Source organism: Manihot esculenta, chromosome 3 (assembly GCF_001659605.2).
Source record: "Manihot esculenta cultivar AM560-2 chromosome 3, M.esculenta_v8, whole genome shotgun sequence".
In the NCBI taxonomy this organism is placed as follows: Eukaryota; Viridiplantae; Streptophyta; class Magnoliopsida; order Malpighiales; family Euphorbiaceae; genus Manihot; species Manihot esculenta.
This window is the reverse complement of record NC_035163.2, coordinates 2,375,945-2,436,892: the sequence shown is the minus strand read 5'-3', so window position 1 is coordinate 2,436,892 and position 60,948 is coordinate 2,375,945. Positions and strand designations below refer to the sequence as shown.

The window sequence follows — 60,948 nt, the reverse complement described above, 5'->3', positions numbered from 1 at the left end:
TTTTACAATTATTAAGTTGTTTTTTTTCAAAGAAAAAAAAGAGTTGTCTTAATTTAAATCGTACTAAAATAACTATTATTAACTTCTGCAAAACGAGATCGGAACCATTAAAATAAAAACTGTGGGCAACTAATCAAAATAAAATCAGAATCCGACCGAAATTGGACCCTGGCCGGCCCTAAATTAGCGAGTACCCCAATAAAACCCAAGAAAGCTAAAGCCACTGGTTCCGGTAAGTCCATTTCTCTCTCTCTCTCTCATAGTCTCGCAGGCTCGTACTCCACAGTCAAGGCAAACGGCAAGGGAAGCAAACACTGAGCCGTTCCGTCTCTTTGCCGCCTTCAACGACGCTTTCGCAGTTTGTCTCCTTAGGTAAAACCTTTTTTTATTCACTTTCTCAGCTTTGATTCTGAGATTACTGGGTATCGGCCCCCTTTTTTCCCATCAGATCTTGTTTGGTTGCTCTGTTCACTTGTTTCTTTTGTTTTAGATGCTTATAAGCATAGTCCTGTATATTGCAGCTAGGGTTTTGATCTTTTGGTGTTTGTGCTTTTTTCCCGTGCTTGTTGCTTACCCTTGGTAATGATGGCAATCAAGGTTTTGGTTTTTATTTGGAGCACCTTCGGGTGCAAAGAGTTTGCGAAATTATATGGATGCGTCATTTTGTTGTGGTTAATTAAATGGTTGTGCTTAATTTGTTGTTTTCTGATGGAAAGATCCTCGTTGCATGCCTGTGTTGCATTATCATGTACTTAGTTGAATTTTCTAGATTTCCTATTTTCGGGTTTCATAGGGTTTTTGTTATGAGGAATTTTATCTGAGTGTATGATTGCTGAATTGGTATTTTGTTTTGTACGGTTTTAGGCTTAGTTTGTGGAATTGATGGCATCCAAGTTGCAGCAGTTGCAGTCCAAGGCATGTCAAGCATCAAAGTTTGTGTGCAAGCATGGAACTGCCTACTACAAGCAGTTGCTGGAGCAGAATAAGCAATATATTCAGGAACCGCCCACTGTTGAGAAGTGCACCTTGTTATCAAAGCAGTTGTTCTACACTCGACTTGCTAGGTTTTTACTTCTTGTAACCTGTTATTGTGGAACTGATGTTGCTGATGAATGTGCTTTTTTTCTTCCTCTTTAAGGTTTATGGATTTATGATTTTACCCACCTTAAAGTTAAGATTTGCATTATCATTGACTGGATGTGCTAGCCAAGTTTCACAATCCTAGCCAAAGAATAATGTATTATTTATGTGTTAGGTCATTATATGCAACTCTTGGTATGTAAATTATGTAATTTTCCTTCTCTAGCCAGAAGCTCATTTATAAACAAAGAACTAAGATAGGGTTTGTGATTTAAGCTGTTTAGTGAAAATCGGAATTCTAAGAATATGGAATTCTTTCTGGTTATGGGATTTTATGGGTGGGTATGCTCAGATTTCATTGGCCATTCTTAGCTTTTTGAGTCGTAGAAAACTAGTTATTGAGATGCTTGGTTGAAAAGTTAGTTAAATTAAATGATATATTAAGTTAAAGAGTACTTCTAATTTTCATTATTGCATTTTATTGTTAGTGAGATTAACACATACTTTTTAATGAATTTTCAAATTATTCAACTTTTATTCATCTATTTCAAAAATAAAATAAATTATATGGTTTATCTATTTTAAGGATAAAATAAATTGTATAAGATATACTTTTACTATTTCATATGAACTACAACAATTAGATGTAGTTTTACCAAATAGCAAACACTTGACATAATCGGCTATAAACTATCAGTAGCTATCGGCTATCAGCTAATAGTAAGACAGTTGTCAACCATCAGTTGTATCCAATAATTAAACTAAACAGGCCTTTAGAAGTCCTAGTTTAATTTTGCAGAGCAATCATATTTGTGATTGATGATTTGGTCATTCTTTATCATCACTACTAAATTAAGTTTTTCTTGGATTGCATTTTTCATAATTCTTGAAGTTCAGTGATATAAATGTCCCTCAGCGTGTAGTAGCCTCAGGTTAGCATCTCATGATTTAAGTGGCTTCTGATCTGGTGGAGTTCCATTTTACTGTTGTTCAGAAAAGGAGAAAGAAGTTTGATTTTGACGGCATTGCATATTTTGCTTTTAAACCTTATTGTCACAGTTATTCATTTTGGATGATGCTGATGTCAAGTTTTAATTTACAGGGGAAAAGAAAAATAGTGAATAGAGTCAAACTTTGTTGCTTGGTAATCAACTTTTTAAAATTTGTGTTTAGGATCAAATCGCAAGATTGTTTCTTGCATTTCATGAGAATTATCCCGGGATCAATGTGATTTTTTTTAAACCTTGGAGCATTTCTCTTGATATTGATGTGTTTTTACCTACTGAACCCTTTACAAGTTGCTTTTTCTATTGCTAATTGAGTTTAATTTTCACATTGTATGAAGACTATCAGTTACTTTTCGTTGAAATTAATTGGTGCATATATTTATTTGCCAAGGAGCTAGTGGAAAGTAGCAAAGTGACTAAGACTTGAAATTTTTATATTAATTTGTTTTATGACATTTCTTTTGTTTCTCTTTTGCACAGCATTCCCAATCGATATGAAGCATTCTGGAAGGAACTTGATTATGTGAAGAATTTATGGAAGAATAGACAGGAGCTGAAAGTTGAAGATGCTGGCATTGCTGCTTTGTTTGGGCTGGAATGCTTTGCTTGGTATTGTGCCGGTGAGATTGTGGGAAGGGGATTTACTTTCACTGGTTACTATCCTTGAGAAGAAGCGCTTCGCATAATGTTTCAGGGGATTGAAATTGAATATGTAAGCTTCTGTTGTCATTTGTGCGATTGAATCGCAAGCACTTGCAAATTTTTTTTTTTTCTGCAAAAATTTTTGAAGCTGAGAAATCAGTTGGTTACTGTGATTGGCTCAATAATTTTACATTTTAAGCGGCTTAGGTTGTGACTATCATTCCATTAACTGTGTTACAAGTCATCATTACTCATGAATGATGATAATGTTAAGAGTTCTTCACTGGTTATGCATCTACTTGATCAATCTCTATGTTTAAATATTACATTTCCACTGATGGTCCTGCCAAGAAAAGCAGTCAACCTCTCTTTTGGTCACGAGCATTTCATGGTCATGCCGAAATGAAATTGTTGAGGTGCTAACATTTGCTTAAATGATGTTGCATTTTTTCACTAGTCATGCTTGTGCCTTTGCCAAATATAGCTTCCATTCAATTAAGGAAATGGCTTCAATGCGTTATTTCCTTTGCTGTCAATCGTGGCGAGGAATTATCATACTGGGTGAGATGAATTATCTATTAATGACTAGTCTTTTTATCGGCTTTGTTACTGGTACTAAAAGATCCATAGAAGTAAATGCAGTTTTGGCCCTTTACCTGCATGATTTAGCTTGATGTATTTGTCCGGATTGCAACTTGATAAGAATTTTGCTTTGCTGAAACGATTGGTGGATGCTCTAATCTTATTTGGTGCTAGAACAGACTTGGTACCCTCTCTGAAAAAAGTGGTTGTGCTGAGATTGTATTCTCATGGCATGATAATTAGCCGTGAGGCTGAAAATTAGAGCGAATTTAACAAAACGCAGGTGTTGTACTCATGATAACCATGGATCAGGGAAGTAGGCTAAAGTTTCCCTACATTGTAGATGCCCATTTTGGGTTTTGAGATTCAATTGGCATAAATCGATTAATTCTACTGCGTTGCGTTTTTCCGCGCGTGGAAGGTAGCCTATTGCCTATGCATGTCTTCCATCTAAGATGCTATGGAAATAGTCATTCCAGTGATTTACTCTTGGATGAAGCTTGCCTTGACTTGATTGAGAATGGCCCTACTACGTACCACGGCACCTGTAAATTTCAATATCATGCTCAAATTAAGATTTAACTTTATTTAATGTGGTATATTAATAAGGTTAGATTTTTTTTTTTTTGAACTGGGAATAAGGTTAGATTAATGTTTATCATTATTAATAGTGTAACTTTATCTTATGGACTAAATAATATTGTTGGCATTTTTCGTTATCAAATTTAGATATCTAAATTTATAAAAATATAACTTATTAGTTCATATAGGTAAATGTTCATTATATATTTTTAAAATTTTTAGAATTAAATAGTTTCACTTTAAAATAATAATAAAATATCAATGTCAATTAAATTTTTAAGCAAATATTAGAGTGCCAATTAAAGTATTTTACTTATTTTATGTCAGACTTTATATGGATTATTAGACTAATAAAATCGCTATAGCATTATTAAGGTGGATGTCCTATGTCTGATTTACCAGCCTATTAGTATTGAACCTGGCTTCCCTACCTGCTTTGATTAGGAAAAGTAATAATAAATAATAATATTATATAAAAAATTTATTTACATTCGGTTTACCATCAATTCAAAATAAAAATATGTGTATTTTATATAATTTATATATATATATATATATAAATGAATCTACAAGTTCGCGCATTGAATTATGGTGGATTGGGCAGTAAGAATTGCCCTAATATTATATATATATAAAGAAAGAGCCCTGTCCCTGTGGTCGAATGATTTTGGGCTCTTTCCTTAAATATATCTGGGTCCAGGCCTCCAGGGAGATTTGGCATTGGCTGCAGTTAACACCGTAGTTGCTGACAAGGCAGTTCCTGATTCGACGAAACCACGTCACCCAATTGCCTCATAACGAATTCCGAGTAAGAAACCAACAAGCAGACTCGCAGAAGCTACTTTGAGGGTGTTTGGCGTAGCTTGATTCAGGAGCCAAAATCGATACAGCAGAGGAAGGAAAATGACGCTGCTCGGTTCGGTTTTCCCTGTTAGAATTCGCGCCGCTGCAGTCGCAGTTTTCGCCTTCGTTTTTATCTTCCTCTCCGTCTTCGTCTCCTCCGCTAACAACGGTTCTCAGGTCATTTCTCGTTCCTAGCTTCCTGTCCTATATATCGTTTGTTGCTTGGATCTCAGAATTTTCTATCAATTACAGGCGAAATGCAGCAGAAAGTGCGTTGCAGAGAACTGTAACTGTAAGCCCTGGGCATTATAATCTCAATTTCAATGTTAAACTTTTGTATTTCTATGTACTTATTCGTTCAATTGTATTTTTCTTTCTTTCTGTTTTCTGGCCAATGCTGGGAATTTAGCGGTTGGGATTAGATACGGAAAGTACTGCGGAGTAGGGTGGACTGGCTGTCCTGGGGAGAAACCATGTGATGATCTGGACGCCTGTTGCAAGATTCACGACGAGTGCGTTGAAAAGAAAGGTATGAAATATCCTGCAAGTTACATACTTAGTTTGAGGACATTGCTCATGAATGAATTCTATAAAATTTGATTGAAATGAATCTCTTGTTGGTTGTTTTCGGATGAATTTCATATAATTTTATAGAATTTAGTTGAATTTCATATTTTGGAAGTTTAGTTTGAAAAGTAAAAAAAGGATTTCATCAGCATATCTAGAACTAAATTTATCAAAACTTGTGGAATATCCAATGAATGTTGTAAGATTTAAGACAATCACATCATATCATGCATTCTCATATACTTTTTCTCTCTCACATACACATAATATTTAAAAATAAATAATTTGAAATAAAATATAACTTGTGCATAATTGGTATTAACTTATTCCCATAGATGCATGTCTGGATGGGGTACTTAAATGAAGACAAACTTAATTTAAAATCACATACTCCTCCTGTCTCCCAACGATAGGTTTACTTCCATTTGTTGTTTATGCCACAGTGGAAGCCACTTTCTTTTTTGAGATAATAGTTATTGGGTAGGTTAATATTTTTTTAACTCGATTAAAATATTTTTATATTTTATAAAATTAAACTCTTTAATCCTTATTAAGAAAATATTTTTTATATTTTATAAAATCAAACTCTTTAATCCTTTATCCATATAATTTTAACAATACATATTATTTAGTATATTCAAATTTTACTTATTCATACTATTTAATCCTTTTATTAATTTTAAAATTTACTAATTTGTTTTCTTTGCCATAAATTTAAAGAAAATGTAAAATGAATTTAATTTTATAAAATATAAATATTTTAATTGAGTGTTTAAAAAATAGAAACTAATTAGTTAACTCAATATAACCCAGGAATTTGATAGTAATTTTTCCTAGTTTATTTATTAGCTTACTAATGTACCCACATTTAATATATACTAAAAAAATGAAATTCATTATTTCTAGAAATAGTTTAGGAACATCAGTTACTTAATTCTTAAGAAAGCAATATAAGTGGAGAACATACTAGGAAAAGGCTAAACAAAATTTATTGTTTTAACTATGTTAGCTATATTTGCTTAAACTTGTGCAAATATAAGTAAACTTATGTTTGTGGGATGGAGTAATAAGGATAAACATTAGGGATTAGGATCTTTTTTTTTTTAATATTTTTAAGTTGCTGAAGTGTTTTTAGCACATGAACGTAAATGAGGTTCAACTATAAATTATACTCAATTGAATTCCACTCTTTATGTCATGCTAAACACAAGGATTCACTAGAAGTGAATTCCAAATTATTAGTTCATTTAAACCAAACTGGCTGCTGTCTATCTTTCATTTGCTATTGTCAATTTTTCGTTAGGGTCTATTTTCATAAGTGTGCATTTGAAATTGGTAGAGAAAGGAACTAAATAACAGGAAATGGAAGAAAACAGGGCTGTAACTCTATAGTACTTGAATAAGAGGCAATAAAAGAGTTCAGACTTTCACTGAACAAACTGTCAAACTAAGAACCCACAAACTAAAAAACAAACCCAAAAACTGATTGTAACAGCCCTCAGACAGTATCCTGATGCAGAATGCTCTGCCCCCAAATAGAGAATACACTTTTGATGCCCTCATCAGCTATTGCTAATTATTATACATTACTGGTGGTTACAGTTCTAACTAATCCCTTCATATTGTATTCCTTTTCCACCATCACATGCAAATGCGTCTGGCTCCCTATAGTGGCTTGATTCTCCTTTGCTGCAGTTTTCGCTCTTCTCAAATATAGTAGGAATAGTCTTGGGCCTGCTCCTATATTCTTTTAACTTTTCCAAAATGATCAACATTGTTTGCTTCTGATTTGATTTAAGGAATAAGAAAAATGAATTCTAGCTCCTTATGATTATGCTATACTATCCTTCTGTTTGGTACAATTTATTTTATAAGAAAATAATTTAAATAAATTCTTAAAAAATAAAGTATGATTTTAATTTTTTTTTAAATGAAAATTTTTTAGATTAAAAAGAATTGAATTTTTCATTCCAAATAAGAGAATTATTATAGGGAAAAGTATAAAAAAGTACCTTATAGTTTTATCGATTTTTCACTTTTAGGTTTGTGATTTACATCAATATATATGGTTCAATTTTGTATCAAAGTAGGTACTTATGATGTCATGTCATTTACAAATAACGGCTATTTCTAAACTCCAAGTTAATATAGAACTCATATCATAAGATATTGCTGTGATACAAAATTGAATTACAAACCTTGAAGTAAACCACATGTGATATAAATTTGGTAGTACAAGAAGAGAAGTAGAAATGTAAATAATATGTGTTTGTTATGTAATATCGTTTGTCAAAACACAAAGCAACCGTTACTTTGCCTGTTATTTTATTATGTTCCGTTGTTAAGGTTGCTATATTTGACATGTTACTGGGAATGTTTACAAATTTTTAGTTTCTTCTCTTACTATTTTAAAGAGTCGCAATCCTGTTTTCCCAGGTTTAATGAGTGTCAAGTGCCATGAAAAGTTCAAGAGCTGCATAAAAAAAGTGAAGAAATCTGGAAAAGTTGGTTTTTCTCGGGATTGCCCTTATGAGACAGCTGTACCTACTATGGTACAGGGCATGGATATGGCAATTATGTTGAGCCAGCTAGGGAGCCCAAAGGTTGAACTCTGATTTCTGTGTGAAGTGCATTACCTGTGCTATCTACTCATGTTTTAACTCAACAAAATGCATTCTTTGAGAAATTACGGACAATGGTTTTTTGTTAGTATACATTAGTTTTGAATATTGAAAATATACCTTAATTTTTTTCAATGGATTCCCATTTCTAAAATCACAAATTTAAAGTTTTCTTGCCTGATTCTATTATCTAGATCATGTTTGACCCTGTCACTTCTCATCTTTGAAAATTTTTACAACTTCAATATTAATTTTCCATCTTCTGGTTTTGGAATCACCAACTAGCCAATTGGGTTCATCACAAAGGGTTAGCCATCAATGGCTGAAGGATAGAAGTAGTGTTCTTAGGACAATGAGCAATGATATTAACTAGGCAATCCTATTTCTACTTAAGCTTTAATGCGTTATGTGATTCTTGAAAATAATACTTGAAAACAATCTGTTTGCTAGTTGGAGCCTTTTCCTGGGATGTTGAACTTGAATGAAAAATAGTTTATAAAATACCAATCCAATTTCTCGCAGGCTCAGAAAATACCAATCAAAATCCAACTATAATGACAATGCAAGAACTTCAAGGTTTTCATCAGTCAAGGATGATTTCCTAAGTTACCCATAGGCATCCTCCATACCAAAAGAATCCATCAGATTGGTTCTTTAGTATCCAAACAAGCAGAGGAGATGATGCTGCTAAGTTTGAGCAGTCCACTTCTTCCCTCAAGCTTCCCTCAATGAAAAGGAAGCTTAGGAATCTGAGTTCCATATTCTGATGCTAGTTATGTTGAGTCAGATGACGAACTCCCATAGCGAATTCAAGAGCCATACATTCAAAAGCCAGCATCGAAAGTGAATAAAAACTCAGGCTTAAGGAGCTACTTTGACTTGGGCAATGGTGATTCTGAGGAGGATCTTCCCAAACAGAATGTGATCAGCAAAACTCATTCAGGTCCTGGATTTTGTAGATGAACAAACAGAATGTTAGCAGCTTTCAAATTCTAAGAGATATTCTTATTTGAAGTCCAGGGGATCTTCTGATTCCTCAACCACTCCATCTTATACAGTGGAGTCCACTTCTCAGGAAAAGAGCTCTGGTTATTGGGGAAGTTCTAAGCAGGGTAAATTAACAGAGTAATCTTGTGGGAGCATTCAATTTGTTATTGAATAAATCTTGATGCCAGCACTTGTATGCAAATAGTTCCACAAAAAAATTACTTAAATTATTTGCATAATTTCTTCTGGCGAATTATATGTGTCTTTTAACTGCCAGAATAAGTCTAGTTAAACAAAGTATGAAATTAAATCCATTGACTATTGATTTTGTTTTTTTTATAATATTGTTAAGTAATCAACCTATTTTTCCTAAAAAATAATGCAATGACACCCAGTTGGGTACTGGTGATAAAATTATGTTTCTGGTATTTTTGAGAATATGAAATTAATTATCAAATACAATCAATAATAAGTCAAACGGCACTTACCATGCCACTGAAGCATCAGGGAAGTCATCAAGTTTCATGCACTTCCTAGATTGACTTGGCAGGATCCTTGCCCTTTAACATATTTTAACTATTTTTAGTATCTTTTAATTTTTAACTATTTCTGAAGGATGATTTAATTAAGGAGAAAAATAGAAGGACAGAAAATATAAATTTCTTTTTGTATATATTGTGAATATATATATACAAAATAATTAATTATATCCTAATTAAAAATTAACGTCTCTCTGTGGATTACTGTATATATATCATTTGGGTGCAAGTGCAGGTCATAGCTATATAGAGTTTTTGCAGTATCATCTCAGCTGTTGCAATATTTCAGAGATTTCCAAGGTTTCCTCCATCTTCCTTAGTTCATCAATCTTAGTTAGTCTTTATAGAAGAACAGAGATTCATATATGATTAATCTTGTGTATTATTTGGTGACAGCAGCAATGGGAAGCACAAACGAAGAAATAATCAAGCCTCATGCAGTGTTGTTGCAGAGCAAGGAGTTATACAAGGTAACATAATTCATTTAATCTCGCTTTGTTATTTACTCTGAAACCAAGAGGATCAATTTGATAAGTTTGATTTCGACGTGCATGGCAGTACATCTTGCAGACGAGCGTGTACCCACGAGAAGCCGCTCCCCTCAAGGAACTCAGGGAAGCTACTGCAACTCACCACATGTAATTTTTTCACCTTCTCGTAACCCTCATAGTCGTTGTCGCCGTTGTCGTCGTTGTTATATTAATTGTAAGGTGTAAAACATCTGATAATTGTGCAGGTCATTTTATGCGACAGCACCAGATGCTGGTCAGTTAGTGGCTTTGCTTTTAAAGATGGTGAATGCAAAACAGACAATTGAAATTGGAGTCTACACTGGATACTCTCTCCTCCTTGCAGCTCTCACAATTCCTGACGATGGCAAGGTGTTGTTCTTTCTTTTATATACTTGTATATACAATAGAGTTAGCTTAATCCACCACAACAAATTGAGTTTTTTGTGATGAAATCTTAATGGAGAAAAATCGCCGCTAAAAGTATACTACAATTTATAGAGAAAATTTCACTAAACATTAAAAATCGCCACTAAAATACACTAAAATTTATAGAAAAAGGGTAAAATTCGCAACTAGAACATTTAGCATCAAAGTTTTTGTAGCAGTCTACATTTAGAGGCCAATTTTATGCATTTAGTGGCAATTTCATCTCCACAAAAGGTTTAATTTCTTGTAGTGATCATTGTGAATCATATGCATGTATGATGTATCCATGGCAGATTACAGCCATAGATATCAACCGGACAACGTACGAGATGGGTTTGCCAATCATGAAGAAAGCTGGCGTTGAACACAAAATCAACTTCATTGAGTCTCCAGCTCTACCAGTTCTTGATAAGCTGTTAGAAGACGTAAGAAAAGTATCAAATATTGTAGATTTTCTGTAGTTTAATTGCATTGAGTGTTTGTAATAATGGGTTCTAATAATCACAGAAAGAAAAGGAAGGGAGCATTGACTTTGCATTTGTGGATGCTGATAAGGGAAATTACAAGAATTACCATGAAAGGCTAATGAAGCTGATAAAAATTGGTGGGATTGTCGTTTACGACAACACACTTTGGGGTGGAACTGTCGTTTTGCCTGAAGATGATGTTCCAGAGTTTGAAAGAGAAGGAAGAAAATCTGCTTTGGAGTTCAATCAGAAGATTTCAGCTGATCCTCGCGTTGAAATCTGCCTTGCTCCACTCGGCGATGGAATCACCATCTGCAGGCGCATTTCCTGATTATATAATATGATGATTCTCAGAAGTATCACCAGTTTTCCCATTGCTTCATATTTTCTGGGAAAGTGGGATTAAGGAAAATGAATAATGGTGGGACTTGTGTGTGTGCTTTTTCTTTGTTTTGCTGTACTTTTGTTTCTGTTTGGAGTGAATTTTACATAATAAATGGATTCTAAAGCATCATTACAAGATGATGATGATTTGATGAACATTATCTTCTTACTTGCTCATTAATTCTGAATAGGGTTGTTATTGTTGATGTTGCTTTGAATTTTCTTTTAGCAAAGAAATTTTGTTGAATTGAATAAAGACAATTTAAAATGGGCAACACTGGCTAATACCAAGCACTAGGTGGACTATTCCTAACAAAATCCCCCTCCCTTTTACGAAGCTACAAACCCTAAACCTAATGTTTAGGCAAATTAGAACAGTAAAATTATTTGAATTTAGAAAATATTTTTTAACAAAACATTTTTTATATTATCTGATATTTGAAATTTTTTTAAAAAATAACATTAATTAAAAAAATTATGTCATTTTACAAAAAATAAATTTTTAAAAAATATTACTTTTTAAACTTTTATTTTTTTGAAATAGAAATTAAAATTAGTCAGATGTATTTATTATTAAAATTAAGTATGTCAATGCAATTAATTTTTAAATTTTAAAAAAAATTTTATATGTATTTTATTTTTTAAATTAAAATTAAATAATAAAAAATAAATTATTCCGTTGAAAAGTATTATTTAAAATTATTTTTTAAAAATAAATAGAGTTTAGATTGATTTGTAATTTTGTATTTTGTTTGACAACGAGGGTTTTTTATAAAGACTCTTCTTCACCAGTGCAGTTTGCACACGCAGTTAAGACTAAATAAAGCGGGGAGTTCCATTTTTTTCACCGCAATCATATCCTCTATTTATTTTTCCATGGACGATCTGCCTCCACCTCTGCTCCTCGATATCCTGAATCGACTCACCGATTCAGCTGATCTCGCTCGGTGCCGACTCATCTCTAAAAGCTTTAACGCACTCTCCCGCGAGGTTCGGTCCATCAACCTCGTCTGCACCCTATCCCGATATCTCAAATTGAGGTCGCCGGCGACCAAAGACCGAACCACACCCTTCAAGACCGTATTCAACAGCCTGGTCCTCAATTCGCCGGTCGTAGAGTCCATATCGATAGGCGTGGATAAGTCTCTCGGCGGAATAACATATGACGACGTCGACGACGAGTCTGACGATTTGTATTTGACAGGCGCGGGATTCGTTAGGGAGTGGCTGCCCAGGGTTTGTAGGGAGCTAAGATCTCTATCCATTTCGGATTTTTGGGTTCAATCTTGTTGGAGACGATCTGATATTTTGGCGCTGGTTTCTTCTTGCTGTGAGTTAGGCTTAATTTAATCGTTTTCGTTCAATTTCTGCTATTGGGATGTGCTTTTGTGGTTGAAACTGATAAATGTGAATGTTGCTTCATATGGACCATTAATGACTTATCCTTTCTGTAGACCATGGATAGATTTATGATTGTGAGTATGCTTTGGCTTGATCATGCCATAAATGGAACTGTGGAATATAAAGTTTATTCCTGGAATTAGCAATGTCAATCTCGATTGTAGTTTTTAAAAAAAATTGATTTTTTTTAAGCTTTTGACAATGAAAGAAGAAAAGTGCCTTCTTTTTTGCTTGTAGATCTGGTTAGAGCAAGAAAAGACAACTCCTTTAGCCAGAAGATGCTATTGAACTGTTGAAAATATGTTGTTAAGGAACTCCCTGAGGCACCTACGTGACTGAGAATTCATTTTATGTGGCTTAAACTCCAACATAAAACTGCAGTAATTTAGTGACGTATCCCAATATGGTTTCAGTGATCAAGAGGTAGAATAAAATTTGATTAGATGCATTCAGTAATTCCCCATACTTGGTGGCTTGCATTGACCATGGACAGGCAGTCATGGGCAAGCAAGATTGTGAGGGAGCTTATGTACTCCACAGGAAGTGCATGAACTTCGGAATGATCCGTTGTACTTCTTTTTTATTCCTTTAGGAATTTCTTTCTGATTGAATTATCATCATAGCTCTTTTTGGAATTTGTTGAATTTTATATGTATGACGCTGAAGCTTGTGCTTTCATTTCCAGGTCATATTCTTTGTGAACTTGAGGTGAAGAATGCTTGGCTATCTGTTAATGGGTTGAATCCCATGCCCATGCTCACAAGTCTAACCCTCGAATCTGTAAGGCTGGATGATGAGGACCTAAACAAGGTTAATCATTGCTTCCCTTGTCTCCAAGTTCTCAATTTGATCGGAGTTGGAGGACTTAAAGAACCTAAGATCCAACTTTTTCACCTTAGAAAATTTCGGTGGACAGTGTCAAATGCTCCACAATCTCTGACTATTTTTGCACCTAAGCTTGTGAAACTTGAGCTAAATTGTATTGAACCAAGAGCACTTGTCCTTGAAACACCGTCATTGTCCGATTTCTATCTTTCACTTCGGAAAGCACATAAGTTTGAAGTAAAAGAGCTCCTTGATTTGAAAATCTTACAGCTTGAATCTGCAGATCTTTGTGGCCTCATATACTCATTTCCTTCTAATAATTCAATTGAGAGGCTAATAGTCGATTCATTGAAATGTGTTAAACCTGGTGATATGACTATGCTTAGCCTGGATATGTTGTTTAATATGTTCCCAAATGTGAGCTCATTGACTTTGCGATCTGGGGCTTGGTCTGAAATGGAGACCTGCTTTGTTGCTGGTGGTTTTCAGAGTCATGCTGGAATGCAGGGGCTAAAAGAAATTGTTGCACAGTTAGTGATACATGATATTGATATTACTATATTGTTTATTTTCACTGTATTGGATAAGTGCACCAACTTGTCAGATGTTGCACTACTTATTCACTGTGAAGTTGATCCAAAAGTTGCTAGCAACTTCATCTCTCGGTGTACAGCTGATCGTCCAAGAGTTGGATGGAGATGGGGAATTTGGAATACTGGCTCAATAGACACTTGGACCTCTGATAGGATCTAATTTTGGCTACTGTAGTTGTTTGAATGAGGGGAAGAGAATGAGCTCATCTGTTTGAGCAGTGTTAGAATGAAGGAGAAAAAAGGTTGTGCACTCCTCAGAAATTAGCATACAGGGGATTTGAAGCACAAACATTTTCTTTCCAGTGAAAATAATCTGAATGCATGCAGATAATACAAGCTATCAGACCTGGTATCCTGCCGCATAAAAGCTTCAATGCTATATATATATACCCATGATTTTATTCTGATGTTCATTCTTGTACGTAAATTATAGCAATTTTCTTATCATCAGACGCCCTGCTCTATTCAAAAGAGAAATGAGGTGAGGTAATTAGCTGATGTGTGTTTATTGAAGAATACACACAGGATATGGGCGATAAATTCTCCCCCTACCCTTTATTTTCTTTTGCAAGAGCTTAAGTTTCTATTACGACATCTCGGAGGTCTTCGTTTTGAATTGAAAGAGTCCAGTACTTGGGCTTTTCTCTTTTTCTTTTTTGTCATTCTTATTGAGGGTAATTTACAAGATGTCCCTTAAAATTTGGCAAAATTCACAATATACTTTCTCATCAGATTTTATATAACAAATAAATCTAAAATTTTGAATTAATATAATTAACTTATCCTTCTATTGAAAAAAGGTGATTTACCGTTAGTTTATAAGAAAATGACAATGACAATTATAACCTTTAAAAAAATAAAAATAAAAAACCTTAAAATTAAGTTCTGGGCAAAAGCTGCACGGATACCTCTCCTCTCTCGACTGGATAGATACAATGGAGATGGAGAAGTGCTTGACGGTTGAGCAGGCCACATCACTAAGCAGACGTGAGGTTGAGAGGGAGGAGAAGCAGGTTGAAAGGGAGGAGAGACAAGGTTGAGCGAGCAATCATCGAGAGTCGACGGTCATTACTTGAAAGTGCGGGCTTGATTCATTTATTGGACAGGTGTTTCAATCGCTTGCATCACAAATGTATCCAATTGAATTTAATTCAAAAAAAACAATTGGAAAAAATATACAGTGGCAGACAGTGACACATTGTCCTCGTCGGCCACTGTAATATTAACCCATAAAAATTATTAATACTCAAATTGCATAATCCTATTTTACCCCACATTGACCAGCATCAAGCACACTTTCAAGATTAGGGGTTCTTCATTCAAATGGCACTTTCATCCGATAATCAAATTGCAGTGTGTTTGATATCGATATTTATTTAATTATTTTTTAATTTTTTATTGGAAGAAAATATATTTGATTTGAATTACTTTGAGTATAAAATAAAGAAATTGAAAATTAACTATGTGAATGATCATTCTATAATACAAAATTTCCTAGCAACTTCTTTTACTTCCACATAGGAAGCAAGCGGTAGAGTAAAATAATAAAATTTTTGCAATTTTTATAAGATAAGATTTTTTATTGGTTTTAAACCCCAATAATTTTTTATTATTTAAAAATTAAAAAAAATTGTTTTAAAAGTATTTGAAAGTTTTTAATTAGTGGATTAAAATTGAAATACCTAAAAAGTTTGGTTTAATAAGATGAAAATTTTTTATTTATGGTAGAAAAATTTTGATCTTAACATTTCCATATTTTTTATTCTTTCATTAATTGTACAATAAAATTTAGTTACCTCTTTGTTGACAATAAAATTTAATGACTTAGGCTACTCTTTTTAACACACAAATGAAATGAGATTCCAATATTAAATTAAATTTTAAATCTCTTATCTTTAATTTAAAAATTATTTTCTTCCTTCCATAATTTTTATCTATTTTTTATTATTCTAAAATTATTATTTATTTTTTAGACTATAATAACATATAAATTGACTATTATAATACTCTTTAATTTTATTTTATTTTTAAAGAATCTCTTAAAATATCTCATAATATTTAATATATTTAAAATGAGTGTAATTAAAAAATTAATAAAAAAAATTATATTTTTTAATATATATGAAAAAATAATAAAAATTATAGAATAAAATGAGTATTAATTAGCAACAATACAATTTAATTATACCATACCATTTGAAGATATAATTACTAATTTTATGTGCTTTTTAAAATAGACCATTCCAAAACAAAATTTAAAAAAATCAAGTAATTCATAAAAAATCTAAAAAATAATAGAGACTAAATAATAACAATAATATATTTTTGTTGGTAATGTGCATACAACTCAAATTCGTGGAAACTTGGGCCGTGATGGGCCTGTATGGTCCATAATAACCTCTAAACCCACAAGGATAAAGAAGTAATTTCGTACAACATAGTCCTTTATTAGGGAGTCGAAGCTAGGGTTTTATGTTCCGAACAGTCAGCTCTCACTCTCGCCTCTCTTCCTGATAAACCTCGCAGGCGAAGGTTTCTCTCTTCTCTTTCTGTTTGATTTCATTTAGGGGGAAATTATCGATTGCGGGTATTGGAAGATCTTAAATTTACAAATGTGTTATTGAATGCAGGTAGGTCATCTGGGTGAGTGAAAATGGTTGAGAAGACAAAGGGGAGAAAGGAGGAGGTGGTTACCAGAGAGTACACCATCAACCTGCACAAGCGCCTGCATGGCTGGTAAGCTGTCTTCCTTTATATTTGGTTTATAGCTTGTGCGCACTTTGGCTCTATTGGTCTCTTTTTGGGTGCTGCTTTATTAATGGGTAGCTTGTTTATTTATGGCTGTATATTGGCCTTTACATGAATATGTTAATGTTTCCACTAGAAAATTTTGATTGATAGTTATAGTTTCAATGTATTTATCATTTATAAATGAGTGCTTGGTGGAGATAGATTGAGAATAGTTGAGCTGTACAATTTATGGAGGTAGAATTTTAATGCCTACGTGCAATGTGATAGGTGCTGATGTTGGCTGCAATAGTCATTTTTATAATTATTTTTTTGGTAATGAGTATTCTTGAGTAACCATAGGAGCATAAATGTGGGGTTAACGAGTTATTTATTAACAATTGGGTGAAAGTTCAGGCAGTTTAGTGGGATTTAGATTATGATGAAAATGGCATGCCATTAGGTGTGCTGTGGGAGAAAGAAGACTGGTAAGGTAGTTTAGGTAGTATTAGTTTTGGTGCAATAGATTTATGAGTTTCCTTGTGTCATTTTGTACTATTGATTTGGCTTCACATCTGCCATCATATTTTAAGAGCTTGCAATTTGGCAAGCCTACTGCTTTTGCATGCATCCTTGTATTACTAACCTTGGAGAATATCATTATATAGCCCTGGGTTTGGGATATGTATGTAGTCATTCATTTATAATTACATTGAGGAGTTCTGTTTTCTTTGCTTTAGTAAATTGACGAATTTTTATCATGTGCCAACAATTTGGTGTCATATATCATCTTGATAGTATTTGGTGGTGATAGTAGCTTATTGTAGGTTTTGCTAATTGAATACGGACAAGTGTAATTCCTTCAAATGTTAAGGTGATATAATCTTTTTATTTATTCGGTACTCATCTCTAATAAATTTTGGATAACAGCACCTTCAAGAAGAAGGCTCCCAATGCAATTAAGGAGATCAGGAAGTTTGCCCACAAGGCTATGGGAACAAAGGATGTGAGAGTTGATGTGAAGCTTAACAAGCACATCTGGAGCAGGGGGATCAGAAGTGTCCCTAGGAGGGTCAGAGTTCGCATTGCACGTAGGAGGAATGATGATGAAGATGCGAAGGAAGAGCTCTACTCTCTTGTCACTGTTGCAGAAATTCCACCCGAAGGATTGAAAGGCCTGGGCACCAAGATCATTGAAGATGAGGATTAACCCTTTCAATTTGTGTGTGAAAAATATTCCCTATAATAGGCTGAAAGGTTAAATTGGATTTCCTTCTCTTTTTCCCCTTTGCCTAGAGTGATTTCAAATGGATTAGTTTTTCTTTCTATCACCATAACCATATGTTTGTAGCGGACGAAGTTATTATCAGTGCTGGACACTTTCTATGTTCTTTCTATCTTTTCTTTCTTCAGACCAAAATATTTCCACCTTTACCCGATTCCCATGTTTGTTACATCCTAAATGCTACTTTTGTTTTTGAAAATTCACTTTTTATACAAACTAAAACTTAGTTTAAAATCAATTTGTTCATAGAATGAGTTATAGTAGCAGGAGCATATGTCCAAAGGAAAGAGGAGAATGTCGTTACTCTGATTTGATGCAAAACAAACCACAAAACAATGAAACATGACTCTAACCAAGACGGACGGTGAAAAAGTGACTGGAAACAAATCACAAGGATTTGAGATATATCCATTTACCTAAGATATGAAAGTGATAGCTTATGACGCATTAAAATTATAAAAAAAAAAAAACAATTTTTAAAACAAGAATCAATCAAAGACCGGTAGAGATGTAGAAAGCTTCAGCTCCAGCGCAAGCTCAAGTTTGCATCACACTATATACAGGACGGATCCAATCAACACAAAGTTTGTGGTTTTTTTGGCTGTCTCTTGCAGGTAGAGCTTCGGGGACAACATCTTTTGAGTGCCTGCTTGGTGTGCTTTGTGTGTTTCCTTTCTTACTTTTCCAGATATGAGACTTTCAAGGTGTTCACAGCCAAAAAGGGATGGCGGCGGTCATGAAGCTGTGTTCCTATTTTTTGTTGAAGCTGTTCCTAATTTTTGTTGACGGTCGTGAAGCTATGTCCCTATTTTTTGGTAGCCTGTTGATTTGCAAATTTGTATTTTGGCTCTGGTGGCAGTGGAGAGTTTGACTCAATTGTGGAGGTTCGGCCTTCTTTCTCTAGCGTTGAGTCTTTTACTATTATTCTCAAAATTGACCTGCAATCAAACAACTCTTTTTCGGTGGATCTCCCTTCTGTAGTTGACGGCTTTATGGTTCTTCAATTGGTTTTGCATGGCTTTGCCTATTGCATGGGAGCTACTTTTGGATCTGTTCTTAGTAGCAACGGTGTCCTTGGTTCTGCCAGCGATCGGCCTTTTCGAAAGTATTGTTGAGTCTAGTACAAGCCGCATATGGGTGGGTCCTTAAGGTTTGGCTTTTAGTTGGCCTATTTACTCTTTGGGGTAAAAAAATTATGCAAACGGAAAGAATCCTGACTAAACTCAAATAAAATAAAAATAATAAAACCTACATTCAATGCTACAACATACATACTACTGGATGAAAATTCCGAGATAGTATCATCAACCATAAAAAGATATACAGAGCAAGCAACAACCTCAACCTCAGCATGTAAGCTGTGTAATTTTTCAATTATGTCCGATTTGAAGTAGCCAAATACATTTGAAAGGAAATCAAATAGAACAATCTGTGTTGAATTCTAAAGCCAAAATATTAACGTCAAACATGTAATTGGTAAAAATAAATATCACAGATCTGCTCTCCCTGGGTATCTGGGGAAGGGAATGACATCTCTAATGTTGTCAATGCCAGTGGCAAATAGTATCATCCGTTCAAACCCTAAGCCAAATCCACAATGCTTAACAGTCCCATAGCGACGCAGGTCAAGGTACCACTCATATGGTTCAAGAGGTAGCCCCATATCAACAATTCTGCAATGATGGTGAGCATTCTCAATAACAGGTGTACCCGTTACCACAGAAGTATAAAACATAAAGACAGTATTGGCAAAATTTTGCATGAATATTGAGACCATTTTAAGCATATCCCATACCTTTGCTGAATAATATCCAAGCGTTCCTCTCTCTGGCTTCCACCAATCAACTCTCCCACCTGATATATGTATCACAAATGTTAATACTAGAAGACAGTAGAAAAAAAAAGAAACTATAAAGTCAAACGTAATTGATGATCCACCAAGTTTCAGAGATGTATTAAAGAATAGGTACCTTTGGTACAAGAACATCCATGGCAGCTACTGTCTTTGAATCATCATTGAGCCTCATGTAAAATGCTTTGATCCCTTTTGGGTAATTGTAGACGATAACAGGCTTCTGAAATAATACCTCTGTCAAGTATCTGAATGAATGGACAAACAAAGGTATTAGCATACAGACAGTATGCTGAAAAGATAGAGATAAACAGAGGGAAAGATAGAGAGACCTCTCATGCTCAGATGCCAGATCTATACCCCATTCCACCTTGTTTTCAAACTTCTTACCACCTTGCACAGCCTCCTCTAGCAGTTTCACCGCTTCTGTGTATGAAATGCGCTTGAAAGGAGTAGAAGCAACCATTCTTAGTCGATCAATGCAACCTTTATCATAAAGCTTAGCCATCAGTTCCATATCATCAAAACACTTATCAAGTAGCCACTGACACATATACTTCACATATGCCTCCGCACAGTTCATGTCATCCTAAAAAATTATGCACCCTGTCAGACCTTGGAAAAGTGAAAATAGAAAAATTATGGCAAAACTATAAAATTTAACATACCTCAAGATCTGCAAATGCTATTTCAGGTTCCACCATCCAGAATTCTGCCAAATGCCTGGAAGTGTGGGAGTTCTCAGCTCGAAAAGTTGGTCCAAATGTGTAGACACTGCTAACGGTACAGGCATATGTTTCAACTTGTAGCTGGCCAGAGACGGTTAAAAATGCTTGACGGGAAAAGAAATCTAGTGAATAATCGATCTTCCCATCTTTTTTAGGAATGCCAGGCTTAAGTTTAGATCTTTCCTCCAGCTTTGAGAGATTTTCCTTCGCTTTTGTCAGTTCAGCCACTGAAGCAGCTATTTCCTCCTTACTGGCTTTAGCAGATTTCAATTGGGCCACAGCCCCACCTTTCTCCTTAACATCAAGCTTAGCAGCTTCTATGTCAGCCTCTGATGGTGGAGGATTCTGAATCAGCTCCTTTTCTATCTTTTCAACTTCATTAATCAAGGTAGTCACTTGAAACATTTCACCAGCACCTTCACAGTCACTAGTAGTGATAATTGGAGTATGAATATATAGAAAACCATGCTCTTGAAAGAATGAGTGGGTAGCAAAAGCAAGAGCATTACGAATTCGAGCAACTGCAGAAATCTGGAAAGAAGCACATTTATCAACAGATGAAACATCCATTTGCATTAGTAAAATCAAAGAAAACCATATTACAACAACAACAATCGAGATGAGAGAGAGAGAGATCTAATTAAAAATTTTCAGAATCAATACATCTTAATGCATGCATTTACAAGTTGTAACACTTGGTTTGCTTGAAGGGAAGTGAGAGGAAATAAAAAAAGCAAGGAAATAAAAAATAAATTAATTTGTTTCAGCCATAGTTGTCATATTGAGATTCAAATGGAGAAATGAAATCTCCAGTTTGTTTTGAGGGAAGTGAGAGAAAATAAAAAAAGGAAAGAAAAAATAAAAATTTCTTTGGGCCTCTAGTACTCTTAGCTCTTCATTTTGCCATGTGGTATCCTTGTCGACATGATACTGTATGGAAACACAAGGAATATGCCTCCAACATATATTCGTGCAGTAAGATACTCAAGTCAAGAGATCTCTAAAGATGAGGAATTGAATGGAGCATAGTAAGATTCAGGTTTTTAAGATTCACCTCATAAATTTGAATCACTAGGGCGGAGAACTGAATTGAATCATAGGATTCAAATCAAGAATTCTAAAATACAGTTAACAGAGACTTGGACATTCCAATGAGGAAATATTAACCCCCAACTTCTCTTTCTCTCTTCTTCTTCTCCTCTAATAAGATTTACAATCTTTTGACTTTCTATACTCGACAACCTGTCAATAGAGATAGAAATATTCCTTATAAAGGATACAATTGAACACTCATATTTAACCTCTTATCACTTTTTTCCATTCTTCAGTAAACGCCCAAAACAATAGAAGAGAATTCAATTTCTTTTTTCTTTTTTCTATTCCCTCTTCCAATTTCTTTTCTTGCCTGTTTTCTTTTCTATTCAATTTCAGCAAACCCCCTGTTCAGAATCAATGAATTCAAAACAACTCAAGTCACTTGATTTCTTTTTTATTAATTCTCTTTAACTCTTTTTGAATTGAAAAAAATCATGAAGTCGAAACCATGCATGATTGCATGAGAATTCAATAGAATTCTTTTCTTGCAAGTGATCTATTCCAAACAAGGGCTTCAAGTAAGCTTTCATTTTCCAACACATTAGTACTACTTCCACAAGGTTCAACTCCAGTCCACGAGAATTTGCAAAGACAAAGCAATGTTGGATGCACGGTTTGAGATGGAGTTTCATTTGATTTGAAAATTAAATTATTTGAATGGAAGCCAACCCACTGTCTACAATGCATTATCTGGTTCCGAACTGACATTTTCCAAGACATTTCCAAAACCCATTTGGAGTACACACTAGAAATAAGGGATTTTCCACATTTCATGATTCTAACAGAAACTTATATATTGAGTTCAAAATAACTGCAGCAATGAAATCATTTGATGTCGTAGCCAGAAATAATACTTTTAGCCATCCAAATAGAAAAACTCAGAACACATCAATCACACGTATCACAACGTCAAAATAAGATGAATGAAATTTACAATGTAAATATCAAAACCAAACATTTTACCGTATTAGTTCTGGGTCGAAGATGAATATGATCCCTCAAGAACTCAAGCGTTAGCTTCGTTTTGGGAATCGGGTACTTAGCCGGGTCCACGGGTCCAACATGGAGCACTTGTTCTACTCGGAGCTCAATCTTCTGCTTGGTACCTTCAGGTGGTTCCTTGAGGACACCCTCAACAGAGACGCACGCTCCAGTGTGCACAAGCGAGCTCAGATCCGCCACTTCTTTCTCCACGATAACCTGCAGGTTGGCCGGACATGACCCATCGTTCAACTCTAAAAACGCGAACGATCCCTTGCCCTGCTCTCTCCCGGTCTTCACCCAGCCACCAATCCTCACAAGCTGGCCAGTGAGGCCGGCACCACCGTCGGGGCGACAGACAATGGATCGAATTGGTACCCTGTCGGAGAAAGGATGCTTGAGAACTTTGGTATCGTGTTCGTCTCCCATTGGGACGAGAAAGGGAGGCGGAGCTCTGTGGCTAGCAGCGGATGTGTGAAGGACGATGGAGGCTTTTCCTAAACCCTAAATGGCTAAATCTGTTTTACTTGGTACCAGGGAAAAATTATATACTACCACCAGGACTACTGTAAATTCATAGAGTCACTTGGGCGCCACGCCATGGCCGTTGGACATCTGATCTATTAGTTTGGAGACACGTGTCACTAAGTGATGGAAATATTAACACCAACGCGAGATTTTTATTGGCTGATTGGTATTCTAACGCACGGTATCTTCAACTTTTCGTCTTACCCGAATCTTGCTTGCTGCTTGCTGCTTACTGCTTACTGCTTACTGCTTACTGCTTACTGTGTGATTGACACGTTGGAGACCTCGTTATTCTTAATTTTTGTATTTCTTCTTGTCCACCAAGGAAAGTTGACCCGTTAGAAACTTTTTTTTTCCAAAATTTATATCATAAATATATTTTAATAAAATTATAAATAATTATAATTTTTTTAATTATTTTAAACATATTATTCATTTTCTTTTTTATACTATAATAATATATAAATAAATTATTATTATTGTTTTATTTTGCTTTATTTTATTTTATTTTTAATAAATTTTTAAAAATATTTTTTAATATTTAATAAAATTTAATATTTTAAAATGAGTATAATTTAAAAAGTTAATAAAAAATTTATTTTTTTGATATATATAAAAATAAAATAAATAAAAATTATAAATAAATAAATAAATAAATAAATATATATATATATATATATATATATCATTGTAAAATCATGAAATTATTTTTATTAGATTAATTATTTTTCTATCTAGGTATATATAAATGTAGAAGAGAGTTTTGGAAAAGGTTTACGAGAATGCGAGGCCTTGATTCGGCTGAGGTGAGCCTTAAATTCAGGCCTATCCAGCACGAGCAGTATTCTAATGGGCAACCCAGCCCATGATATCTAAAGTCGGCTCACACCACTGTGTCTCTCTATATTAGCCTGCCAAAAACCTAACCCTAATTTTTCTATTAATCGCTCCGTATCATTGGATCGAGCTAGAGAGCAACAGGCAACAGCAACCGCGCAGCAGCAAGAACAGTTCAGGAAGTTGCCATGGGTAAAGCTCGAGTACCTTACTGCTCAGTTCATCTGGCTTTTGTTTTTCTTCTATAGTTGAAGCTAACAGTCATCGTTTTCTAATGGTGGATATTTGATTCGCAGGTAAGGTTCACGGATCTCTGGCTCGTGCTGGTAAGGTGAGAGGCCAAACTCCTAAAGTCGCAAAGCAGGACAAAAAGAAGAGGCCACGCGGCCGCGCCTACAAGAGGATGCAATACAACCGCCGCTTTGTCACCGCAGGTAATCTCTCCTCTATCCATCTTTCTATATATATGTATATATATCCTAAGGTATTCGATTGTTAATTTCATTGTGAGGGAATAAGTTTGCGGTATCGTTTTTCTTCCCTTACAAAGGGGAAACTTGGATTCGATGCATTGTAAAATTAATTGGAATAGAATAAGTTTAGTATTGTTTGCCTATCTCGCGAACAGGAAAATTGAGTATTCATGTGATGCTTCTCGCCGCATTTCAATCTTTTTTTTTTTTTTTTGGGGGGGGGGGGGTTAGGGGAGGGGTTATAGAACTGGTATTTGCAAACCATAGTAGCAATATTTTCTTTAAATTGGAAAAAAAGGATTCTGGCATGTTTCAATTATCCGTGATTTTCTGTTTCCTGAATTCTTATATGCACTTTCTTTTAAACAGCATTTTTCTTTTGAAAATAATGTTTGGTTCTGAAAACCTTTGTTGTGTTTGAGTTTTGTATTTATCCTACTTGCTACCAGGAAAACTTGGTTACAGTTCAGAATTTTGATATCAAAATTGAGTTTCTGTTCTGGATTATTTGCAACACGGTTTTAAAGTTTTGGTTTGACTCTTGTTAATTTGCAGTTGTGGGATTCGGCAAGAAGAGAGGGCCCAACTCATCTGAGAAGTAAAGTGTGACAAGATTATTGAAGTTAGTAGTTATGTAGGTGGAGGTTGATGTTGGGAGGTTGGATAATCTTTTTATTGTGTTACTGTGTTGAGTTTTTTATATTATGTCTCAAACTATGTTGAGGATACGCTCTTTTTGTTAATTGGGATGGTACAACTTGTTTCGTAATTCTATTATACTGCATTTTGTTATGGGCTTCTTGAATGACCTATCTCAACTATCAAAGTCTGGTTGGTTTTGATTTTAGGCATTTTCATCTTCATTTAGATTTTTTGCACTCTCCCTAACAAAGGTAAAGGAAGAATTCGAGGATTTTATCACTTATATCAGAGAACTGCTGCACCTTTTTTGTGCAAATTTAGTGCTTTCAACATTTGTACGGTTTTGTTGAGTGAGCTTATGCGCTCGGGAAGCATGTGCCCGTGTGCCTCTATGAAGGCCATGTTTGGTATATTAGTAGTTTCAATGGCTGTTAGCTGCATGAGTAGTGGTTAGTTGTTAGCAGTTAGTTGTTTATACAGTGATTCAGTAGCAGGCAGTTGTTTATATAGTGATTGACTAGTGATTCAGTAGCAGTCAGTTGTTTATATAGTGATTCAAAGTAAAAATGTGTGCTACAAAATAAATGTTGAATTAGCTTTTAAATATAAAATGACAATAAAAAATATAAATGAATAATACCATTAAATACAAAATGATAATATAAATGAATATTATTTAAGTATTGATGTAAATTACAAATTAATAAAAAATTGATAGAAAATATAAATTATTTTTAAAGTTAATTAGTTGCATCTTTTAATATACTGCAAACAATAAAAACTAGTGGTGGCCAAATCTTACTTGGGTCCAATGTTAGACGTTAGGTAGAGTAGTCTTTTAATATTTATTAATTAAATTATTATATATTATTATAGAAAAAATAATTATCGAATAATAAAAAATAATATTTTGATTTAATTTCAATACTATCACTAAACACTAGACACACAAATTTTGTGTAGGAAAACTTAGTGGGATTTTTGGAAATTAAAAAGGAGTTGAGATTTGAATTTCTTAGGATTGATTGTTTGCAATTTTGTGATAACAGAGGCGGAAAAAAAGTTAATTGGCTTTGTTTGAATTTCTCTTATTATGGAAACAAGGAACTCATTGTACTCGTTCTAAACTAAGAAATGCATAAATTGTAGATTTGGATTTTCTGGATTATCTATTCTATATGTGTATAAACTGGTTTTGTTCTAAAGGTATCTTACTTGTCAGCAAATTCAGGTTTGAGTCTTTATTCCCTTCATTCTCTACAAGAAAAGAAAAGGGGAAAAAAAAAAGTAGTTAACCATATACTATCCTTTTAGAACGAATTTATATATAGCTAGGATAAGCCACAATAACCAAAATGCATTTCCAAGCGGAGGCTGCATGCTCGAGATAAGTACAGTTGGCAGGATTCTAGGATTACAATTTGCAAGTTCTTCCCTTTTATGCCCAACAAACAATGTTTATTAGTGGAGTCACTTCTTTTCTTTCCCCATCTCCTGAACAGTGGGGCAAATTCAATTATAAGATTAACTGAAGGTGGCAAAACGGCACCGTCAGTTGATGAACATGAACATCAAGGAAAGAACGGAGGCCGCTTGATGTCTAATATAGCTGTTCATGTGTAGTTTTTTAGGCTCTTTAGCATTACAGTCAAAATGCAGTTGAATGAGATACTAGTTAAAAGCATTAAAATAAATTTAATTTAATTATATAAAAATATCAAAATAATTAAATTATTTTTTAACTGCTCCATAGCTTGAGTTTCTCTCTTTTCGTCTTTATTCAGTCAACAATAAAAAATCAACATGGAGATTCTGACAATAATGAGACAAGGGAGAGCTCATTAACCCATAACTACTTATTCGGCATACCACAAATATCATTAACAATTCCTTCATTCCAAACAAAATAATTTTTAAAAAATAAATAAATTAAATTAAATTCTTATCAAAATTCTCGATTCTATACAGAGGGCTAAAGTTACTCATTGCCCTCTCTTTACAAGTGATACTTCTACTTAAATATAGCTAAAAGAAAATCAAGCAATCTATGGATGATCAGAATATGGACACGTTTATTTTGCATTCACAAAATCTTAACAATGACAATAATGAGAAAGAGGAGAGCTCATTTAAAGAAAATATTTTCAAAGTTGTTCAAGCAGAACAAGACAACAGAAGACAAAATATGCTAATGCACAGTCAACACATGCTCTGTAAATTAACTTTTATTCAAATTTACAGGTGAAACAGTTTCTGATGTTCTGCCAACAATTGGACAATGCTTTAAGGCATTACTACCAATTTTCATCTATCTGGCTTAAATACCTTATAACTCATCATGCAAATTTCCCTTCAATAATTTGGCTTCCAATTGATTTTTCAGAAGGTAACTTGTTGCTAAAGATGCATGCAGTGCTGCCCCGTAAGGAAGTGCCTCTTCATTCAGTTTATAATGAGGTGAATGACCCAGCGCAAGTGGTCCTTGAGATTCATTCTTCATACCAACATAGAAGAAATATCCAGGAATTGCCTCCGCGAAAAAGGAGAAGTCTTCTGTTCCCATCACTGGTTGCATTTCTTTGATGTTCTGGGCACCCAGCATGTCCGATGCAACATTTACAAAGAAGTCATGCAACTCTTCATTATTTACTGTCACTGGGTAAAAGGGTCTCTCATCTGTGTTAAAAATGACAGTGGCATTACACCTTTGAACACTAGCCTGTTTTGTGATAACCTGTCATTTGAGTTGTAAGAGAATGAAAAGCCGTGAGTGCAAACCCTTTTATGATTATGGCTGCAACAGTACAGAACATTAAAACACCGAAATAACCTCATTGCAAAAATGGGGCCACTAAGCAGTAGCATATAGGAAAGGTACCTCTTCAATTCGTTGTTTAAGTTTAATAAAGCTCTCTTTGGAAAATGCCCTAAATGTTCCACCAATAGTAACAGAATCAGGAATGACATTGAATGCACCACCGCCTTGGAATTTTGCAATTGTTACTACCTGCAAATATATTGTTCATGTTGGCAAAGCTTATTACGCAGTTAGAGAGTAGGCACAGGCCATCATATGAGAAAGCATTGCACAAGAATATCACAGAAGTGCTATATGTCATCAATAGGCATTCCACATTTGATAGCTAAGAGCTCAAATACTCCGACTCTTGATGTTAACATGCCGTATCCGTGTCAACACGACACTTCATGGGATCAACAAGGAATATGTGTCCAACACATATTCATGTCCGCACTCGGACGCTTGAGTGACATTCATGAATAATTTTATAGAGCAGTATTTAGATAAAAATAGTTATTTGGTTGTATTTTTAATGATATATTTAGTTGTATTTGATCATCTATTTAGACTATAATTATTACTATATAACTTTATATTTTTTTAAAATTCTAGTTTATTTTATATAACACAATGTATCCAAACACCCATGTCTAAACTTAGCTCTACATCTTCGTATTTTCTATCAGAAACTTGACAAGTCAGACATAGGGATATGCGCCCATTTCTAACACCCGTATCCGAGTCCAAATAACCTAGGCCAAAGACTAATGCTATGGAAAATAATTATCTTAAAAATTAATTTAAAAATACTGAATAAATAGAGAGAGAAGGGCATGAAGGCCAACACTTTTAGTAAAAAAAATGGTTGAGGTTGGCATCAACAAATATTCAGTCATCATAATATAAATGGTTGGGGTAGAAAAATGACTTGGAGACAACTAAAAGGATAATATATCGAAAGAGATTAATTAGAAACATTCCAAATAAAAGAGGGGAAGGGGCAATTAAAAAAGGCAACATGTGCATATACAAACATGCATAACTGTGTGAGAAAAAGATGCAACCTGTGAATCCAACGGATCAGCTTCACGTGAAACCAGGTGTTGCAAACTAACGATCACATTGGAAGCTGCTAAAATAGGATCTATTGAATGCTGGGGAATGGCAGCATGTCCCCCCTTTCCACTTATCACTGCATCAAAGAAACCGCTTGCTGCCATTATGGGACCAGCTCTGGATGCAACTGTACCAATAGGGTACAGAGTAGAAACATGTATTCCAAAGATGGCATCGACATCCTTGAGGACTCCGGCATCCAGCATTCTCTTGGCTCCCCCTTGGCCTTCCTCAGCTGGTTGGAAAATAAGAACAACTGTACCCTGTCAAAACAACAAGAAATAATCAAGAAATTCATTTTGAAAGAGAAATGGGCATTCTACACTACCGATTACTAAAGATAATGACACATAAAACTGAATCCGGGTCTACAGTACTGAATTTCATAAGTAATGCATAAAGAAGGGATACAATAATCTCATGATATACAAGATTTTGGTCAGATACTGTAGTTGCTACCTCTATAATGGAGGGGGAAATCCAAAAGGAAAAAAGAAGGGCAAATGTTTTTGGAAGATGATTTGCTTATAGCTTATTTGAAATTTTCTATACAGGCATGCCTTCAGATAGTTAATTGTATCTGTTGTTATCAGACTTCATTAGGAATAATTAATTTTATCTGTTGTATCAGACTTCATTATGAATTTTACCACATTATCCACAAGGCTCTCTTACCTCTTCCTTATCTAAGCTAAGGTTATCAATGTAGAAAAGAAAATGATGAATAAGCAATAAGTGAATATTTGTGATGAAACAAATCATGATTGAAAATTTTCAGAACACCAGAATCCATTGATCCAGTTCAGTGTAATCTCTCTTTCGTGAGCTAGGAGAAACCAGATAAACTGCAAGCTAAAAGAAAGGACTAATGTTGGATCCATGAGGGCGTTTTAGGTATTTTAGACACAGACTAGCCAAAGTAGTCCAGAAAATTCATGCATCTCAGTAAAATTGCTTACAACAAGTGGCCAGATTTCTTCCCAATCATGCAGTCCATGTAGGAATCCAACAGCTTTTACACTTTTATCGGTGTCATATGACCCCATGAAAGGTAGAATGAAAAATTCAAGCCATAGGAAGCTTCTAAGTGAATAATCAAAACCTATTAACTTCAGAATAACAGCTCCACACCAAAGACCTTAATGCAGATAAGATGATGAGAAATACGCCACTGTTAGCTAAGATGATGAGAAATATGCCACTGATAGCCTATAAGCTTGACTCCAGCAAAAGACCTCATCGGCCTGTGTATTACATGTTTGACACATGCTTGCCATTAAACACCCTAAACTTCCACATGTGAAATTAAATACTTATTTACCAGAAAAGAAGCCAGTGGAAGGAAACTTAATTAGTACAGGGCATTATGTCTGCCCTTTGCTGTTTCTTCCTGCATTTAACAATCCTGGATATATCCCGCTCTTTGCAACTCCAGAAAAACTAATTTTTCATCATTTGAATAATCATATGGACCTGACTATTTAACATCAGGTCAAGTCAAAATAATATGACTTGCAAGGAAAAGATGGGACGCACAACTTTTTTTTCAGAAGGGGAGGTGTTTTAAAAAAGGGAAGAAAAAACAGTATGTGAACAGTATGCAATGGCTTCAAAAAAACCATCACAAGGTAAGAACAGTACAACTAGTAGATCCACAAAGCAACCACCTTTGCTTAAAACAAAAGGTGAATGCTACTAGAACATTTTAATTTTATTAGTTATTATTACTTGTGAAGGACAAATAAAATTATGAAAATTAAGCATCATATGGAATTATAAGTCCAAAAGGTATAACCTTTTTGACCAAAGACTACAAACAAAAAAGTAAGAATTTATATCTAAAAGGAGACAGATACATGTAGATTCAACTATTTACCACAAAATAAAGGAATTAGAAATCTTCAGAAGACAAATTCTACCTTAGAGGAATGCCAACTTCTTTTGAAGCAAAAAGACCACACACACACACACCAACAAGTAAATGGGAAGTTTGTGGTAAGTTCACACTATAACAAGAAGTTTTTATTCCACGATCAATCCATGGCCAGATTTGAATAAAATAACATGAACAAGCATGGAAACTGATCACATAGTTATATAAATCAAACACAGGATTTTTAAATGTTTCACAAAATCCCAATCTACTGAGTGTTTTGCATAGCATATGAAATCATTCAACCATCTATTTCCACCCAGTAGTTGAATATAATTCCCATCTTCAGAACTGTATGAATAACATCCCAATTAAGTAAATGGACCAGCAATGTTAAATTATTCCAAAAATCTATGAAGTCAACCGTCTAAACACATAGAATTACAAATTGGATTTTCAGTTGAAAAAAAATAATTTGAAGAAGATTAAACCTGTAACTCATGGCGATGCTCTTGAAGCATCTTAGCAGCACCAAGAAGCATTGCAACATGGGCATCGTGTCCACAAGCATGCATTTTACCAGGAACTTTACTCTTGTGCTCCCATTCCACTGCCTCCTGCAATTGAATCTCAACTATGATTCTTCACAACACTAATTCTCTCTTAACTAAATCAGCAACGATCTAATTAAAACTGAAGCATAAATATAAAAGAAAAATCAAATAAGACCTCCAAGGGTAGAGCATCCATATCAGCCCTTATGGCAACGAAAGGAGGCCCACCGGTCCCAACATAGCCAACAACACCGGTAATAGCAACTGGGTGCTTATAATGGATGCCTAAATGGTCAAGCTCGTCTCTAATAAGCTTACTGGTCTGAAATTCTTCAAAACCAAGTTCTGGGTTCTCGTGGATTTTCCTCCTAATACCGATCATATAATCTGCAATCTCAGGTTTTTTTGAGAGGTCAAGGAAATCGACAGGAATTTGAGCAAGTGCTTCAGGGCTTGAGGAGACAGGCTTTGGGACAAAGAACTTGAAAGCTAGAAAGCATAGAATCCAACGTTTGAAGAGACCCATTAATCTGTTGCGAATCACGAAACTGAAGAGAGAGAGATTGAGTTCTGCAAGATGTTGAAGTGAAGAATGAGTAAGCAAGAAAGCACAAATTTTTTTTTGTTGTTGTCCAAAGAAAGGACAAGTAGAGAAACAGACAAATGAGGTCTCTGTTAGGACTAAAGAATAGATGAGGGGATGCGCGTGGGGGATCGCAAAGGCAGCCTGAGCTGTGCCTGATTCTGTGCATAGTGGTGTAGACTGGAAAGCAGAGGCTATACACTTTTCGTTAATGTTTGTTTGATTTATATTTTTAATATTTGAACAAATTTATTAAATAATTTTATTATTAATTTAATTATTAAATATTAATAAAACATTTAAAATATTTTTATTATAGTAAAATTATTGACCGAAATATTAATAAAACATTTAAAATATTTTTATTATAGTAAAATTGTTGTTTCTCGCTCAACAGATAAAAATTGAGATAGAGATTTTTTATTAAGGCGAAAAAGTCATGAATATGTTTTTATAATTATTTTTTTTATTTTATTAATTCGAATATTTCGGTAGATAATATTAAATGAAAATTTATCGGTTATTATGAATTTTCAAAATCGCAATGACGACATCAGTTTTAGAATTTTATTCGAATTTTATCTCGTAGAAACTCTTTTTTATGGTTTTATTCGAAAGATTTTAATGATTTATACTTCAGAAATAAGAAATAAGAAAAAGTATTTTTATCAAATTATCTTATGCAGTTATTTAGACAGGTGTTTGAGAAGCATTTTTACTAAATTATCTTATATAAAAATTTAATTTTAAATAATTGTAAATTTTTATTAAACTCTAAAACTGATATTTCTATTACATAAATTTATTTTAATACTACTCTATATGTTCATACTTTGATTAAAAAATCTATCATACATAATCATTTATGTTTGAGACCATATCTTTTTTTATTTGATAAAATTTTATTAATATAATTATTTTTAAAAAAATAGTAAAATTAATTAATAATTTTTTAAAAAATTTAAAAGATTAATTAATAAATTTTTTAAAATTATAAAAATTAAATAGTAAAATGATGAATAGCTAAAATTAATTGGTAAATTAATTAATAAATTTTTTAAAATATTAAAAATATTTTTATATATTATTTAAAATTTAAAAATTAATCAATAAATTTCATTAGGAATTAAATTGTAAATTTTTTATTTAAAATTGTAAATTTTGATATTTTTTTTCTTACTTCCAAAAACAAAAGAAATTTTAACTTTTAAATAAATATATACAAATTTTATAGATATTATTATAAAAATATATATTTAATATTAAATTATTTATTTACATGAATCCCTTCATTAATTCTTTCTTTGGAGGAAACGGACAAATTTGTTGGAAGTTTGATTGAGCAAAGCTAGACGGCATCGTTTTCAGGTCAACCGATCTTGACCCGGGAATAAAGAAACAGCTAAGTGCGTGCCACGTGGAAAGAAAAGGACGTCGACTGCGTGCGGAAAAGGCAAAGCAGCTTCCTATCCATCCCTGGACTCTGATTACAACACGCTTAAGAAAAAGCCGAACAAAATCTATTTTCTCTCGATCTATTCTTCATTCGAAAACCCTAATCACTCAATAAGATCTCTGATCCCCAATTTCAAAGGTCTGTGCCTTTGATCATTATCTCTCTTTCTAACTTGTTTGTTTTCTTCATTTATCTAAATTGTGGAATTCGGTATCTAATTGCACAAATTCTATTAATCGTCTTCGCTAGATCGGTCTCCATCTTTGAAAATAGGGCTTTATTTGATCTGATATTGTTGATTCTATTTGTGATTCAGAAGATCGCGTAAGCGTTTTGATTTGTGGATCGGAGTAAACCATGTTTAACCGGCTGTTTGGAAAACCTAAGCAGGAAACGAATGCTCTAACCACTTTAGACAAATTAAATGAGGTATAATCACCATTTAATTATCTATTTACATTTTTTTTTTCTTTAATCTTCTTTGCCTGTTCTGTATATTTTGGGCGTTTTTCTAGTAGTTTTATGATTTAGCTCATTAATTCTATTGGGAGTTCTGTTTTCCCATTTTAGATTTTATAGATGACGATGTGACATGAGAAATTGATACGGTGAATTGTTGGACCCCCAGGGAAACTGTGAACAGTTTGTGGGGCGTCTTTCTTAGGGGTGTTTCTCATCTTATATGCATGTGAAGATGATGCTTGTTCATTAACGGTTTTCAGATTTTCATTACATCATTAATATTTACATTATTTTCATTTACTGTATGTAGTGCAATTTATTTTGCACTTCTTTTTTTTTGTTGTTGTTGATATTGGCCTCTCTTTTTGATGTCTCTTATTTCCTTGTTATATAGCCATTGTGTTTCAACTAAGTTGTGAATACTTTGCATTGAATAGACGCTTGAAATGCTAGAGAAAAAGGAGAAAGTACTTGTTAAGAAGGCTGCTGCAGAGGTTGAAAAGGCCAGGGAATTCACCCGAGCAAGGAATAAAAGAGGTATGTTTCTGCTTTCCACTTGCAAATCTTTAGGGTATTCAGACTTTTACTTGGATTATGTCATCATATACTTTCATTTAATTTCTCTGAATAGCATATCAAAAGTGTTGTTTGCCATTAATCTTATTCTTTCGAATGCCTATGTAAAAGGTTGGCTATGATGGCTTCCGATATTGCAGTCAGCTTGCTTCTGTTTTTTTTTTTTTTTTGAACTTGCTAGAGTCTCCTCATTAAAATAAAGGGCCGGGAACCTATTAATTTGATGCAGTCTCCATGTGTTCTTCTGATTTTGAAAACTTTCTTCATAGTGTTATTTACATGTTTGGTTATCCAGTAGAATATGTATTTTCAATAAAGTAAGGTAATTTCGGGTAGATGTATTTTGTTCCTCTTTCCTTTCATAACAGACACATCATGCTTGGAATTTCACCTCTTGTGTTCCGATTTCATATCTCCATTATGTCTTAAGTAGAGGATGTTTTTCACAACAATCATTTACAGCACTCCCTCTCTTGCTCTCTCCCCCCCCCCCCCCCTTCCCTCTCTCTCTTTGAGACTAAAGAGAAATATCCCTTTATAAAATTCATCTTGATGCAGTTGTGTTTGATGCTGGCTACGTGAATGTTATAAAGTCCCTTGATGTTGGGTGAAAACTGAAAACAATGGAACTGGTTTCTTAAGACAACAATGGGTACTTTGCCTATTCTTTCTGCTTCAGATTACACTTGTTAAATGATGATACTTGGACATGAGAGAGACACTTTTAGCTCTTTAAATTACTGAGAAAAATCTAGTGAAATTTTTGAACCTGACCAATTCAATCATACATCCATTATTTGATATCATACCATAGTCCAAAAGACGTATATGATAACTTCATTATGCAAGTAAATATGGTAAACTGAAATCTGGTGAAGATGTGAATGCTATTAAAATTTAGGTTATTACTGCTTGAGTTCTGATTGATACAATTATCATGCAGCGGCTATTCAATGCTTGAAGAGGAAGAGGCTATATGAACAACAAATAGAACAGCTTGGAAATTTCCAACTTCGCATTCATGATCAGGTGAGGTTTTGTATATTTTGCTATTTGTTTCAAACTGTCATAATCAATACATTTATATTTTTTGCTAAGTCGATGAAAGTTAAACTCATGGACAACATATATCAATGTTGTAGATGATAATGTTAGAAGGGGCGAAAGCCACTACAGAAACTGTAGATGCATTGAGAACTGGAGCAGCTGCAATGAAGGCAATGCAGAAGGCAACGTATGTATCAACTTATTTAATTCAGCATCTCATTAGAATCTTCACTTTCGGTTTTACATATCGTGTTAGTTGTAATATCTTCATTTTCCTTGTTGCTGTGCTTAAGAGGCCTTGTTTATCCTGGCAATATCTAATTGACACATCTCACTTGTGTTTCTTTCTGAATGATTGTCGACATGAAAACAATATTTATAATTGCTCATTTCACTTGATAGTATTAAAGGAGTGGAAGTATAGGGGCAACATGAACTCTGGTTTTGTGTAGTTCTGGTGGTTTAGCAAGTAATAATCACTGTTAAAATGGTTGATCTTTTTATAGAAATATTGATGATGTGGACAAGACTATGGATGAGATTAATGAACAGACAGAAAATATGAAACAAATTCAAGAGGCACTGTCGACTCCCATTGGCGCTGCAGCTGATTTTGATGAGGTAAGTCATACTTAGAACATTTTAAATTTCTCAAGTGGAGAATTATTGCAGAAGATGAGCTTTAATTTTTGCAGAATATATATTTGGGGAAGCATTTAAAAATATTGTTTAACCTTTCAGGATGAATTGGAGGCAGAACTTGAAGAATTAGAAGGTGCTGAATTGGAGGAACAACTTCTTCAGCCTGCAACTACAGCTCCAGCAGCACCAGTGCAGGTTCCAGCAGGAAGGCAACCAGCTCGCCCTGTTCCTCAAAGGCGCACAGCTGAGGAAGATGAACTTGCTGCCTTACAGGCTGAGATGGCACTTTGAGCAGGTTTTCAATTTTCTTTTTTTGTTTGACTTTGTAATTCAACTGTCTTTTCATATACTGATGCATTTGAAAAGCTGGCCACTAGTTTGTGGCTTGGTACCAAGAGGGGGAAAAAAAGAAAAAGAAAAAAGATTCAAGTGATGGATTTTCCTATTGGCTCAAATTCCAATGTGGTTTCTTGTAACTAAATCACAATAATGTTATGCTTGTACCCAAATCGCTGTGCTTGATTTATGTGCTATGAAGTTGATTTTGTCGGTTGGATGATTGCAGGTATTGTTTACTAAATTGCTGAAGAGCTTATTTAAAGATTGGTCATATTGTATTATGGAGTTCATGCAACTCCTTTCAGGCATCATGTGTGCATTGAATGGTCTGAACAGAAATGTATATAAAGACGGCGTAAACTAAAGAAACTGCCCTTGTAACGTGTATCTATGTTTTGAAGTTCTCTCTCTCTCTCACGCGAACACTTGATTTTAACTTTTGCTTGCGATATTTCCAATTTTAACTATAATGGTGTTACCGAAATCCACAAATTCTAAGAAATGCATGTGCTGTTGGATGTTTACAATTGGGTTGGGGAGGTGGTATTTTTAATTGTGGTGTTTGCCAACTAATTTCTGGGTTGATATTACCATATTATACATAAAACCAGGAAAGAGAACACAGAACTTCGCCACTAAAAGGTCAAAATGTTTTTCCATTTTACTTGAAAAGTCATTTAACGTGTCATCTGTCACTTTGATTGACATTATAAAAGTCATCTGCAGATTACATCCCGTGAATATTTAATTATTAAGGAAAAATTCTGAATGTCAATTAATTTGTGTTATATTTCAATAGAACAGCTCATGCCATTTGATGACATGGTATCATTAAAGTTAAGCTATATGTAATTGATTGGTCCAAAGAAATCGAAAATTGACTACTAATATTTTCATAATCAAATCGAACTGAACTGAATTAGTTTTGGACTTCCACTATTTTTCATCCATTCCAAATCATTGAGAAGGCTTTCTCAGCACCAAAATTTTAAGAAAATACTTGGACAGAATCATATATCAAACCACAAACTAGAAGGTGAATATGAAATCATAATCTCAAATTGCATGCATTATACAAAAATAACAAAGCAGAGCTGTAGAGGGGCGAAAGGCTTCATCTATTTGGAAATTGCCATTCCAGGGACTTAGTGCTGTGTAGAGGCAATGCGAGAAATTAGCAGCACATATCAAATGTGATTATTCCTTGGACATGGAGTCATAATCGATTGTACAAGCGAATGAAACCTATAATCTCAACAAATGGAATTGATTGTCCTCTACATGTGAAACCCATATTATATAACAATATCACATGAAGCCAATTGTCAACAGATGAAATGAACTCAAAACAAATCAATACGGAAGCAAAGAAAAGGTAACAGACCATTCGTAGGTGACTATGGGGCAAATAATTCTAAAAAGAGGGTACCTTGCTGCAAGTCTACAAGCTAAATCAGCGAGTGGCATCAGTAATGGAGCCGATATTGGATTTCCACCACAATTTATGGATCTGTATATCTGACAGGAAATATGCCAAACTGTATCACCTAAGAGTTGCCTTCCTGTACCTGATCACCAACTGAGCCAACTGGAACAATTTGTAAAGGCTCCAGATAGTCAAAATCATCTGTTATTCCTATCTGCAGATAGATTTGAAAAGCAAGATTTAAATGCAAGGGCAAAAATTGTAAAAACACGTGCCTGCGTGTGAACATGCCTGTGCACCTTTTTAAAAACACAAGGATTTTCAATCTAGTCTAACACAAAGGGGGGAGTACTTACGGAAAGTACAGATTTTTATTGGGAAATAACAATTGTACATAAACATTATCGATACACTCATAACCCAACATTCACAATCTATTGACTCTGTTATGGAGCCAAGTAGAACGTGGCTCTTAAATTAGACAAATGAGTTCCAATATGAGCTTGAACACACAAGCCTCCATTATTTGGCGTGAACTCAGTTTCATAATTTACTTGACTGCAGAAATGTGAGGAATATCTACAACTTTGATGATGAGATGGCGTGAATAGAAGTTGTGGATTGGTCTAAGGATCAACTTGTGATTCACATTTTACTAATATGGGCAATAGAGAAAAAGAAATTCACTGCTAACCTCCTTGTACATGTTCTCAAGCTGCTCCTTAGCCTCGGGGAAGTTGTTTGAACACCATTGTCGCAATGTAAAGATGTTGTCTGTGGAGTTTTTGCCATATTAATTAAGATGTATAAAAATCAAGTAGAGAACAAAAGTTTAGCGAAACAAACCAAAGAAAATACCAAAAAAAAAAAAAAAAAAAACAGAAACATGTAAAATGCATAAAAAGCAAAACCTGTCCATCTGTTTGCTGCTGCATGGGCGACTCCAGTAGCCTTCTCTGCAACAGTGAAATTAAACCATTGATATATCTCGTACTTAGTGACATTCATCTAGGATTATTAATGCCCTCCTAGTCTACTCAGAATAAAAAGGCAATTTAGCAGGACATGCAAGTCTAAACATCACAATCAAGACAAAAATCTCTTAACTCATTGCTTCGAAGGCAGCAGGATCATTATCTGCATATTGATCCATCTCCTCCTGATAAGTTAAACTGTTAGAAACTTGAATAACACGTACATAACACTTGATACATAATAAATGATCCAGGATTTACCTTCAGTTCATTATGCTTCAGTTCAATAGCCTTTAGCACAGCTAATGCATCTTCCCGTTCTTCCTAGTAAACACTTATGGTAAGACATGAGTAGCCTCAACTGCTCATTCTAGCAAGTGCAACAAAATCACAATAAGGACAGGAAATTTATATACTTACAGATTCCTCACGTCCCTTCTTTAATGCATCACACTGATCAACAAGTTCTGCATGCCGCTTCTTTCTGCTTTGCAGATCAGATTCAAGTTTGCGGTGTACATTCCTCAACTGAAACCAATGATTTAGACCAAATACTAAATGCACTTCATGAATTGAAATTCAAAAAGGGCATGTTATCAAAACCTCACCTGATTTCCAGCACAACTAGGAAGACTCCAGAAGTATACCTGAAATTTTTAAATTTATCAGCACTCTTAGGTTTCTAGAGACCAGCATAGACGGTTGCTAACTTCATACATGCAACCACAACTACTTCACTCTCTGAATTACAAGTACAGAGTAGCAAATTTTACTGTCCATCAGGAAATGGTTTACTCACAGAAGTTCCTATCTTGTCTTTGGAAACAAGATCATCATCAACTAAACTCTGGACAACATCTTTCACAGACTGGCTAATTACACCTTTCTTGGGGCCCAACTTCTCAAGCTCCTTAAGCTGAAATTATTTACAAAATATACAAATTGAACACTTTACCAAATACACCCTGATAACATCCATATTTTACCAAAGAAGAAGGTTTAACATCACATGAAGTTTGATATTAAGGAAAGCATAAAGATGAAAACTTTCAAAGCCATTGTGGGTTAAATGCCCGTGAAATCTTTATTGGAACAAACAATGTAATGCCATCAGGAATTAAACCATAAAAAAGTACTCTCTGCAATAATTAAGGTGACCAATATTCAGATATGATCAGGTAAAGGTCAGCTGCATTTTACCAGTAAAAAGTGCACAAGCACCTAATATTGCCAATGATATTTAATCAAGTTATTTTAGATGGATAATAACTTACACTAAGCCATCATACCATTTGCAAACAACAGAGAAGAGAAGATATACTAAATCTAGCTTAGAACAGTGTTATCAAACATTGTTTGTGTTTACATTCTTTGCCTTGTAATGCATATTTAATTCATTCACATGGCAAACCAGTTCTGAACAGGAACAGGTCAGCTGCATATTACCAGTAAAAAGTGCACAAGCACTTAAAGCCTATTGCCCATGATATTTAATCAAGTTATCATGGATGGGAAATAACTTACACTTACAGTAAGCTATCTTACCATTTGCAAACAGCAGGGAGGATATATTGTAATCTAGCTCAGAACAGTCTGACCAAACTGTGTTAGTGTTTACATTCTTTGCCTTGTAATTATATTGCATATTTGATTCATTCACATTGCCGGCCACTAAACTGGGCGAAAATAGGGTTACGGTGCATGTGAAAGCTACTTCATCCCATATGAAATTCTATAGTTTTCGGCTCTTGCCAATGTTGTTCTTTTTTGAACATGTATATGCATTTTCAAGGCCCAAATGGCAAAGGCTCTTGCCAATGTTGATAAACAAGGTATGCATCCTAAATTAATCCTTTATGAGATGGTTAACTATGCCTTCTTCAGCATAGATCACAGGTGATGCGGAACATCAACAGGCATGAGTTTCCCTTCTTTTACCACTGCATATACCACACTTTGCCTATAAACCTCTGAGCGTGCTATGCCAGACATGATTTTTTATTTCAAGCATGAGTTTGATGACATGGTGTTAATAATGGCTCTTTTCCTCATAAGATGACAGAGATTAGGCAGCAGGATCTTATTTAGACTATAAAGCTCGAAATGAAGTCATATGCAGTATCCAACTTCTTTTATATCTATGACAATCTATTGATTTATATGAAGGGAATATTGCACATCGTACAGGGGAAAAAAGATCTTTCTCGTATAGCAAGCAAACCAACATAAAAATAATAATAATACTAATAATAATATAAAGAGCAAATGCGGTTTGCTTGAAGACTTTAAAAGTACAGAAAACTCACAAGGAAGAAATCCTGCGAGTCATAAAATATCTGAAGAATTCTTTCACGTTTCTCCTCCAATGAAAGACCTCGTTTCTTAGACTGCAGGACAATTGAATTAAGCAATTGATAGATTTTACATAAACTGTACAGCAACAATATATTCCAATGAGCAAAATGAACCAACAAGAAATCCAGAATTATATATCTTTACATAAAAACATAACGTGCAATGCTATAGTGTTTATAAAAACCTAATTAATCCAGCCACAATCAATCAATGCCAAATAAAAGTGTAAGTTACTTGTTGTTTTCTTGTGTCTAATTTTATATTCATTTTCTATTGCAGAAAAAGATATATGATTCCCCATAAGAACATTGCTTTCAAATTATAAGACTACGGAGTATCCATCATCCGGGAACATATGCTCATACTCAATTTGGAACCAGAAATTGCCAAATTTATTTCAACTAAGCCCACATTTGACAGCTCAAACAAGATTAGCAATTCATGCAACAACTTCAGTTTGAGACAAATAGCAATAGTAGGATGCACTTCATGACCAAAAGGGAACAATAACTTCACAACTACACTATATATATATATATATATTTATATCGTCAGTCGAACCAAATGGTCAATCGTACTAGGTTCAGCTGGAAGGAGATTCTTAAGAAAATCAGAGGTTTAAAATTATGAATCTCCTACCGCAAGCTTTTCCTGCGGTTTCCCAGAAACCAAACAGAACATCAATGCAGAGAAATAATAAAAAAAAATGGAGAAACAAGAGAAAGAGAATCTATGTTGGGGCTCATAAGTCACAACTATATAGAACGTAATACAACCGTACCAAGAATCTAAATAAGAATTTTCAATCATACAGTTAAAAATTACACAGAAAAACCTAATTTCACTTTGCAATGAAGAAAAAGTAACTAATTCAACAATAGAAATCGAAGAACAAAGCAAGTGCGATCATGATTTGATACGCAGAAAAGGAATCGTGAAATAGCAAGGGAAGAGGAGGTTTAGAAAGATTTGATTACCATGGAGCACGAAAGTTATTCCCTCTGTGGAGCTGTTGAAGAAGAAGAGAACGACAATTCCTCGAACTGAGCTGAAAATTGCAGAGCAAGCCTCAGGATGCGAGTGATGTGAGCAATTAAGCATGTTGATATTTGGCGGGAAAAAATTTACGCTATGCCAAATTACATTATTGACCTTTCCATACGCATCTTAACTCGTGCAGTCGTGCTCGTGCGTTACGTGTCGGATATGGAGCTGCTGATGGGGTGAAAGATTGAAGATTGACTTAGCCTTGGAAGGCTAAGTGCTGTATGGATCTTTGACAGAATTTCTAAGCCTTTGCAAGGGAAGTGACACAAAGCTCTTGAAAAATTACATTAAAATAGATATTTCTCTTTAACCCAAATGGCTAGTAAATTAAAAAATTTTAGGTAATCCAATAAAAACTCTTTAATTTTTTGATTTTGGTATGTTTCTAATACTGAAAGGTATCGAGTTGGAGGAAAAAAAAATTAAGAATTAATTACATTTCCATACTGGGCAGGAAAGATATGAAATTTCGCATCATGCTGTAGACGAGATACTCGTTCACACAGCGCTATCTTGCCTTTGACATCAATGTTTGTCAATGTTCCTCGTTCGCATGATGCAGATGATGTGTTGCCATTTGCACCTGCGTAGATAAGTGGGAGTAATGATGAAGGAAAATGTTTTGGTTGAAAAATGGGTTCACCATTTAGCTCTGTTATTTCCAAGTAACACTGTTGCTCTCGTTTCTCTGTCTATGGTGCTTGCTCCTACAGTTAGAACCCATGGTGCCTCATTTGATAAAGAGCCATTAACAGGCTCAGAATTTCCTGCTCCTCAGCTTATAGATTGTTGCTTTGGGAGAAGGAGGAAATAATAGACTTAGACTTGTTTGGCACAATTGACTTTAGGTAAAAAAATAGTAGTAAAATTTAGATATTTTAATTCAGTATTTAAAAGTATAATATAAAATAGCTTATATACGATATTAAATTTGAATCACGCTAAAAGCTAACTAACTCAAAAAGCCAAATTACTTTTATTCCAAATTAATACGGAATCGAACAATTTAAAAAACAAGCAAAAATTGAAACTAATAGTAGCTCAAGTCTACTACAACACACAAATTCATTTCCTTTCTCATTACACTTAATTTTTTATTTACAATATTAGTTCGGTTTAAATCGATTCAAATAAATTTTAAATTTAAAATAATTAATTTAAATTATTTAATAATTTTATGATGGCTATTATATATAATTTTGATTTATTATATTTTTTATAAACAAACCGCGTTATATTATTTATATTGTCACTTTTTTCTTTTATTATTAAAAATATATCCTTTTCTTTCAAACATTTAAGTGGAAAAAGAATGTATTGAGTTTTAAAATCTAAGTTAAAGCGTTAGAGAATTAAAATTAATCCGGGCAATATAGATACTAGATCATCTAGATAAAATAAAATAAAATATTATTTTACCCCATATTGGAATAAAATAAATATAAATATAATATAATCAAATTAATTTGACTATGTACTTTTTCAATTTTAACTTAAAATATTTTTTATTAAATTATAATTTTATTCAAATATAAATAATTGACAGATTGGTAAATAGTTTAAGTATTTAATTAATAAAGTTTAAAAATAATTTAATTTGTCAAAATAATAAAAACAACATATATTACTTCTAAGTGGTTGATAGTTTTGTTTCACGATGGTATTGTTGGTATTTTAAAATTATTAAAATGATATATTTTATTTAATAAAAAATATTTTAAAAATAAATAAAAAACCCTAGGAATATAGTCCTTATAATTTATTACTTATCTTAATTAATTTATTAATAAAAAAATATTATTCTATATAATTTTTATTTATAAGTAGATTTAATTCACTTATAAATTAAATATAAAAAAATGGAGATTATTGAGTGTCAATATCTCAGTTTTGACTAATTCTTCAATAGCTTAAGAAGCCAAAGTATCTTTAAATTGTTCATAATTTTTTATGATAAAAAATGAGATTTAGTCAAAGAAAGGATTTAAAAGTCTATCAAATGGCCTTCACTTAATGTGATAATTAGCGACACATCTTGTCAAAGATTGGACTTCATGGGTTTTTTTCTTTTCTAGCATCTTGTTTTCCCCTTCAAAAGCTCAAAGTATATGTTGTGGCTGGGATTTTTGCAAGTATTCAACTTCACTAAATTCTAGTAAGATGAATTTTGAGTGGTACATAATTGAATTTAATATAGATTTTTATAAATAATATCCGTAAAAAATTCTAGAAGATTTGCATCTAATGATATATATTTTATATTAAAATATCTTTAATTATAAAATTCACCGTCTCAGACCTTCCTTTAGTTCCACCACGGTGAACCCTTCTATTCAGATCTTGATGAAATTTTTGTGCTCCGAGAAGATAGACAATTCTAATAAAAACACATGACTCGTACGGATCAAACGGAAAAAGGTAAAAAACAGACGAATTATGGGAATAAAGTCCCAATTCGAACAGACATACTCGAAAAAGCACAAAAAGAAAATTGAGTCGGAGGCAAACATACGTGGAATTATTTCGAAATACCAAAAAACTTTGATAAAGAACAAAAAAAAATATCAAAAAACCTCGATAAAGAATAAAGAAAAAAGAAAAGTTAAATCAAACTCGCACTGTGTGACAAAATAAACTATACTATAATTTCTCTAAGAACCAATGAGACCAGAAAGAAAAAAATCAGGAAAAACGATATTCAATTGAGTAATCTTAATCTTCTATTTATTTTTATAAAAATAAATAAAAATTTATTTTATTGCTAATTTTTCATTTTATGATTATTTATTTATTTCTTCTAACTTCTCAATTGCCTCCTTAAATTTTGTTTCCTTACCTAGTATAATTAAAGAGGTCTTGACTTATTAGGAGGGGCGTGATACAGTGTTGAAATTTAATTTAAATAAAATAAATTTTATTTTAATATTTAAATTTATCACAAATTCAATCATTATTAATTGAATAATATTAAATAAATTTAATTTTATTATTTATTTTAATAAAATTTAATTCAATTAACTTTAAAAATAGATAATTTAGACAAAGCACGTGTGGTGTTATAACTTTAGCAGATTGTTGGTTGAAAGGATAACATCGCTTTAAATGGAGGGGCTAAAGGCTAATCTCCATCCTCTACGGTTTCCATATTCAATAATTCATTCAATTTTGTTTATTTCCTTTTCCCAATGCCACCCTTAGTAATGTCTCAATTTTCGAGAATTGGGGACCATACCATTTCCTTGTGACTTTCATCTACCATCTACCCGCGTTGAGCACGTTTCTTTGGATTCCAAATTCAACCGGTCGGATTCAGATTTAGGACGCAAGTAAATTAAATTATTTATGAAACGTTCGAATTTTGATATGATAATCAATTCAATTTATTTTATAAATAAATTAAAATTGAATTTAATTTGTAATAGTTCATTTATTATAATATTTTTATTTGATGAAAAATGATTTTATTTTATAAATAATAATGACCGTAGAATCTCATCCTTTTAGAAATATCAAATCTAAATAAATGAAGCAGATTCAAAACTTTAGAAATCCGCTTCAACCGACCGATCTAACATTTTCAGTCATAATCTAGACACGTGAGGCAGGCCGGATCGCCCATAGACTTCAGTCCAATAAAAAGAAGTCTAGTCCGATGATATGACGTGAGGAATGACAACAGCAGATCCAATTACCTCGCAACCCTATCCGCATGCTTATCGGATAAATTAAACGACCGCCTGACGTAGAGAGAAGCTCTGATGCGTCCGTACATACAGATATAAGTGATAGAGACATGTGGCACGGTAGTAGAAAAACTGTTATGCATAACTAGTAAACAAAAGAAAATGAATAAAAGGAGAGTAACGTCTTCCTCTCCATCCAAATTTACACATATTGTAAAATTATATTTTTTAAATCTCATATCATCAAATAATTTTAAAAAAAATTAAAAAATTATAGTTATATATATATATATATATATATTATTGAATGTGATGTAGAATAAGAATTCTAGGTTCAAAAAGACTTATGAAAAGGAAAAGAATTTCGTTCAATTAAAAAATCATAGCTTGACATTTAAACCCAGTCAAAATTCTAGACTTTCATTTTTCTTGAATGTATGATATTTTCTTTTGTTATTAAAGAAATGTATGATTAATATGACTACCCATTTAACTAATTTAATGATTAATATTCTTTATATTTTTAAGTGGATGAAATAGACAGTCTTTATTTAAGTATTTTCATCTCTTATTACATAGCCTATTAAATATTTTCCACACGTCATTACACCTTCAAAAAATTACAACGGAATAACTTCTCATACATTGTTGGAATATGTTGTGATACATACGCCTCATATCATTGTGGGTTTTCACCTAACTTAAACTATACAAATCAGTTTATAAAATCTATAATTTATAAAAGAAGTTATACATTTAAGATCAAATAAAAAAAATTATATTTTATTTATAATAGTTTAATTTTAATTTATTTCATATAAATAAAAAATTTTAAATATTAAATTTTTGGCAGTTATATAATGGCTCCTTTGTGGGTGTCGAGCTCAATCATTTCTCTACCCTTTCTCTTTGTTCTCATCCATATCGATAACTCTCTTTCCCATTAAAGAAAAAATTTCTGATTTTTTTTTTAAAGATCGTCGACTATTGAAATAATTTAAAAAAAAAAATTAAAATTTATTTATTTTGTTAGATTGTTTTCTTGTAAATATTGGTCTATCTCATGTATGCGTATTTTCTGCGTTTGTGTGGAATGAAAAGTATGTAATCTAAAAATATCTTATTACTTAGATTCACGTGGAAAACAATATAATTTTATATAACTTTTAAATTATAAATTATATAAATAATTCAATAAAATATATGTAATTATGTATAGATTATGTAATAGGATGTGAACTTTTAGTCTGTTATTTATTTTTTATTTAAATATTAAAAAATTTATAAATTTTTCAACCATTTAAATGATTCATTTATTTATAATAATGTAATAAATTTATAAATAACGTAAAAAAATAAACGGTCTCTGAATTTTTTATATTGATATCTATAAATATATTGCTTATAAATTAGTTTAATTAATTAAATTATTATATTATTCTTATTAAGTATTTAAAATTACATTATACATTCTGATGAAAAATAATTTATATATTTTTAATATTTTTCCTAATAAATATGCTTATAAACTGTTTTAACCAAACATATTAACTTTTACCCAGCAAATATATTAAACAAATAATAATTTTAAATTTTAAATTTTAAAATTTAAAATTTTAAAAATACTTCTAATATCAAATTAATACTTATAAGCTAAATTTCATAATTTAAATTAAATACCCTCAAAATAACTAGGCGATAAATTATCTGAGATTTACGCTTTATTTTGTTCTTTTTCTTGTCCTTCTCTTTTTTCTTTGTTTTACTTTTTTGTTAATACCGTTTTTATTGTTTAGTTTGTTAAGTCTTCCATTTTATTAGGGGTTGTACTGATGTTGCAGACAAATCAGTTGCATGGCGCCAATTCGCTCCGAGTTGCGATCTGCCATTGAAGACAATTGAAAGTTGGATTCCAATTGAAAGCTTCCTTTCTGAGCATTCCTATCTGCGACGTATAACTCCCGGCTTTGCTGATTCTCTATGGTGCTGGATTTTTGTACCGTCCTTTCTAACTCTTAGCTAATGGTGTATGCTTTTAGTACAACAGAGTTTTTATCTTCTCTTGTTTTAGGCAACTTTCTGGCGTTACTTTCCGTAACGATGACTAGGTGCAAGATTATCGATTCAGTGACCGGTAAATCAGTAGAATATAAGTTTGAATTTGAGCCTCCAGCGTGAGCTTTTTCAAGATTAATTATTATAGTCGTAATTAGACCAAGTCTTATGAAAAATTATTTAAAAAAAGTAATCGTTTTAAATTAATATTTCAATAATTATTAAAAACATACAGAAGCTAAGTATAATTAATAAATTATATGACGAGAAAATAATTTTAATAAATAAAAATACTCGAACTGAAACTTAGCTCACTCTTATTGATCAGTTTATTTCTAGTTGGCTAGTGCTTATGCTGTTATTGTCATTAAAGTTTTATGTTATTAATTTTTTTACAAAATAATAATTCCAATTTAAAATATAATTAAAATAAATCAATCTCACAAAAACTTTTCATAACAATTTTCTTGGTGTATTCTGGACCTACACTGCTCCACTGCAACAGGCACTAGATTGGGAAATAAGAAGAAATTCAAGGCTTCATTATCCATCGTCCAGAGACTTTTTCTTTATGAATCCACTTGATAAATACTCCAACTAACCGCACTCAAACTAATAATTAATCAAAATATAACAAGTAATCAACATCACTAAATCTGATTAGCCCCTGTATCTATCAAGATTACGTCCCACCAACCTTAGTGAACAAGATGAAAAGATAATCAAACGGTGGAGGCGTGGGATAGACATGACGTGAACATACATCCTAATAAAGCTCAATCAAAAGACTTGAATAGAATTGGAGGAGGAAGGTGATGATGTTGCGTGTAGGGAGGGGTTTAATAAGAGAAAAAAGAAAAAAGTTGAAAACCAAGCAATTCTACCATCCCCCACCATTTGGCCTTTCTTTGTCAGAGATATTTTCTCTTACCTCACCACAGAGCATTCAAGAACCCACTAGAAATTCTTCCAACATTATTTACAAAATTAAAAAAAAAAACAATAATAAAAAATGGAGAACTTGGCAAGATGACAGCTACTCGCAGTGAAAGTAACTTGTCATCAATGAGCCCAAAGGCAGCAACCACAAAAAATAAAATAAAATCAGAGTATAAGATCCCCTGATATCCTCCGGGTTGCCTTTTTATCTTATGGCAAAAGTACTTTTTGTTTCAAATGAAAACGAAAAGCACTGAATTCAAATTAAACTTACAATAATTTTAACAATGAAAATTATGATAATTTTAGCAGAGACTCATTGCAGATATAAAACTCCACGCACATCCTTCTAAAAAGCTGATTTACAAATGCATACCCAAAAAACCCTCAACCTAATGTCATATTCTAATATACACACGGACCCATTCGACATTAAAATTTTTTTCCTGATTAGAATTAAAACCTACAAACCGTAATCCCAAAATCTAAATCAGAACCATAATAATTATAACCTTGTTGGTGATATACAAGTCCAATCGATGAACCCAAGGTACTAGTATTTTACTCTTATTACTAAACCTAACCCTATCTTTGTGTCCCTTCAAACACAGACACATGCAAATGTTGACTCTCCAATTCGGTACAGTATGCCCTCCACCTGGGAGGATCATCTCCGCATATTTTTTTATCACAATCCCATTTCAATATTAATATATGCCAAGAAATTGAATACAGTACAATAGCTGAGACCATTACATGGGTCTTTCTTTCCTTTTTTTTTTTTTTATACAGTAATAAGATCAGATCAGCACCTTCCATATTCATATTTTTAAACTAGCAAAAACATTAATCAACACTTGAAATCCAAAAGGAGAAAAGGGAATAATTCATCTTCTACCTATACAATCAACTTTAATTTATCTTCAGAATTCTTGATTTTTGCTCAGAAAATTCCCCAGGAAAAAAAGATTCTCTCAACTCTCTCCCACAGTTCAATTACCAACTTTTTAACAATTTTTTTTAATAAAAAATATACACATTCACCGAATCTTCAATTTCTTGCCACCTGAAGCCAAATTCCAATCTTCCCACCCTCAATTTTTTAGCTATTCACAGTGATAGGGTTTACCAAAATAGACTCCACCAAAAATAATTAAGGATAATTAATTAACAGTTACCAAAAGCCAGTTGGCTCAGCCTCACTTCACTTACTTCAGCAGCTCCGAGACCCACCCAACGTCAGGACCATTAGAAGATTGGCCGCCATGAGATGGGCCAACTCTATCCAGCAAGTTCTCTTTGCTCAACTTCTCGAACATCTTTGCACGAAGGTCCCTGCCTGATTCCACTCTCTCCATCGCAGGCTCCTCCTCGCAAACATTTTCCCAGATATCACGGTGACCCAATCCAGAACGGGTCGGACATGTCGGAGTAGAAGGCAGGCTACAGAATCCAGATCGGAGCATTGACCCTCTTGGAGACCCGAACCCGGATCCACCTACATGCACATTCCAAGATGGGGGCAAGGACTTAACCTTACCAAGTTGTAAATTCCTCAGTGAAGCCACCATTTCATTGATTGAATTAGACCCAAGGGACCGACTTAATGACTGGGTCATCGGGGACATCGGTGGTGAGTCAACCGGCGGCGTGGCAGGAGGTGACACTGATCCAGGACTAGCCAAAAAGGGAAGACTTCTGGCGCAAGAAGCTTCTATGGCTTGTCTGAGAGGCGATCCATCGTAGGAGTCGAAGGAGTTGACACTCCTAGGGCTCTGCTGAGGTAGAACCCTGAGCTGCTCTGCTGTGTGAGCAAAAAAGCAAACCCTCCTCCTACAGTTTGGACCATCCTTACACGGCTGGGTTCTATAACGCGCAGGGTGCAGCCAGCACTCAAACACGCCATGGGCGAACTCACAAGCATCACCTTTCTTGCAATTCCCTTTGCGAAAATCGGGGCAGGCAGTGCCAGAGTAATGATACTTTCTCGGGTCCCTTCTCCTAGCTTTCTCACCTGGATGTGCATAAGGGCACTCGGTCCAGTCATGTGACCTGCCACGTGCACACCGCCTCACCTTGAACTCAAACATCCGAAAATGATCACAAGAATAAGCGTCCACCGGAGAATCCGTCTCCAGACCCGATAAATCATAGTCAGAGTCCAGTTCGGGTTCATTCGACGGAAGATAGCGCTGCAAAGCGGCCAGCGCTTCTTGGAGATGGTACGGGTTGTAATCAGAGGCTGTAGCAGCATTGCTCGAGTGGGAGCTCATCGGCGACAAGGAATAAGCCTCAGGATTTGTATCATCGAGGAGGTCCCACGGCGGTACGTGGACCGAATCGGGACGGTGCCGTTCTCCGAGCATCATCTTTTTGGAAGGAACGAAATGGCTGGCTTTGTGATTTTGTATGCAGAATCACCGGTACAGTTTGCCTCGCTATATAAACTGCTTTTGTAACTCTTGTTGGGTTAAATCCTAACCCTGGTTAGGTTAAGTTCCTAGGAGCTATATTACTACTGCGGTTAAAATATAGGGAAGCTTCAAAGTTACGGCGCGTTTTGGGATGGAGAATTACAGAGCGAAATGGCATTGGTACACGTGGTTCTGGGACTGGATTTTCTGGCAACGTGGCGGACGATAAATGATGCTGTGAAAACGAGTCTGTGAATCGAATATCGATCATGGCATGGAAATTTTTTAAAATCTAACGCCCGTAGGGTTCCAAAGGCGGTGGATGGTGAGATAAGCAAAGATAAAGATGAAACCTAATAATAATTCTTTGCCTTTAATTTATGGCAAAATGCACCCTAGTCCCTAATGAATCAAGACTTTTTTTTTCCCAAAGGAATCTGTATAAGATAAGCTCGATTTTAATATAGAAAATAATTTTTAATTATAATTATTATACAAAATTTCTATTTTTATGTAAACTTAATTAAATTAAATTTAAATAAGATTATGAAACATAATATTTTATATAAATGATGGTAATTTTAGTAACGGACTTAAAAGAATGGACAAAATTTGATAATTTTAAATTTACGGTATAATTATAATTATAATTTTTTTATTATTAACTCTAATAATAATATTTGCTACTGCTAAAGGTGCAAATTCAGTATTAATAAATTTTAATTTTTAAATATAAATGTTGTGTTAGGTGTAAATACTGTACTGAGCATTCAGAACTTTATTTTCCCTTTTAATCCTAATACTTATTAAAGTATTTTCTCTATTTTTTTTTAAATAAAAATAACTTTTAAAGTTTGGTTTGGAAAATAATTTAATTTAAATTTTTAAAATATATTGCAGTAAATATATAATCAAATAAGTGACTTGAGATGAAAGAAAATAGATTAATATTTTTTTTTTGAATTTAATTATTATTTTTTTTTAACTTTGCATATATATATATATATGCATATATTAGTTACTATATTATTATTTTTTTAAAATGGAAATTAAGGATGAAATTAAGAAAATATAATTTAAAACCTCATAAATTTATTCAAATATATTTACTAGAATAAGTGTGTAAATACAGTCATTATATTATTATTTTAATTAAAATTAAAAAATATTAATAATTTATTAATTTTATTAAAATTAGCAATGATTTTATCATCGAATATCTTTTATTATTTTTTCAGGATCTATCAATAGATTGAAGTCGAAACAGCTTCAGTGTTAAGCAATAAAATTTCAGTTGAGATTTAATCTTGATAAGCCCTGAACTAAATATGTTAATAATATTTCTAAGGAACCGCTCTTATTGACAATACGAGTGTTTTTCTTTAATTTTTCGGATTCTATACATTTTGATTCATAAGCTTCCGAAAAAGAAAATATATAATATAACAGTGATTTACTCTCTATTTGATTGTAAAAAATAATTTATTTTTCATTACTTATAAAAGTTAAGTTCGACAGCAATTTTGAAATTTATGTTTAAATCAAAATATTAAAAGTAATAAAGATTATTGGATAAGACTATAATGTAACAATAATTTATATTTTAATAGATTGCGATGAAAAAAAAATTAATTTTTATTGAGATTTAATAAAAAATTTAATTGTATTATATTAAAGAGTTAATGATAAAAAAAAATTTTAATTTTATTATAATTATATTGTATATATTTTTTTACCATTTAAAATATCATAAAATTACTTTAATTATAATATCGTTTATTTGTTTCGTTAAAAATTAACGAAATTACAGCAACAACAAATTTTATAAAATTACTTTAATTGTAATATCGTTTATTTATTTCGTTAAAAATTAACGAAATTATTACAACAATAAATTTTATAGTAAAATTAATAATAATTTAAAATTTTAAAATAAAATTTAAATTTTAAATTTTTTTATAATTATTTATTTTATTAATATTTTTTTAAAAAAATAAAAACTGAATTTATAATTTCAATTGAATTATATATTTTTATAAACAATTAATAAAATCAGATAATTAAATATTTAATTTATATATTATTAATTTTTTTTAAATTTATTTTAAATATTAGTATAATTTAACAAAAAGAATAAATTAGTTTTATACTTTAGAGTTAAAAAAATAATTTAAAAAATAATTTTGTTATAATAATATTATGTTTTTAATGATAATTTTAAAAATAATATTAAATAGTAAATATATTAAATAAATTTAAAAAAATGGATTGATAATAATTTGAGTTAAAATAAAATTACAATAAATTATTAATAAAAGTAAAAATTAATATAATTAATAATTTTTAAATATATTTAATAGTAAAAAAATAAATTAATAATTTTATAAAATTTAAACTATACAAATAACGATTTGATTAAATATTAAAAATATAAATTTTAATTAGTAAAATATAAAAATATATAATGAAATTATAATTCTTAATAATTTTAAGCTTTATTAATATAATGATATGACATTAATGCAGCGATATAGTATGGTTGTGATAATTTTATTAATTTTTTAACGATACAAATAATAAAAGATATTATTAAAATAATTTTAAAATTTTAATTTTAATTAATAAAAAATAAAAAATATATAATTATAATAAAATAAAAAATATAATTTTTTTTACCATAAAGTCTAAATTAAATTAGAGTGTGTAAAACATAATATAGGATCCTTATCGAATGGGGGATGTGGAATTGCATTTGGTGTATATCTTTAATTGGTAGAGGTGACCAACCTTATCAAATCAATAGGTATTCTGATATAGGTAATCAGATCTTACTTCATAGGGAGCACATAAATGTTCTTTCCATTTTTATTTATTTTTCTATTTATTTATTTTTTCTATTTTTCTACCCTTGCTTACCACTCATTAAAAATCCTTATCTTTAATGTCCAAACCTTTAATCTCCCCCACACACACATAAATCCTTCCATTGCCTCTCAAGGAAACCAGAATTAAGTCTCTTGTCCTCCTAAGTTTTTTATTATATGAAAATTTCTTACCTATTTTCCTATATATATATATATATATATATTATTCTACTCCAAATTTCAAAAAGATTAATTAAGTTTAATTTTTTTATTTAAATTATTATTATTATATTAAAACGAATGGTATCTGGAAATTTTAGAGGTGACAGGGGTAGCCAAGGGCTTGAGTACATGGTCGAGAGTGGAAACATCCACATCATCAAATCTCATATGGATCATCTGTATAAATATCTATCTAAAATTACGTATTAAGAATGCAAAATTTGGTGTGTTTTTTTAGGTAATGGGTAGATGGCTGCAAATATCATTTTCCAGATTGAACTAATATTCCAAAATTCACAATAATTAAATCCAGCCATGCCAACGTTTCCCTGTTAGAAATCAACCCATTATAATATATATATATATATATTCAATTTTTGGCTCAAACCCTCAAATTTGAATATTTAAGAGAAGCCGATTACTAAATGTATTTGGGCTATTCTCCTTAAAGAATAATGATATTCAGTTTATAGTAATTATATAAGTTTTACCCAAAAAAAAATATTTCTCTTTTTATATTTATTTATTTTTTTCGCTAGTAACGTCTAATCGCCTTTCTATTATAGTACTATATATTTTTGTTACTCAAATTCATATCTGTTACTAAATTTATATGTAACGATGTGTCAAAATCTCTCTCTATTATAGATGGCTATTTAATTTTTTCGACGTACATACTGATAAAATTGTGAAATGATTGGATAACTATTTTTCTTCACGTCATCCGACTGAAATATTTTCTGTTGGATTTGGATTTATGATAGAACTGATCTATTTTATGTATCCAAATCAAAATTTGTAATGATAGATCAATCTATTTAAAGAAAATTTAATGAATTTTGAATTTATTTTTTTTAAATTTGACCTTATTTTAAATGTAAAAAATTGAATGATTATCCATAAAAAAATGTCTAATATTTAGAATTTTTCGATTAATTTATAAATTAAATTAAAAAAAAAACCGATAATGCGTGAGTATCCCTAGATCTATCACTGGCATGATCCACTTTCGAAATTAATTTTGTTAAGTAGAATTTAATTAAAAATCAAAATTAAGAATCGATGTTTATCCACATCTTGGCTTTTGGATTATGATAATTGCAAGGCAGTACAAAGAAAAAGCACGCATTATTATTTCAATGAATTATTTGAATTATTACGTGTACTATATGCATGATTTGAGATACAGGTGGAGCTTGATCTAGGGTTTTAGATGTGTGATTGCCCATGTGCGCACCAGAAGCAGAGTGCATCAAAAGTTCTGCCAACTTTCACAAGCCAAGGGGAAAATAATTCTAAAATAAATCCTTTTGTATATTAAATTTAATTTCATAGTTATTCAAATTAATTTTTTTTATTTTTATTTTTATTTTATTAATTGATTTTTCGGAGTGTTCTAACCTTTAAAAAATTGAGAAATATTTTTCTAACAGACAGGTGTTTGTAAATGGAAGTAGGGAACAGAAGATAAGGTAGTTGGGGGTCACGTGAAGGGAGGGTGGGAAGGATACATGTCGCAAACGCAGGGGACACTTGGCTTAACAGCCACTCACCAACGAAACACAAGCAGCACGCCGCACGAGAACATATCAATTGTTGTGATTGCGATCTTGTACGGACTCATTCTACGTGTCCCATTTCCTTCCTTTTTGCCCGTACGCGTGGCCTTGTCTTTTTACTCTCTAACATCACTCCCCAGTTATTCCCTCAGTATCCTCCGCCCTTTCTCTTGCCACGTGCCCTTCTCTGCATGCTTTTCCATTTCGAGATTCCCGTGATTTTTAGCTTCTATTTTTATTTGTTTTTGCATTTCTTAATTAGGATCGTAAATTTTTCGCATTTAAAACAAAAATATAAAATAATAATTAAAATACTTTATATTATGAGTTTATTATTAAAATAATGTAAATTATTTTTTTATATAATTTTAAAATAATTTATACAATTATTTTACCTATTGTAATAAAGTTTCATTAAATTTGATAAACTGATATTGCTCATAATTCGACGATAATTCATTAGATAGAATTTAATTATCATAATTGTAGTAGTATCTACTTGATAAAAAATTTATTAGAACAAAATATTTGATATGCGATTACAATATCAAATGTAATCATAATTGAAATTTTAATATTTTATGGTATAGTAGATGAAGAACTAAAAATAGTATGATAAACAATAACAAAATTAATTTTATATGTAATAAATTAAAAGCGGATATCACATTATTTGACGCTGATGACATATGGCATATTTTTTTTACTATAACAGAAGATTATCATATTTGCATAACATTATCATGCATAATTCTATCTGTATTATTTATAGCTATTAGAGCAATAATAGTAGGAAAAACTAATCCAGTCAAGTTATATCACTATTTAATTTGATACATCCCAAAAAGAATGACATTAAGTAGCAATTAAATAAAATTTATGTGGTTAAAAGGAAGAACCAGAAAAAACACTATTATATTAAAATAAATTAAAATTAATAAAAATATAATTTTATATAGCGACATGATCAGATTATATATACTCAAAAACACTTTTATTTCTTTCATTTCAGATATTGTATGAGATAAGAATAGTCAGATCAATACTAAAGGCCCTTTATATCCATCTGAAATCTTTTCACTAAGGTTTCCTGCCTTAGTACATGAGCAATTATTAACTATAATTTAGTTTTCTTTTTCTTACAATGCAAGAGAATATGTATTTTCAAAGTTTAGTAGGCTAAATATAAATGGGTACACACTAAGACAAAAATCCAAAAGAAAATAAATTCACAATAGAATCAAACCACTCAGACAAACCAAAGAAAATCAAATTGAAAACAAAGAAGCCAAAACCAATAACCTTCAACAGCTATCACCAATCCCCTAACACCCCACACCACACCACAGCTTCACTCTACCATTATCGATCAATCACTGCATCAATGACAACATGTTGATGACGTTGACAATCAGCAAAACAATAGGAAATCTATCAAAAATCAAAATAGAAAAAGATTCAATCAAAACAACAAGAAAGAACAGAAAAATCAGACATGCAAGATAAAAGGAAAAATCAGAAGGATCCCTAGATAAAGCCAAAAGAGCTATGATTTGGCAACACACGGCATAGAGGAGATGTAGTAAAGCTCACGACTGATCTATGGCCTACGAAAGCGAAAACCACATGACGTATCAGTATGGTCCTGAAATACTCAAATCAAAGTATCGAAAACCCTTTTTAGCAAGTCGACTAAGAGCAATTTTATAACAGGTTCCGAAAAGAACCCTCACAAACAAATAATAAGAACCTGCAAGAAAAATATATCAAATAACAAAACAAATAAATGAAAGTTGACTTGACATCCACCCATGATAAGAAAAATCGAAGATCAGACAACGATAACAAACTAAAACAATACCCTTCTTCTACCCAAAAGGCAAGAGAAAGGAATGACCTCAACTCCTTAGAAATTAGGTGACAACTCTCATAAAAAAAAATCTCTTCGATCTTATTTTTCTCGCTGTCTTCGATTTTCTTTTTCTACGCTGTTTTGGACTTTCTTTTTATCGCTTTCTGGAACTTCACTTATATTATAATTTTTAATAATTATATAATTTTTTTAACTCTATTTATTTATATAAAAATATAACATATTACTAATATATATATATATAACTGGAGATTTACGTGCCATTAGATAATACCATAATATGTTTTTTCTTATTTTTTTAGAAAAAAAAAGACTTCAGAATTTTTAAAATTATTTTTCTGAAGACTTGACTGTACTGTTGGAGGCGTATAAAGCAATCCTCAATCGAGTCATATGGTGACCTGAGAAGCGCGACTTTCCCTTGCATGTAATGCAAGGCAGGAACATGGAAATTGTGGAACTTTCAATTTGCTCATGAATTGACAAAGCAAGTAAAAAAAAAAAAAAAACTTTCTATATATATATATATATGTAAAAAAAAATCAATTATTAATAGGGGAGAGCATAAATTGGTCTAAACCGAAAAATCAAACCGAACTGATCAATTTCGGTTTAATGGTTCGATTAATCAGAAGGTTCGGTTCGGTTAATATTTTTCAATTTATTTGGTTTTCGATTCGGTTCGGTTTAAACGTGTTAAATAACTGAAAAATCGAAAAACTAATTTTATACATAAAAATATTAATTATATATATATTTTAAAATTTTATATGAATTTTTATGAATTTTTTAAATATTATTATTATATATTCAAACAATATTTATCGATAAATTTATGTGAAATATTTATTAAATTATTCTACTGAAATTAAAAGCAGAAAATTAAAAAAAATTACAGATCTCGATTTGAATCGAACTGAATCGAACTGAACCGATTTTTATCGATTCGATTCGATTCGGTTATATTTTTATAATCGGTTTTTTTGATTTTTAATATTTTTATACTTCGATTTTCAGTTTTTCGGTTCAGTTCGATTCAAAATCGAATCGACCGATTACACAGCCCTAATTATTAATTTTTAAATTAATGAATTTTATTTTTTAAAATCATTATTAAATAGAGATTGAAATAAGTGGAGGGGTATACATATGATGATTCATGTGCAAGACTTTATTATAAAGAAAGTGGAAGGTGAAAGTTTTTAAAAAGACTTACATTGAAAGTGAAGACGTTGAATGGAGAATTGATAAAATTACCAATTAAGTCATGGAACTTTGTGGTTGATGGGTCTGTGAGTGGGTGAGCTTCAATTACCACAATTAAACTAATATTTTTACTGTATAGCTTGTCAACATTAATGAGATTTTCAGGATCTATTGACATGTTCATAAGAAAACGAAGGCTTCTTTCTTTTTTTAAATTATATTGTCCCATTCATAAAATATCTGTCTTTTTGAGTTTATATAAATTATTGATTAGATTATATATATTAAATGAATTTAGATATTATTTAAATAATAATAATAAATTTAAATAATTTAATATAAATTTTAATTAAATTAAATTAAATAAAATATTAATAATATTAAAGGAATTCATATAAGGTGTTTATCACGAATAATTAATAGAAAAAATTATTTTTTAATTTTTAGATATAATATAATTAATGGATTTATTTTTTTAATTTTAAAATTTAACAATTTTGTCTTTTAAATTTAATTATATCTCTGTAAAAAGTTTATGTTAAATCAATTAATGATTTTTATGTGTTCAAAGAAAAACAATAAATATAATTTTAAAAATATATTTATTAATAATAAAATAAAAAATTATTATTTAATTTTTATAATATAAAAAAATTTATTATTTAGTTTATTAATTTTAAAAAATATATTAAAATATTTTTGATATTTTAAAAAGTTAACTAAGTTAGTTTTTTTTATTTAATTTTATCACTAAATATTTTACTTTTTAGTTTCTGTTTAAAAAAAATTATTAATTAGTTTCTTAAATTATTAAAAAATTTATTAATTAGTTCATCTATATCATGGGTATTTTATATTTTTTTATAATATTTAACGACTAAAATTAACGAAAAGGCTAAATAGTAAACTTTTTAAAATGTTAAAAATATTTTAATAAATTTTTCAAATGGCGAGTAGTGATGAAGCGGTATCACAAAAATAAATTTTTATTGCGTTTTAATTTTTTATTTTTAATAATTTAAATTTTATATATTTTAATTTTTATTATCTTTGCTGAATTTAAATATTAAATTTATTAAAATTTTTATTTATTTATAGAGATTGAATTTAAGATTTTTTTTATTAAATTTTGACGAAATTAAATTTTAGGGGTTAAAGTATTAAATTTGAAAAATAAATGGATAAATTTATTAATTATGTAATATATTAGAAACGAAAATATATATTTTTTTAAAAAATACTTATAAATTTATAAAAATTAAATTTTGAGAATTAAAATATTGAATTTAAGGTAGTTTAATTATTTTTTATATTATTAATAATATTTTAACGAATAAATCTATAATTTTAACAAAATTAAATTTGAACATATTGGATTCTAAAATATAGAAGGACGAATCTATTAATCAATCTATATCTCATATATTAAAAAATAATTTTTTCTAATTAATAATATGATTCCACGTCTATTGAAGGACTTCCAACATAGTGGAGCACTTGGCATGTTAGGACAACGACAGTTCTAAACCCAAAATCTTAAGTCTCCTCGACCTTTTTCTAACTGTTGTTGTAGTTATCGTCGATGAAATCATTCATTTCTTAGACTTTTGCACTGTTAAAAATTATTATAAATTCCGCCATTTTTATTTAATTTCTTAAAGCTTTTTTTTTTCAATT

At 32.1% G+C, this 60,948-nt stretch overlaps 11 protein-coding genes across 17 annotated transcripts; 7 read left to right on the top strand and 4 right to left on the bottom strand.

Annotated features, from left to right (window-relative positions):
* The first annotated feature begins 211 nt into the window (after positions 1 to 211).
* LOC110611985 lies at positions 212 to 3,027 on the top strand. Its single transcript, XM_021752581.2, has 3 exons — positions 212 to 372; positions 865 to 1,064; positions 2,568 to 3,027. The coding sequence occupies exons 2-3, from the start codon at positions 883 to 885 to the stop codon at positions 2,752 to 2,754; spliced, it is 369 nt and encodes a 122-aa protein (XP_021608273.1). The 5' UTR covers positions 212 to 372; positions 865 to 882; the 3' UTR covers positions 2,755 to 3,027.
* Positions 3,028 to 4,512: 1,485 nt separating this feature from the next.
* LOC110611984 (probable phospholipase A2 homolog 1) lies at positions 4,513 to 8,584 on the top strand. Of its 2 annotated transcripts, XM_021752579.2 has the most exons (5): positions 4,513 to 4,913; positions 4,989 to 5,028; positions 5,146 to 5,265; positions 7,740 to 7,906; positions 8,447 to 8,584. In XM_021752579.2, exons 1-5 carry the CDS (start codon positions 4,797 to 4,799, stop codon positions 8,477 to 8,479), a joined length of 477 nt encoding a protein of 158 aa, XP_021608271.1. In that variant the 5' UTR covers positions 4,513 to 4,796; the 3' UTR covers positions 8,480 to 8,584. The 2 variants fall into 2 exon arrangements, with proteins under 2 accessions (XP_021608271.1, XP_021608272.1); XM_021752580.2 differs by lacking the exon at positions 8,447 to 8,584 and having other exon boundaries at positions 4,515 to 4,913; positions 7,740 to 8,059.
* LOC110611983 (probable caffeoyl-CoA O-methyltransferase At4g26220) lies at positions 7,843 to 11,395 on the top strand. Of its 3 annotated transcripts, none has more exons than XM_043955323.1 (7): positions 7,843 to 7,906; positions 9,686 to 9,750; positions 9,850 to 9,920; positions 10,009 to 10,088; positions 10,187 to 10,331; positions 10,682 to 10,813; positions 10,896 to 11,395. In XM_043955323.1, exons 3-7 carry the CDS (start codon positions 9,852 to 9,854, stop codon positions 11,184 to 11,186), a joined length of 717 nt encoding a protein of 238 aa, XP_043811258.1. In that variant the 5' UTR covers positions 7,843 to 7,906; positions 9,686 to 9,750; positions 9,850 to 9,851; the 3' UTR covers positions 11,187 to 11,395. The 3 variants fall into 3 exon arrangements, with proteins under 3 accessions (XP_043811258.1, XP_021608269.1, XP_021608270.1); XM_021752577.2 differs by lacking the exon at positions 7,843 to 7,906 and adding an exon at positions 8,901 to 9,036; XM_021752578.2 differs by lacking the exon at positions 7,843 to 7,906 and adding an exon at positions 8,901 to 9,036 and having other exon boundaries at positions 9,847 to 9,920.
* Positions 11,396 to 12,033: 638 nt separating this feature from the next.
* On the top strand, positions 12,034 to 14,652 carry LOC110612164 (F-box/LRR-repeat protein At4g29420). The gene is made up of 2 exons (XM_021752864.2): positions 12,034 to 12,569; positions 13,326 to 14,652. Exons 1-2 carry the CDS (start codon positions 12,116 to 12,118, stop codon positions 14,216 to 14,218), a joined length of 1,347 nt encoding a protein of 448 aa, XP_021608556.1. The 5' UTR covers positions 12,034 to 12,115; the 3' UTR covers positions 14,219 to 14,652.
* Positions 14,653 to 16,472: 1,820 nt separating this feature from the next.
* On the top strand, positions 16,473 to 18,182 carry LOC110612163 (60S ribosomal protein L31). Its single transcript, XM_021752863.2, has 3 exons — positions 16,473 to 16,590; positions 16,689 to 16,794; positions 17,716 to 18,182. Exons 2-3 carry the CDS (start codon positions 16,712 to 16,714, stop codon positions 17,993 to 17,995), a joined length of 363 nt encoding a protein of 120 aa, XP_021608555.1. The 5' UTR covers positions 16,473 to 16,590; positions 16,689 to 16,711; the 3' UTR covers positions 17,996 to 18,182.
* A 1,213-nt stretch (positions 18,183 to 19,395) lies between these two features.
* Positions 19,396 to 23,242, bottom strand: LOC110612159 (asparagine--tRNA ligase, cytoplasmic 1). The gene is made up of 6 exons (XM_021752859.2): positions 22,709 to 23,242; positions 20,591 to 21,181; positions 20,255 to 20,511; positions 20,041 to 20,170; positions 19,866 to 19,924; positions 19,396 to 19,743 (listed from the first exon to the last, which is right to left on the bottom strand). The coding sequence occupies exons 1-6, from the start codon at positions 23,153 to 23,155 to the stop codon at positions 19,560 to 19,562; spliced, it is 1,668 nt and encodes a 555-aa protein (XP_021608551.1). The 5' UTR covers positions 23,156 to 23,242; the 3' UTR covers positions 19,396 to 19,559.
* An 882-nt stretch (positions 23,243 to 24,124) lies between these two features.
* LOC122723196 (40S ribosomal protein S30) lies at positions 24,125 to 25,356 on the top strand. Its single transcript, XM_043954675.1, has 3 exons — positions 24,125 to 24,283; positions 24,388 to 24,525; positions 25,120 to 25,356. Exons 1-3 carry the CDS (start codon positions 24,280 to 24,282, stop codon positions 25,164 to 25,166), a joined length of 189 nt encoding a protein of 62 aa, XP_043810610.1. The 5' UTR covers positions 24,125 to 24,279; the 3' UTR covers positions 25,167 to 25,356.
* A 1,950-nt stretch (positions 25,357 to 27,306) lies between these two features.
* On the bottom strand, positions 27,307 to 32,267 carry LOC110612160 (IAA-amino acid hydrolase ILR1-like 4). The gene is made up of 5 exons (XM_021752860.2): positions 31,725 to 32,267; positions 31,487 to 31,612; positions 29,071 to 29,385; positions 28,085 to 28,213; positions 27,307 to 27,940 (listed from the first exon to the last, which is right to left on the bottom strand). Exons 1-5 carry the CDS (start codon positions 32,073 to 32,075, stop codon positions 27,533 to 27,535), a joined length of 1,329 nt encoding a protein of 442 aa, XP_021608552.1. The 5' UTR covers positions 32,076 to 32,267; the 3' UTR covers positions 27,307 to 27,532.
* A 1,299-nt stretch (positions 32,268 to 33,566) lies between these two features.
* On the top strand, positions 33,567 to 37,058 carry LOC110611011 (vacuolar protein sorting-associated protein 32 homolog 2). Of its 4 annotated transcripts, XM_043954672.1 has the most exons (8): positions 33,567 to 33,726; positions 33,905 to 34,017; positions 34,488 to 34,587; positions 35,570 to 35,655; positions 35,769 to 35,860; positions 36,180 to 36,294; positions 36,415 to 36,610; positions 36,881 to 37,058. In XM_043954672.1, exons 2-7 carry the CDS (start codon positions 33,946 to 33,948, stop codon positions 36,604 to 36,606), a joined length of 657 nt encoding a protein of 218 aa, XP_043810607.1. In that variant the 5' UTR covers positions 33,567 to 33,726; positions 33,905 to 33,945; the 3' UTR covers positions 36,607 to 36,610; positions 36,881 to 37,058. The 4 variants fall into 4 exon arrangements, with proteins under 4 accessions (XP_043810607.1, XP_043810606.1, XP_043810608.1 ...); XM_043954671.1 differs by lacking the exon at positions 36,881 to 37,058 and having other exon boundaries at positions 36,415 to 36,874; XM_043954673.1 differs by lacking the exon at positions 36,881 to 37,058 and having other exon boundaries at positions 33,572 to 33,726; positions 33,908 to 34,017; positions 36,415 to 36,874.
* Positions 37,059 to 37,810: 752 nt separating this feature from the next.
* LOC110612162 (meiotic nuclear division protein 1 homolog) lies at positions 37,811 to 42,743 on the bottom strand. The gene is made up of 11 exons (XM_021752862.2): positions 42,562 to 42,743; positions 42,387 to 42,457; positions 41,361 to 41,441; positions 39,854 to 39,970; positions 39,663 to 39,701; positions 39,475 to 39,582; positions 39,316 to 39,378; positions 39,188 to 39,239; positions 38,992 to 39,036; positions 38,775 to 38,854; positions 37,811 to 38,294 (listed from the first exon to the last, which is right to left on the bottom strand). Exons 2-11 carry the CDS (start codon positions 42,387 to 42,389, stop codon positions 38,202 to 38,204), a joined length of 681 nt encoding a protein of 226 aa, XP_021608554.1. The 5' UTR covers positions 42,390 to 42,457; positions 42,562 to 42,743; the 3' UTR covers positions 37,811 to 38,201.
* Positions 42,744 to 50,028: 7,285 nt separating this feature from the next.
* LOC110612184 (zinc finger CCCH domain-containing protein 20) lies at positions 50,029 to 51,560 on the bottom strand. Its single transcript, XM_021752889.2, has one exon. It carries the CDS (start codon positions 51,500 to 51,502, stop codon positions 50,342 to 50,344), a length of 1,161 nt encoding a protein of 386 aa, XP_021608581.1. The 5' UTR covers positions 51,503 to 51,560; the 3' UTR covers positions 50,029 to 50,341.
* Positions 51,561 to 60,948: the final 9,388 nt, after the last annotated feature.

What these genes read in the sequence shown, in the direction of transcription:
- LOC110611983 (XM_043955323.1), top strand. Translation starts at nt 9,852, where the DNA reads ATGGGAAGCACAAACGAAGAAATAATCAAGCCTCATGCAGTGTTGTTG. An exon ending in GCTACTGCAACTCACCACAT is followed by an intron (nt 10,089 to 10,186) that starts GTAATTTTTTCA and finishes ATAATTGTGCAG; the next exon opens with GTCATTTTATGCGACAGCAC. An exon ending in CAATTCCTGACGATGGCAAG is followed by an intron (nt 10,332 to 10,681) that starts GTGTTGTTCTTT and finishes TATCCATGGCAG; the next exon opens with ATTACAGCCATAGATATCAA.
- LOC122723196 (XM_043954675.1), top strand. An exon ending in CCGCCGCTTTGTCACCGCAG is followed by an intron (nt 24,526 to 25,119) that starts GTAATCTCTCCT and finishes GTTAATTTGCAG; the next exon opens with TTGTGGGATTCGGCAAGAAG.
- LOC110611985 (XM_021752581.2), top strand. Translation starts at nt 883, where the DNA reads ATGGCATCCAAGTTGCAGCAGTTGCAGTCCAAGGCATGTCAAGCATCA. An exon ending in TTCTACACTCGACTTGCTAG is followed by an intron (nt 1,065 to 2,567) that starts GTTTTTACTTCT and finishes TCTTTTGCACAG; the next exon opens with CATTCCCAATCGATATGAAG.
- LOC110612184 (XM_021752889.2), bottom strand. Translation starts at nt 51,502, where the DNA reads ATGATGCTCGGAGAACGGCACCGTCCCGATTCGGTCCACGTACCGCCG.
- LOC110611011 (XM_043954672.1), top strand. Translation starts at nt 33,946, where the DNA reads ATGTTTAACCGGCTGTTTGGAAAACCTAAGCAGGAAACGAATGCTCTA. An exon ending in AAGGCAATGCAGAAGGCAAC is followed by an intron (nt 35,861 to 36,179) that starts GTATGTATCAAC and finishes ATCTTTTTATAG; the next exon opens with AAATATTGATGATGTGGACA. An exon ending in CTGCAGCTGATTTTGATGAG is followed by an intron (nt 36,295 to 36,414) that starts GTAAGTCATACT and finishes TTAACCTTTCAG; the next exon opens with GATGAATTGGAGGCAGAACT.
- LOC110612160 (XM_021752860.2), bottom strand. Translation starts at nt 32,075, where the DNA reads ATGGGTCTCTTCAAACGTTGGATTCTATGCTTTCTAGCTTTCAAGTTC. An exon ending in TGGATGCTCTACCCTTGGAG is followed by an intron (nt 31,613 to 31,724) that starts GTCTTATTTGAT and finishes ATTCAATTGCAG; the next exon opens with GAGGCAGTGGAATGGGAGCA. An exon ending in AGCATCGCCATGAGTTACAG is followed by an intron (nt 29,386 to 31,486) that starts GTTTAATCTTCT and finishes TTGTTTTGACAG; the next exon opens with GGTACAGTTGTTCTTATTTT.
- LOC110612164 (XM_021752864.2), top strand. Translation starts at nt 12,116, where the DNA reads ATGGACGATCTGCCTCCACCTCTGCTCCTCGATATCCTGAATCGACTC. An exon ending in GGCGCTGGTTTCTTCTTGCT is followed by an intron (nt 12,570 to 13,325) that starts GTGAGTTAGGCT and finishes TTTCATTTCCAG; the next exon opens with GTCATATTCTTTGTGAACTT.
- LOC110612159 (XM_021752859.2), bottom strand. Translation starts at nt 23,155, where the DNA reads ATGGGAGACGAACACGATACCAAAGTTCTCAAGCATCCTTTCTCCGAC. An exon ending in TTCGACCCAGAACTAATACG is followed by an intron (nt 21,182 to 22,708) that starts GTAAAATGTTTG and finishes GCTTCTTTCCAG; the next exon opens with ATTTCTGCAGTTGCTCGAAT. An exon ending in CTGGCATCTGAGCATGAGAG is followed by an intron (nt 20,171 to 20,254) that starts GTCTCTCTATCT and finishes CCATTCATTCAG; the next exon opens with ATACTTGACAGAGGTATTAT.
- LOC110612163 (XM_021752863.2), top strand. Translation starts at nt 16,712, where the DNA reads ATGGTTGAGAAGACAAAGGGGAGAAAGGAGGAGGTGGTTACCAGAGAG. An exon ending in CACAAGCGCCTGCATGGCTG is followed by an intron (nt 16,795 to 17,715) that starts GTAAGCTGTCTT and finishes TTTGGATAACAG; the next exon opens with CACCTTCAAGAAGAAGGCTC.
- LOC110612162 (XM_021752862.2), bottom strand. An exon ending in AAGACAAGATAGGAACTTCT is followed by an intron (nt 39,702 to 39,853) that starts GTGAGTAAACCA and finishes TAAAAATTTCAG; the next exon opens with GTATACTTCTGGAGTCTTCC. An exon ending in TTGAGAACATGTACAAGGAG is followed by an intron (nt 38,295 to 38,774) that starts GTTAGCAGTGAA and finishes ATCTATCTGCAG; the next exon opens with ATAGGAATAACAGATGATTT.
- LOC110611984 (XM_021752579.2), top strand. Translation starts at nt 4,797, where the DNA reads ATGACGCTGCTCGGTTCGGTTTTCCCTGTTAGAATTCGCGCCGCTGCA. An exon ending in CCGCTAACAACGGTTCTCAG is followed by an intron (nt 4,914 to 4,988) that starts GTCATTTCTCGT and finishes TATCAATTACAG; the next exon opens with GCGAAATGCAGCAGAAAGTG. An exon ending in GCCAGCTAGGGAGCCCAAAG is followed by an intron (nt 7,907 to 8,446) that starts GTTGAACTCTGA and finishes AATTTCTCGCAG; the next exon opens with GCTCAGAAAATACCAATCAA.